The 63,988-nt window shown below is 38.6% G+C and overlaps 1 protein-coding gene and 1 long non-coding RNA gene across 2 annotated transcripts; one reads left to right on the forward strand and one right to left on the reverse strand.

The window, feature by feature from the left end:
- Positions 1 to 5,839: 5,839 nt before the first annotated feature.
- On the reverse strand, positions 5,840 to 53,458 carry palm3 (paralemmin 3). Its single transcript, XM_030149304.1, has 8 exons — positions 52,963 to 53,458; positions 17,636 to 17,688; positions 17,030 to 17,110; positions 12,043 to 12,164; positions 11,393 to 11,465; positions 10,403 to 10,433; positions 10,079 to 10,129; positions 5,840 to 7,560 (listed from the first exon to the last, which is right to left on the reverse strand). The coding sequence occupies exons 2-8, from the start codon at positions 17,678 to 17,680 to the stop codon at positions 6,644 to 6,646; spliced, it is 1,320 nt and encodes a 439-aa protein (XP_030005164.1). The 5' UTR covers positions 17,681 to 17,688; positions 52,963 to 53,458; the 3' UTR covers positions 5,840 to 6,643.
- On the forward strand, positions 40,004 to 56,640 carry LOC115429672 (uncharacterized). The gene is made up of 3 exons (XR_003936820.1): positions 40,004 to 40,014; positions 50,452 to 50,456; positions 56,535 to 56,640. It is a non-coding gene; the product is annotated as an uncharacterized LOC115429672 (long non-coding RNA).
- Positions 56,641 to 63,988: the final 7,348 nt, after the last annotated feature.

Consider the following 63,988-nt stretch of genomic DNA (forward strand, 5'->3'; position numbering starts at 1 on the left):
GCCCATTTCAAAGCTCCCCCTATTGGCCAAAATCCTTGAGAAGGCAGTGTCTAAAACAACTTACAGCTTTTCTGGAGACACACCAGATCTATGACACTTTTCAGTCTGGGTTTAGACAACGCCACTCAACAGAAACCGCACTATTAAAAGTGTAGTGACATGCTGATGGCGGCTGACTCCGGGAAATCCACGGTATTGGTCCTGCTAGATCTCTCCTCGGCCTTTGACACAGCGGACCATACCATAATGACTGAGAGACTGAGGGACCTGGTAGGGATGTCAGGTCCTGTGCTAGACTGGTTCTCCTCTTACCTGACCGGCAGAAGCTTCACTGTGTCAATAAACAACTTCCAATCTGACTCAGCAGATCTACTGTGTGGTGTGCCCCAAGGCTCTGTCCTGGGACCAGTGCTATTCTTACTCTATGTCCTCCCACTTGGCCACATTATCCGACAGTATAGTGATGTCTCCTGTCATCTATTCACGGATGACATCCAGATATACTGCTCCTTTAACTCCTCTGAGCCCCACAAACTAAGTTCCTTAATAAACTGCTTGTCAGAGCTGAAGCAGTGGCTAAATGATAACAGCCTCCAGCTGAACTCCAGCAAAACAGAGACCCTCATCATTGCCCCGGACAGTGCAATCCCAGGGATCAAACATCACCTTGGAGACCTGAGTTCCTCGGTAAAGACCAAACTGAGGAATCTGGGTGTCATCTTTGACCAGGACATGTCTTTAGAATTCTACTCCAAACACCTAGTTAAAAACTGTTTCTTCCAACTATGCAACATCTCCAAACTCAGATCTATGGTGTCCATCAATGAGCTCGAGATGATCGTTCACGCTTTTGTGTCTTCTTGCTTAGACTACTGCAACAGCCTGTTTACATGCTTAAACAAGAAGGAGCTGGCCCGTCTACAGTTTGTCCAGAACTCTGCTGCCAGGCTCCTGACCCGCACAAACAGGAGAACCCACATCACTCCCATTCTTAAATCTCTTCACTGGCTCCCTGTTCTATATCGTTTTCATTTCAAAATTCTTGTGCTAACTTTCCGGGCCCTACATGGCCAGGCCCCTGCATACATAGCTTCCCTGATCCAGCCCTACAGCTCAACTCGTAGCTTGAGGTCTTCAGGACAGCACCTGCTGATGGTTCCACGCACCTGTTTTAGCACACGCGGTGACAGGTCTTTTAAAGCTGTGGCACCACGTCTATGGAATGACCTGCCTCTACACCTACGGTCCATGGACTCTGTAGAGAGCTTTAAGAAACACCTCAAAACCCTCCTGTTCAAAAAGGCTTTTTAGTTTCCCACCTGACCCAGGGCCACCACAAACTGATTACACTCTATGTATTCAATATAAAGTACTCCATGTGCCCCCCCCCCCTCCCCCAGTCTCTCTATATCTCTATCGCTCTCTCTTTTCTCCTCCTTTACTCTCTCTCTTTAACCCCAACTGGTCAAGGCAGACAGCCATCCTTCAGGAGTCTGGGTCTGCTCGAGGTTTCTGCCCGTTAAAGGGAAGTTTTTCCTCGCCACTGTCACCAATCACAAGTGTTTGCTCCTGAAGGACTCTGTTGGGTCTCTGTAAACTTGATTTGATTTTGATTTGAATTGATTTGATTTGATTTGATTTGAATTGATAAAGCACTTTGTGACTCTGTCTGTGAAAAGTGCTCTATAAATAAAATTTACTTACTTACTTACTTACTACTTTACGGAAAAGAAACAAATCATCCTCTTATAGAAGTCTGTATTGAGAGTGAAATAGAGATTCAGAGAGATCTTTTATTCTTTTACAATATGAGTTTTTTTTGTTTTTTAATTCAAATTAAGATTTAGCTTTCATCTCTCAGTTGCTGATATTGTTAATGAAAAAGAAGCCTGTGTGCGGTTATTCTAATAAAAGTCACTTCAGAGTAAAGTCTAATATTTAATTCATATAAACCAATGTAAAAACATGAACAAAATCACATTTCTCACTCATCTCAAAGAAAGTAGTCTGGTTGTAAAGTGTGCAAATGAATAGAACCCCAAATAAGGAATCTGATACAAGGTCATTAAATCAGTGATAAGTTGAGACTATAATTATTTGTGACTGTACAGTACATCATATGTATCTAATTAGATTATTAGAAGGTCGTTCATCTATTCTTCATATTCTGTTTATTTTGTATTATGTATGACTCTAGAGTAAAAAAAAAAAGAAAAGGATAAAATACATTTCATTCTTTTTTTTTTTTTTTTTTGCTCAGTCATATATTCCCCAGCAATTTATTCAGAAACATTAAAATGAATGAACTTTTGAAGATGTTCAGAGAGTAAGGGAAAAAGTTGGTTTGACTAACACTTCCATTTAAATCTAACTGTGAAACTGTATCAGCTGTGAAAAATGCACTGGCATCAAGTTCACACTGATATTCATCAAGTCTGGTCATGTGTTTTCTAACCCTGCTGATTCCTCTGTGTCTGACAGGTTGTTTTTTTGTTTTTTTCAGCGCTTCCAAAATCAAATGACTTATAATGTGCCTCAGAACAAGATGAACAATTTTCAGCAACTGCAATTTGAAAATGAGGATTCATTTTGAATTATGTTCTTTTTTTAAATGGTAACACTTCAGAGTAAGACTGAAATTATCCTTTTTTTTTTTTTTTTTTTCATTTTTTATTTATCTTTTTACACGGATTGTTACTCATCAGTATCGTGTTACAGAGTTACAAAATGTTCACGTTCTGTACAGAGTGGTATCAAGTTTGTAGTGTGGTCCTTTGTATAAGTTAGTATATTCAATATGTGAATAAGTAGAGGAGATGAGTGCTGAGGTTGAATGTGTTTTTAGAGATAACTTCAAAAGTAAGAAATATGCAGACGACTTCAACATATATGTTCAATTTGGGTTTATTTCTGTAAAATGACAATAGAGAAAAATCCCAACACCACCTCCAGAAAAGGTATGTTAAATGGCCTCCTTACAGTCCAGATTTTTCACCAATTAAAAACATTTGGTGCTTCATGAAACCAAAAATATGACAAAGAAGACCCAGGACTGTTGAGCAGCTACTCCAGTGCCTCATCTCCTCAGCTCTCAGATGTTTATGGACTATTGTTAAAGGAAGACAGGATGCTAAACAGTGGAAAACATGACCCTAATGCAACTTTTCAGGTATGATGTTTTTAATGTGCTTTCTATGAACTGTGAATACAATTTGGGCTTGTGCGATTTGCAAATTGTTGTTGTTATTTACATTTTACATTGAGTTCTAACTTTTTTTGCAATTTTTAAAAAATTTTTATTCTGCTTTTTTGACATGACATTTTAAAACTACTGCAAAACACATGCAGTTTGTGACAAACAACAGAATGTTACGTTAGTAGACTTTCAGTCCTTTTTCACAGTTGTTTTGTCTTCTGTTTCAGCTGTCTTCTCTGGACAAAGTTCCTCGGTGGGATCCATCACAGTAGCTGGAGGCATCTTCAGACACTTCGCCTGAGCTCTGAACTCCTCTATCTCCATCTGCTCCACTGCAGTCCTCCGGCTGAGCAGGAACAATTGCTGCTGCTTCGCTGGCTCAAGACGTAAGTGCATGATCAGGCAGTCATGACAGGATGTTTGAACGAAGTTTGCAGTCCAGTTGCTTGAGTTCCACCCGTCGTAGGTGAAGGTGCTGCCTTCCAGGGTGATGTTGTAAGAATGAGAATGGCACTTGTTATTTAAGCGAATGGTTCTGATGTAGGAAACTGTGTTTGCACTGCTGTTGCTGGAAAAAGTAATAAAAGCACCGTCTGTTTGATTAAATGTGTCCGGGTAAGGTAGGTGGGTCAGGCTTAATGCCATTAGAGTCCATCTTCCCTCCAGATGATGAGGGTATAGTTGTGCCTTAGGTCGGACCAGATCTTCACAGGGAAGAGGAGCACAATGGCTCAGAGACATTAGACCAAGGAAAAGAAAGACACAGCCAGCAGAAGCCATACTGGATCATAAGCAGGCAGTCACTTCAACGTACAAGTATCAATCACACAGCTGTGTTTAACTGGGTTATATTGAGGTCTGACTGCGGACTGAGGTCCTCAGAGATTTCACAATAAAGAAAATTCCACATGGGAAAGTCCAGGTTCAACTTTTGGGTTGTGAAAGTGTTTGATACCTTGTAGTGCGTCCAGTTGGGGAATTCCAAGGTCATTGTCAGCCTCAGCTCTTAATTCGCTCACAGCCTCTGCAACTAGGAACCGGAAACCCTCATACTGATGTGGATCCAGCTCTTCCACAGGCTGGGCCATGTCTTTAGAGTCCAGAAGAACTGATGAGGCAGACGCCAGTTGTATCATAGAAAGGCAGATGACAGCCTACTGACTTTTATCTACAATCCAGTGTCTGTAGTTGAAAAACTGCTTGGATATTAGCCTTTGTAGCTGTCACAACATCCAGTTTGATTATACAAAATACTAGGGAGCAGAGTTCATTCTAAACCAGCAGATTCTGTGATTAGGAGATGACAAAATGTTTTTGAGTTCTGGGTTATTTATTGTGTACACATGGTGTTTACCTCCAACCTGTCTTGGTTCACTCTCACTAAACTGTGTAATCAAAGAAGACTTTTGCTGGACTTAAGCTCTCTTCATATGTGCTAAATACCTTCTTTTTCCTTCTTGTACAGCAGGTATTTTGACTTTAACTCTACTATAAAAAAAATAGATATATGTTTTTTGCCATTTTAAAGGAGCTGACCTTCCAATCCAAATGTCTATCAGCTGTTTATAGTTGTACAGATTGATGCATCTGGCCACTTAGGGGATTCAAAACAAGTAAAAATAAAATAAAATATGTGAGGACAGACGGAGGAGAGTTTAGTGTTTGTGATGTTAATGGAACAAAATGTGTATTACAGTTCAGGACATTTGTGTCTAAAATTCACTACTCCTTTAGTGTTATTTAATCTCCATGAGAACTTAAGAGACTGAGACCTTGATTATTATATTTTTTGTATTTTGTTGTTGGTCGGAAGGAAAAGCACTAGAAATTAGTGTATGATTTGAAGGGGTTGACTGTGACCGAATGATTGCGTTCAAGGTGTTAGACCTAACCCGTGTCTTTACTTAAAATATTTATGCAATCATAAAGTTGCAGTAAAAATTATTAGACCATCAAAAACGATGGTTATGCAATCAAGTACTAACTCCTGTGTGTATCATGTGACTAAAACAGACAGAAAAGAAAACATGGAATGTCTAAAAGCACTGTTTTTGACAGTACAATGACACAGCTATTGATGTAAGAATTTAACTGATTTTGGTTATTATCAAGAAAACATGGAAAATGGCCAGATATCAGTTCTTAAATTAAACTCTTATGAGCTATTGTTATTATCATCATATTTTCCAAACAAATGTACCTTTAGGTGTACCAGGCATTAAAATGATGAAGAAATTACAGAAAACAAAGGTGGTCTAATAATTTTTTCCGCAACTGTATATATAAGGAATGTTAGATATAGTTAGAAAGAAATGAGTTATGCTGGTTACATATTTTTTACCTGTTTATTTTAGCTGCTTTTATTTGTATGTTCATAGCAGATTTTAAATATGATGTACAGATTGGATGGCAGTTTTAAATTTCATTGTACTTGTTACAATGACAATAAAGACATTCTAATCTATTATGTTGTATTCTGTTGTATTCTATTCTGTCTTACTGCAAGTGGAACTAGAAAAATAAATGATACGTGCATGGTTAATTATTATCTTGTGTATTTTTTAATGACGCAATGCAGTGGATTTCAGCAAAAGTCAACTGTATCAAGAACAGAGATGCTGGATGAATATCAAGTACAACCGATGTACTACAAATGCCAGTTTAATCATCAAATCAACAAATCATCAATCTCAGTCACTTGCAAATCCACATGCTTTCTGTACATATTATATGTACATTCACAGAGCTCACACACTCTAGAGCATCTCTTAAAAAGCATATTTGGTCTAAAAAAAACCTCCCGTTGGTGTTTACAACCATCTCATACTGAATCAGAAGCATGGTAATTACAGAGTGGATAAAATGTTCAGTCCATTTATTCAAATCAATAAAATATTCAGCTGTAGAGTTATTAAATAACAACAAAATCCTCTCTGGGTCTCCATACTCCTCCTGTTAATAATTACATTAGGAAAATTACCAGAATGAATTAAACGTGGATACAATAGTATAAATGAATACGTGTTCTGTCTGTTTATTTGGTTAACTGCATTTAAAATGAGGTTTTTTTTTTACGCTCCTGGTCTGCTTTATGTTCCAGCAGGTAAAATAAAATCAGGTGTATGAAAACACCACAGGTTTTTTGGTCCACATTGCATAGTCCTAGGTAGCAAGGCACTTAAACGCTAACAAGTCCAAGCCCGTCCCCTCTCCTTTCAACGTTGGAAAGAGTTCACTTCCTTGCGGAGTATCAAAGCTCAGGAGTGGGATGAAGAAATGTCCAGAGGAACATAAGGAATGAAGGCAGAGGGTTAGGAGGGAATGGTTATTAGTTTGAAGATACACTGGTATGAAAAAGGGAAGCGTCAAACAGAATGGCTGGTGAAGGAGTCAGATCTAAAGGAACAGAAGTGTTGGTGGCAGGCTGAAGAAGGAGGGAGGGAGGGTTCACATCACAGAGCAACACTGGCAGGTTTTACGTTTGGGTGCCTTGGTGTCGTCTCCCTGGGCGACCCTGTTCGGGCTCGGTGTCTCTGGGGTGCTACCTGCTGCTGCTGCTTGAGTCTCGGGGGCTTTGACCTGAGACAGAAGGGGCTCTTGTTCCCCTGGCCCATCTCCTGTCCTCTGGTTACCCTTAGGTTCAGCCAGAGGGATCTCCTGGAACTCCACAGTGACAGGTTCTTGGGGTTTTAACGCTGCTTCAGCTCCCTCTGGAGCTTGTGCAGGTTCAGCCTCTACCTCAGTTATAGTAACAGAGGGCTGCGTCTCAGAGTAGACGGGTACTGAAGCCACTGTAGCGCCCTCTTGAGCTTCGGCTGGGGATAGCAGTAGCACAGACGTTGGGGCTTCTGATTTGTCGTCCTCTTCTGTGCCATTTTCATTTGGCTCTACATCACCTTCCATGTCTCCACCTCCAGTTTGTGGCTGCTCCTCAGTTGTGACTGACCTAGCCTCACTCTTCTCTGATTCTGTCACAGTCTCTTCCGTTTCTACTCCATCTTGATTTGGAAGGGGGGTTTCCTCTGGCGGCATGGTCTGCTCATTCTCCTGGGGTTTACTATCCTCAGGTACATCATCTCCTTCGTCAGTGATGATCACACATTCTGCTCTAATTACCATGGTCCCTTCCTCTTCCTCCTCCTCTTCATTAATGTTGATATTTGGAACCTGGCCAGACTCTGCCTCAGAAAAACCTGGGCTGGACATCATGCCAACAACACCCTTGGTATCTACAATCGGCCCGTTGGTGTTGGACTGATCTTCCTGCGCTGACACACTGGGACTGGTTTCTACTTCTATGTTTCCACCATTGGTTAGGACAGCTGCAGGTTCATCCAGTGAGATTTCACTTTTCATTGCATCACCTTTGAAGACAAAAGAAAATCAAATTAATAGCACTTTCGGGAAAAGGAGAAGCCTGTGAAATTGCATCAATGAGAAGAGGTAATACTCTTCATAATATGATGCTGAATGAATACGTAATCAATCTATCACACTCATTAACAAGGATAACAACCTTTCATCACAGCTTGTGTGGAGGCAATTCACTCCAATCAGAAATGTCAGTGTGCAAATAGAGCTAATCTATGCACTGAAATTAAACAGGGTGTCTACAGACATCACACATTTACAATTTATGCTTTTGAAGACCTTTTCAGCATCATATCTAATCAAATTTGAGTTGTTTTTTTTTTACAAATCATCCTTTTCAAGCATTGTAGGTGAATATAAAAGTTTGCTATCAGATAAGTGCAGAGTAACAATACATCAGTTCAGTGGCAGAGTTAAAGTGTTCAGAAATGCTGACCTTCACATAGAAAAGCTCATGGTTGTTGGTGGCAGTTAAGACTATTGAATGATACATTTATACAAATTCAAAACTTTTAAATGACCTACAGACATTCTGTTAAATGGAGAAATGTCAGTCATGTTTGCCATGAAGAGTTTTTGTCAGTGGATCATGTAAATATACACTGATCAGCCATAACATTATGACCACTGACAGGTAAAGTGGCATTAATTTGAATTATCTTATTCCAGTAGGACCTGTCAGTGAGGTGGATATATTAGGCAGCAAGTGAACAAGTAGACCTCAAAGTTGATGTGTTAAAAACAGCAAAATGGTAAGGGAAGGGATCTGGGCAACTTGGTCAAGAAATTATGATGGTTAAATGACTGGGTCAGAGCATCTCCAGGCGTGGTTGTTCATTCCCAATGTAAAGTGGTTAGTGCCTACAAAAAGCGGTGTAATGAACAATTGGATCTCGGAGTATCTATTGGAGAAAAATATAATTACAACTTGTTTAATTTTGTGTGGACAGCTTTTTTTTCCCACAAAAACAACTATGATCTGAGGCCTACACTCCATCAGACCTCTGAAGGTGTGCTGTGGTATCTGGACCAAGACGCTATCGGCAGATCCTTGAAGTCCTGGAAGTAGAGAGGTGGGGCCTCCATGGATCTGATTTATTTGTCCAACACCTCTCACAGATGATCAACTGGCCTGAGATTGGGATGTCCTTACTTAGTCCATTTCTGGTCGGTACAAACCACTGCGGACCAGGACCCAACAAGACAGGGTTCCCACTCTTTCCCTGAAATTATTTTCCAGGACTTTTCCAGCTGCTACAGAGACAAGGCATCATATCACACACTAATCCATTTCCCTGTCCCCCTCATTCTTTGGAAGTGTTCTTTTCTACAGTTGTAACTTATATTTAATAAACATAGAAACAATGTGGGTAATCAGACATTTGATGTGCAGTCTATGGCTATAATTTATCTATGAAATATAATTATGACAAATGTATGCTAGAATAATGCAAACACAGCCACAAATTACAGCGTAGCACTTCATTAGCCTGACAAACTGGAGTTACAATATTCAGTTGGGCAATCCCAACTGAACTTTCTCTTCTCTCTTACTTTCTCTCAAGCACTTTCTCTAAAAATATGTATATTTTCAATAAATCACTGAAAAACCATCTCCTTTGTTTCATCTCAGTTTAGGTACACAAGGTCACAAGGCAGGGGGAGGATACATAATTTTCCAGGATAACTTAACCATTTCCAGGACATTTGACTTTTTTTTCTCATTTTCCATGACTGGAAAATTAGTCAGTCATTTTCCAGGTTTTCCAGGACACATAGGAACCCTGCAAGACCTGCAGTTGAGGAGATGCTCTGACCCAGTCATCACTGTTACACAAAGTCACTCAGTTCCTTATGTTGCTCCTTTTGCTGTTTCCAACACATTAGCCTCAAGGACTAAATGTTCACCTGTTCACCTAATATATCCAACCCAGTGAAATGTTCCATTGTTATGAAATATTCAATACTGATAGCACTTCTCCTGTCAGTGGTTTGAAAGTTATAGCTGATCGGTGGAGATGAGTGGTGGATTTGTTTTCAAAGCCCTCTCCTCTACTTGACCAGGTTGAGTAACACACCCAGTGACATGAACCCATGCCCTTTAAAGATGCAACTTATGCACCTATTAGAATATATGCCATGCCTTAATTATCATGAATAAATATTCATTAAGTCATGTGTGAACTCTTTGGGAAGTATAGGTATGTGTGTACCACTTGTTCCTTTATAATGCAAATTCCACTTCACAGCAGTGTATACAAAGCATACAGAGCAGCAAACCTACTGGGGATTTCATGTTTTTTTTTTTTTTTTTTGGGAGGTTGGTGAAAATGATTAGATAAAAAGACAGAAATGAGCAAGAGAGAGTGTGGAAAGGAGGTTATATAGTTTTTACTTTAGTGTAATGAGAGGCAGACAGACTTGATTAGAATTTGCACGTCACAGATGAGATTTATGAGAATGTTGTGTTATAAATACAATGTGTGACATACAAGCCAACACAATACACACCTGAGACTTCTACATTGTTTTCCCCGTTCTGCACAACCTCTTTGATGAGTTCTGATAGAAAAAAATAAAACAAAACAGGAATTGTTATGCGACTATGTCCTGAACTATACAGGACAAAATACAGGGCTGAGAATACTGGACTTTTTTTATACTGTGAATGTTTGAGCCTATGAAATACATTTTATTTCATGCTCATATTGCCTGTATTGTGTTTACAATAGTCATTACTATTTCTGGCAACAAGCATATGGAAATGTAATTTTATAAAACAGGATAGAATTTTAACATTTCTCTGAGGCAAAAGGTTCATCTGATCCCACGTACCCGCTGCTGTCTCTGCCACGTTAACTGGCTCCTGTTGGTAAAAAGGAAAGGTATTAAACACATTCCAGCTAGAATGGTGAGATGGTTTGTTATGCCTTGAGCAAAGCATACAGTAAGAGAACAAATTAAATAAAAAGAAAATCACACCAGCTTTGAGAAAACAGAGGACTAAACTAAATCAGTTCATATGTCCTATACTGTCTGTCATATAGGACCAAGTCTCTGCAAGCTCTTTCCATTATGTCTCACAGAGGTACTCAGCTACATTAGATCAGTGTGTGCCCCTGAAATATATGTCAGCATACCATATTATCACATTTCACTGCAAATCAGAAAGCTTTCAGTGATGAAAAATAAATAAAATATGCCTGTTTGAGTTGCAAACTATTTAGAGTCACTCATTTTCAGTCTGCTAAATGAAGCAAAGGTTCTCCTGCCAGGACCTGCTTAAAAGTGTGGTAGTTTCAGACAGAGGATGAGGTAAAACAATGCCAAGAATAATTGTCTGTAATAGCTACAGAATGTTACATTTATGCCTTGTCGATGGAAGCTGAATTTAGAAAGAGATGGTCCAGATTAATGTATGACGGTTATATTTAAAAAAAAAACAAACAAATAAAAAAACACTTTAAAAAGGCCTTGAAGTGTACGGTAGAACAGAAGGGACGGCTCTATTGTTTTACTTGCACATGGCTTAGGGTGAAACAATAATTCTAGAGTGGATCAAGTGCTCACTTGTTTATGTACATGATGTCAAGGGCCGCTTTCATTCATAAGGTTCCTGCTTTTCAACTGAAGGTGCTACATCAAAGGTACATTAAGAAAGGAAATGCATTATTCACCGCAACACAGACAGAAGTTGTGGGAAATTTTCTACTTAATGGAAGATTATGTAGTAAATGTGTTTGACACATATTTCAATCCTCTTTTGCGTCCATATACTCAACATGGGCGTGTGTGTGTGTGTGTGTATGTGTGCAAGTTTCTCACTGTTTGGCCGTCTTCCATCTGTTCTTTCAGCTTCTCCTCCTCCTCTGCCAACCGCTGACTCTCTGACTGCAACCTGAGACCAAAATAGGCGACGCATCACAAAATAAGCCCAACAAATCCAGACCTACTCTTTTTTTAAATTATTTTTGAAACACAGAACCGAATATGAAGTAATGCTATAATCCCAATGAAAGCTGAACTAATGTAGCCACATTTTAAAAGCAAAGTCAATAACTAAGTCCCCCACAGGCCATGTACAATTGTGTGTGACAAGTGTTCAGAAAAACCAGGCAGAGCTGCAGAGCTCTGCAATAATAGGACTGGGTGTGTTGTCTTCAGGGACATGCAATCATTGTCCACTGCAGTAAAGAAATGTCTAGTCCTGTCTGTGCAGTCTAAACCACCCTGTCACTCACCGCCTCCGAGATCAGCACTGGCATTGCCGAAGCATACGTAATAATTGACAAGGGTGAAAATTACAAGACAGCAAAAATAGAAAAGGGAACACTGCATCTATTAATAAAACATTTAGTTCCAACTAGAAAAACATGTGACAAGTTTCTCCTACTCTGCGTACTCTACAAGCCCCCATGGTCTCATGCAGTCATAAGTCTCATATTTATAACTCAAAAGCACAACTGCGGATGTACTTGTCAATGTTCTTTTCGATCTCCTGGGCTTGAGATCCCCACAGCGGGGAGCGAGGGGCCTCCAGGGACGTTGGGGACAAGGGAGCTCCCTCCATTAGCCACTGGTCCCTTAGAGATTTCCTCTGGAAGGAGAGACGATGTGAGAGGGAAGAAAAAGGAGAACTTTTGAGTTTATTGTACAAAAGACGTGTGATCATGCTGTGCTTGTGTTGAAATGGTTCCAGGAAATTCAGTGACAATGGCAAAAGTAATATTGATTTATTGTTAAATTGCACTAAAGGAGTAAAAAGATGTCAGTTGTGTAACTTGGCCAGAAAGCTTACTGTCATAATCCAATTCTGAAGATAAATCCTAATAGATCTTTAAAATTATTAAAAAGGATCATGACATTTTATATATATGTCAGTCTTCTCTCATGGAAAGTCTTTATAATGTGGACTAATAATGACCACATATCATTTTAAAAAAAAAATTATTTCAAACATGCAAAGAAACAAAATAAAACAAAACAAAGCAGATTAAGACAAAGACAAAATAAAATTTAAATGAGCAGAATCTATCTTCAAGTGTGTACAAGCCTGAATTTTGCAAGGTCGAAAAGGAAATCTTCAGTATGAATGTATTGATAACTACTGCTGCTCATCATTCTACTATTACTATTACTAGTACTTGATCCTTTTACATGACCAACATAGGTTAAAAGGCTAAACAAAGAAAAAAATCCAATTTAGAACACACAGCAAAATGTATTAGAAGCTGATTTCATACAGCATAACACGACTGCTGAAATAGCAACAGCAGCTAATATGTTCATAGAAAGAACAATATTAATCACAGAACTTATTTTAAATGCCGACAAGCTATTGGATTGTAAAAAATAACACTTATACCCATCATTTTACATATAAAATAAGAGAAATATTACAACATGATGTATTAAACACTTTTGTCTGTAAAGTATTGTAATAGTGAATAGGTATACAACTTAACAGCCGCTGTTAACACACCATTTAACTAATAATACATTACATTTTTATCAGTGATAATGTGAAAAGATAATGCTAATACCTGAAAAGATTTCCAAACACATGTAGTTAATCACATGCAGCCAAAAAAGTTAGGATGGTAAATTGAGAATGAGCAGGTTTTTATGTATTTGTGTGAATATTAGTGTAGTGTTACAGATTTATTATGTCTCATTCTGTATGCTGCATTTACAAAATAACTTAATAAATAAATAAATCTATCAAATCAATCATATCTAAACTATCACCAATTAAATAAATAAATAAATAAATGTCATGATAGGGAGGTGATACCTCATTTAGGAAGGGAGTAATGTTTTGATCCTGATTGAATCATGCCATCATTTCCATACATGATGTGTTCAGTTTCTAACATAAATCCACAAATTAAGACACTTGCAGTTGTAAAATTGTGAAAATACGCCAATGGAGAGACTACACCATAAAAAAAAGATGCTATCATTAATTTCACTCTCCACAGTCTGTTTAGAGTTGTTGAAGATTTTTCTGCAACTTTAGTATGACCAAACATAGTGTTTTTCACCTCTTTTAATACTTTTTCATGTCAAGCTCCAAGAATGAGGTGAAGTATATCATATGCAACAAGAGATGCAGTCCACTGAGCTGTTTAACATGAAAATAGGAGTTACTTTAGTATCTTTACCAAATGCTATGACTCTTGACTTGTAAATTGTATTATATTTTAAATAGAAAAACATCCTGTGTTAACCATGGCACAACTCGAATAGGATAAAAAATATATATATTTGTCTCTCACTAGGTTCCATCAGGTTCAAGGACAAGGGTGGAACGTCTCCTCTCATGTAGAAGGTGGTGAGAATGAGGGAAAAATGTGGCAGGAAAAAAAAACAAAAAAAACAAAACACTTGTCATCATTAATCTTCATCTCAGCTGTCAAATGCATTCTTGAGTTTATAGCATGTGCAATTTACACCTCATCTTCTCTGTCACCACTCTCGGTTGCTGAGGCTATGTAATTCCCTTTAAAACACTGTCATATTTAACACAAGGGCACAACAATTGGCTACTTTTAACACCATGTTCTAAACATTATATTTTAAGTACAACAATATAACACTGAGAGACATACGTGTACTGCAAAGGCGGTTTGTAGGAGTTTCTATTGTTCATGAAAAAAAATAAAATAAAATAAAAATAACATAAGCTATCCAAGGCCACATGGGAATGTTGTAAACACTGAATACAAGCTGGAAACACATTACTGTCCTTCAGTGCCAATGAAGGAAAATGAAAATTAACAAAGTGTGATAATCTACTTCATAAATACAAAGAGAAATTTAATAACAGAAGTGACATGAAAGTGATGTTATAATAGTGGCTACCGCACCACTTGTCAGGCTTATCAAACTAAACCTGCCATTATGTTCTCTGGTTTTTTCCACTTCTGTTTGTTGCAGGAATTCTTTATAGATAAAATTAACTTAGCTTTACAAAAACAACATTAATTAATGGTTTTGTGTTGTTTGATACAACATTAGCTATTCACCTATAACAAAAGGCAAACTAAGCTGCATGATGGAGAAATCAAACACTCTATTAAAGTAGCAGAAAGATAATCTAACAAAGAAGAATCTCACGCAAACATGTTCATACACTTTTCTCTGGCTTATCAGAGTTAATTAGGCGACAGTGGCAGCATGTCGACTTGTATGACAGTTGTACAAGAACCAGATGGTCTTAGTTCGAGTGACCTGTCCGCACTGCGCACTGTGTCAGATTGTCAATTCTTATAAAAACAGAGTCAGTTAAGTGGTAAATGGCTGCACAATGAACAATTATGTTACTTGCAGAAAAAAAAAAAAAACATAAATAAGGATAAAAATAACTTCATATGTTTGCATGTGGTCTTCTCAGTCTCCATGTCTATAACAAAGGAATGACAAACCATTCTGTTTATGCAGCAGAGATTGTGCTGTGCATGAAGATATTAGCACCTTCAACAGTAATCTGATGATTTTTAATAACCAAGCAAGTAGGCTCATGAGACAGTATAATTATTATACTGCTATTGCAATATTTTCCACAATACTTTACTTCATTCCATCTGGTAAAAAGGCCAGAATTATCAGAGGTATTATTAGAACTATATGTGGTCCTATTGCCGTGATCTAACACTAGATACCTCCAGTAAAGCTCAGTTATATCTACAACCTTCGGGTTTGAGGTTCCTACATCTGAAAACCTCTGCTTCCTTTCAGCTTATGGCCCCACGTTTCCAAAATCCGGCAAGTGTTAGCCAGTAGCTACCTACTTAACCATAAACGTCACAAAACCATCTTTGTGTTTTCTCTTCCAGTGCAGAACAAGCCCTGCTCTGTTCCCCTTCCTCTGCCTTTGACTGGCTGGAAACTCTCTAAATGTTCTTGCAGGTCAGTAGCTGTGCTTTAACTGCTGCTCCCTCCTATCACATCCACATATCTGTCCTGGGTTCGAAAGTCAGTGTCGAAGCTGACGATTACACTTTAATTTGGATGACAGAATGTATGTGAAAATAAATCTGCTGTGTTCCATCTTACAGTTTACTCTTGTATGAAAATGTTTATTTATTACTTGTGCACACACAGATATAGTGAGCAAATGCAAAACTCCTTCGGACACAACTGTAACTGTATATGTGCATATACCTGCATGCACATAAACATACGCAGTACAAACTGCATACAATTTGAGGAATGTGCCTCAGGGCAGTGCTACACAGTGGAGTAGGAAGTGGGAAACGCCAGTCTGGAAGTGATGTGAAAACAATAGAGCAGCTCTGTGACTGTGTGTAAACACTCACAGAGAAACTGGACTGCAAAATCCTTCATCAACGGAAGGCTTGGCTCTAACCTTGCTTGAAACTAGGAGAGCCAGGAAGTGTGGAAGGTTGAATAGTTCATCCGTGTGTTCATATGAGACTGACTTTTTGTGAAAAAGATATACATTTGGAGGCTATTTGCTTCTTAACAACTTGCAGTAAGTCTTCAGATGATTTTAGTTATGAGAATGACTTAAGTCTGACTTTACCCTCATTCTGAGTCTAACTCCATTCACTGCATGATTCTGAAAACAGCTACAAAGTCATAAAGAAGCTGAGATGGAGGTGATGAGTCTGAATGTCCAGGTGTGGATGTGAGACAGGAGTAGTTCAGGGACATCCGTATAACAGACAATCACAAGATGCATATGCAGAACCATCTGATGTTTTGAAAGGGTTACTTTGAGCGTGTATACTGATTTTACCTCTTAAACAAAATAGGAAAAAGTCAATATCTATTCACATGTATGTTTTTATTTGGAGGTTTTTGCTGCTTTTTCCTGCCATCAAACAGTACTTTCCCACAGGGAACTAGGTCCCTGAAGTGCTCTTAAATGTACCCCAACAAAAGGAGCAAATCTAAAGCCTGTGTTGTTGTGTCAATGTGGTGTTTTAATACATTACTTCAGATTTAAACCAACAAACAAATAATTCAATCCAGGTAGTGGTTTTATGAGGCCAATCTCAGTCTGACAAAAAGAATTAAAGTTACTAAAGAATGATAAAAAGGCTTTGGTTTGACCCATTTCAAATGAATGATGTAGAATCTGCCTGAAGGACATGTGGACTAAACACTTTTGATTAGCGGCGGTAATATAGACTTTTTTTAATGCCAGTTTCATGATACAGAGTCATACTAAAACAAAACTAGGGCTCAGGAATATTTTCAAATAGAAAATGGTGAGTTGAGCTATCATCTCCAAAATACAGATTTTTACATATTTGCACATGTTTAGGTTCATTATCACCAACATTGATGAGTTTTGTTACAATTGAGTCATATGATGCTATTTACAGCTCAAAAAAAAAACTGTTTTAGTGTTCAGTATCACTTTGAGGCTGCTTATGGATACATGTGAGTGTGAACGGATAAGACTGTTGGATCAGCCTGTGTTTGTCAGACCTTGAGCTGCTGTAGTCTCAACCTCTCATCCTCCATCTCTCTCCTCGCTCTGTCCTGCTCCTCCTGGAGCCGACGCTTCTCCTAGAAGAGGGAGGTCAGGGAAGAATTAAAAAAAAAAAAAGAAAAAAAGATGAATGAATTAAGAGTTTATTGGAGGGAGAGAAAGACGATTAAAATCTTGTTTAAACATATACTAAAAAGCAAAGTGGTATAAACTAGCAGGTGTAAATTAATAAACAGAAACAAAGAAAAGACAGAGAAGGGAAGGCAGTGAATAAAACATCACTGGGAAAAAGTAAAACAGGGACACCTGGTCAACCATCTGTTACAAGGACACTGTCACCATAGACTTCAGGTATCTCTATATCCCATAATACTTTGAGCAGCTGTCCCCTTGGTAACCTGGTGTTGTTTTCGTGGGACCAGGGACACCCTGGCTCACCACACTGCACACTCCTTAAATTATTCAGAAGCTATGGACAGCTCAGACAGCACAGCTTAGTCTCTTTACCCTTTCTTTGTATACGCATATAAATGTGTGTATGTGTGTGTGTGTGTGTGTGTGTGTGTGTGTGTGTGTGTGTGTGTGTGTGTGCATGGACTCACCGCAATGGCCTCCAGACGCTGTTTATACTTCTCCGTCTCATCCATCCTGGCACCTGTGAAACAACAAATAAGGTTCAATACTAGTGATCAAAGGTCGTACTATTAGTTATTTCACATTCATCTTTTTTGCAGTCATTTTAAAATCCTGTTTTGTATTTTATTCTGTTCAGACGGCTATTGTTTTTGCAGTATGGTTTTATTCTTTTGGACTTAAAATTCATGTAGTTTCTGAAAAATATAAAGAAGTGTGTCAAACAACATTTCTGTGTCAGTCCAATCCAGGCAACAACAGAGGAGGCAGCTGATAAATGGCAACACAAGATCAGCAGCAGAATGTGCTATTTATGAAGCATGTAATTGGACAAGTATCTCTGTAGTACGCGCCTTCGTTTGCAGATCCACCATGACCCACAATCCTCCACAACATGCTCACCCTCACCAAAACGACTCCCTTTCACTCCATTAAGCCTTTTGCCTCTATCTTGATGTAGCCTCTGGCATCTCCATGAAAATGAAATATCCAATATTTTTTCTCCTGCTACTGACACTAAATGGGACAATATTTGAGCTTCCCAAAACTCAAAGGTACAAGAGATAGCATAGCTACAAACAATCTCACAGCAGCTCAGTCATTAGTGAATTCCTGCCATCATAAACCATAATTCTGCTCTTAAATGAAACATTACTTCTAAAAGAAGCTGTAAACTTCTCAGGGGACAAACAATACTTATTTTGGCCCACGTGTAATTCCAACTGGGCGGGCTTGACAAAAAAAACTATGTATGAAAAGAATAATTATAGAGAAAACACAGTTATTGGAAATTGGGTGCTTTTATGCAAATAACAGGGGAAAAAAAAAATCACAGGTTCTATTCAACACCAAAAACATTTAGTTTTCCAAGGAACCCAGATGTCACACCAGAAGAGATATGAATAATATAATCGGTGTCAAATACATCACCATCAGAGCACCGATGCACAAAACATTCATTTATCAATACACACAAATAAAGAAACCCCCTTCCACATGCACATCCTACAAAATCTCATCTATTGTCTAACAACTTAAGAATATCAAACTCAAAAGGTGACTTAAAAATTACACTGAAAAATGGTGGAAACTTACCATGTCAGAATGAGATTATATAGAGGTATTAGATTTGAGGTCGAATAAGAAAATTCATCAGAGTATGTTCAGATTATTCCCACACCTAACAACTAGGCCACATCATTCTGGAAGTTTTAGGCTCCTGTGGCAGTATGTAATTTCAGACCCTATTATTTCAGATTTGCAGTTCGACTCTATGTTTTTGTCAGTGTGACGTGACAGAGCACTTGGGTACTCTCATCATCTTGATCCAATAATTTTTGTGGAACCTTGAAGCAGATGTGCAGTAACACCCCAGAAATACTAGCACCAGAAATCTTCATTATCTGGGATTTGAGTTGTTGGTCTATATATACACATATATATTAAAGTAGGCTGCATGTGACAAATCTAGGGGTTGCTACTGCTTATCTGCATCAAGGTTATACAAAAATAAGAGCACCAGTATTATCAAACAAACAATGCAAACAGAAACATGTTGTCAAGCAGCAAAGTTTAAATAAAAAACCTTTACATTTGCTGGCTGCCACAAGCACCTGAGACGCTAGGCATAGTCTGTTTGGCAGATGAAGGGATGGAGGTTTTTGATATTTATGGGCCTGTCTTACAAAGAAATTACTCCTAACCTTTTGCACTGATATAAATATTAAGTGACACTTCAGTTTAAGAAAAAAACATGTCAACTGCCAAACTTTAACCGCACATTAAGGGTGTAAACCTTCCCCAAGGCCTCAGCATCCTCTAATGTTTGGTTGGTCTGTGTCTGTCAGCAGGATTATGCAAAACTACTGTGTTAATTTTAATCAAACTTGGCAGAAGGGTAGGACATGGGCCAAGGATGCCCTCTTTATATTTTAACCCGATCTATAAAAAAGGGGCCTTGGAGGAGGTCAGCACTCACACACCAAGGCCCCACATTCCTGTAATCCAATCCCTGCCTTTTTTTATGGATCTGCTCCAAAAAATGTAAGGGCTCACCCATAAGCGGTATATAAAGATGGCCATAGCGACAGCACTCTCAAAATGATGCCAAAATGCCTTGATGTCCCTCTGGAGACTGAAGCATAGGTCCTAGAATGGGACATGGGCCAAACATGTACAGCACATGCTCCAAGTGTAGGCTACATCCAATACACTTTCCCTGCTTTCAGAACTTTTTAAAGGTACATTTTATGAGACTAATATTTCTCCATATCCTCATTTTCCTCATCAGTTTGTCTCAAAGGTTAAGGGATGAAATAACAGTAGGCAATTAACGGGTGTAATGAACAATGACCTTCAAGAATGTGACAGATGCAAAGGAAGAATCACAGGAGGACATGAAGTACCAGCGCCTCTAATATGTGGAATCAGACTCCAAATTATGCCACAGAATTCATATTGATGCTGCTATAACTGCAGGAGTACGGTTTCACTTTTACATAGACATGGACTTTGAATTGTTCCTCTTTATATACAGTCTATGGGATGTTTTTTTTGTCTTGGTCAATGCTCTTGCTTTCCACCAAGTTCCACACAAATCTGTGCAGCAATTTTTACGTAATCTACTGATGGATCATATAACACTCTTGGCAGAGGTAATAAGCTTTGTCAAACACAGCCATATTTCTCATTTCTCCCAACATCCCCCTCCCCATCCAAACACCTATACTCTACAAATCAGGTTTCTTGTTCCTCCCTACAAGGCAGCTCAGTAGATCTGAAGCTATTGTTGTTCTTTTTCTACACAGCAGATCTGTGAGGACCAAAGGTGGTGTTAGTTATCATAATGAGAAACGTCTTCTCACCAACACCTGAAGGATTCCTTCAACACCCTCAAGATGTGGGGTGGGTGGCAGGGTCACAGGAGAAAAGGGCCAAAAATGTGAATGTTCAAGTATGTATGGAGCAAAAAACAGGAGGATAAAAGAAGTAGAAGGAAAGGAAGTATTTTGATGGGGAAATCACCTCTGGCATACCTTTCGTTAGGTTAGATTTATCTCAACTGAGGTGGCGAGACAGAACGACGGATCAGCAAACAGACGCATGAGAATATACATACACACCATGTAAAGAGATTGAAAGATAAGAAACAATGCACCCTCCTAGAGCAACAGAGGTAAAATAGATAAAATCTCATTTTGGCAGTGATTTGAATGACTGGAGGTGCAGTGACAGCTTACAGTATAAACCTCCGTAGGGAGTGAACGCTTGTGTCTCATCAGGGCTCCAGGAGAGCTCCTAGAATAGCAGCCAGAGATAAACAGCCAAACACAAACAGAGGCTTTGATGAGGAGGTATTGAGGAGCTCCCTGTAGACACACACTGACTTCGATAATTAGACATGATACAGGGTAGAGGGGAAGGCTGACAAAGTCAAAAAGTTAAGACAAAGTCAAGATGGCAGAAGAGAAAACTGGGATGCTGACACTCAAATGTCCACCAAATCATACAACTGTAACCTACACAAAGACTGATCATAGATGTGTTACCCTCCATACAATGGTGATTTATTTTTTGATTAATTGAAATGACTGTTTCAATCAGTCCTCAGCTCTGAATATTTCAGTAAGAGTTTACTATGAATCACATTTGTTTTTCATAATGTAGCATCCATATCTTAATTCAAATAGAAGTTTTATTAATGTGAAAGCTTTACTTCAACTATGAATATTTGCACCTTAACTGTGAATTTTCACACAACTCCCACAATTCTCTTGTGGTATCCAGAGAGCACAGAAACCCACAAATGCGCTGTGGGACTGAACAAACAAATGCACCCTTGCCTCTGTCAATTCACACTATTCTCAAACATTTTAGAACCAAACAGCAGGAATAAAACACCAATGCGCCACATGGCCATGAACACAACACAGCGCGGCTGCTACAGTATTTAATCAAAGACAGCACCTCACCTACAACACCTGCTTCTTGCCAATCCAGATGACAAAAAAAAAAAAAAAATCACTGAAGGCTTAGCTCCATCTGAGAAGACACTTTCTGGTTTCAAAGCAGAACTCACAGTTAAACGCTACTGTTTGTAAGCTGAACAAGTCGCAGGCAGTCTGACCTCGAAGGTATGACCTCCCACACATCGAGATGTGCCCAAAACGAATCTCCCATGTTCCTTATACCCCTGGGACTGTTTGGCATAATGTGTGCTGAAGCTGCTATGGCTGAGGATGAAAAAAATCAGACCAAAAAGTTACAGAATAGTGGGCTGAAGAAAATCCTGAATTTTTAGACTAAAACGACAGGCTGAATTTTTCTTCTTTGTGCCGGAAGATAAAAAGATACACACTTTGGAAAAAACCCAGTGATAAAATTTTCTCCCAAACATAAAAGCCAAATTTCATTTGGTTTCAGTGTGCAAATTAGGGATGTATGCACTCTGCTGCCAAATTAGTATTACTGACAGCTGCTCTCAGCAGATACCTTAAGTGTGAGGTACAGAAATCAGTTTTGGAAATTAAGGATTGTTGGCGTTTTTCTATTCCAAATGTAATTAATTTGATTTATGGAAAAAAAAAAAAAAACACTGTTGGGATCTGTACATCTGGTATGTTAATAGATGAGACTGAAGGATTAATCACATAACATTACCATGCTAAAATAATTAATAATGATCATTATGTTTGTACATTCTAAGTGGTTGTTGGCAATCATTTTACGAGGGTATTCTGACTGTGTACACCTGCCTCTCATTCATTCAGTCTTACTACACAGTGTCAGCATGGCTTCATGGCACACATTCCTCTTGGCCCAGAGTAAAAGAATGTATATTTGCCTTCAGTGTATATGTGCTTGTTTATATAACAATGTATATTTGCATAGTGGGGTGCCATGAAGTCTATATGCTATGCTAGGCTAACAGCATAGAAACAGATGGAGGAACTGTAGGGAGTCTGGAAAGAAAAACTGAAGGAATCATTTAGTATCACAGCTCATTGCTTGTGGCTTTCAACTAAGTGCGCGCACACACACACACACACACACACACACACACTCACACACTATGAATACAGGGGAGGCATGCACAACTGACTATATTTTAAAATGGAAATGCAATCTTAGCCACAACTATTCCTAAAAGGCAAGAAGCTGCTTTTATTAAATCAAAAGGCCAGTGGACCTCTTAAAATGACGCTGGTGTTTAACCTTTCCCAAAAATCATCATACAAATTAAAATAGCTGAGCAAATATCACTAAAGACCAGACATTAGTATTTCTGTTAATCAAAAAAAAAAGAAAAGATAATCACAAGCATTGACAGTTCACAGGTAGAAAATAAAACCACTGCCTCCTGTTGCTCTGCATTGACTGATCTACAAAATGCCCCATTAGTTGTAACATAGAGCTGCTCAGACAGATCAAATGTTGATAAGCACTCCAAACACAGCACATGTTTCAGAAGTGTAAATCACATTTAACTAGCCAAATGGAACCAGGAACAATTTTGTTCAAATAAACTACAAATGCTCTGCTCATGTACAAGCTCAGATCCTGTGCAGCCATATGTGCAGATGGAAACTGTGAATTTTTGGTTATTAGACTAACCGGACTGTGGCACAAGTCACAATCTGGAGAAAGTCCGACATTAAAGTGGGTAAATTGTTTCAGAGTACTGCTTCATGTAAACATAAATTTACAACAAGGTGCAGTACTGTTATCACCATTTTTTAAATTGTTGGAGGACAATGCAATTAAAATAAAAGGGCAGCTGCTGTGGTGTTTGTTTTTTAACCACTACAGTTAGATGAAACTAGTTACGCCCAAACATTGCAGGCTGTAAATGTAAAGGTGGTCGGCGACAGAGGAAAAAATAACTGTGTAAAGCATTTGTAGTGAGCATTTCAGTAGGGAATAAAAAGATCAAAAGTGCTACCATTTGGTGAAAAGGCTCCCTCTGTAAATAGTGTCCACTGAACATACAATATACACCGAGCAGCTAAAATAGCTGCAGGTCCACAGAAGATGGTGGAGGGGGAGGAGGGAGTCATTAAAAGGCCACCCAGTGACATTTTGTTTTTGTATGATGATGCAATTATGCTGCTGTTTGACCGCTGGCCACCCTGCGTCTCTACACTTTGATGTTCTCTCTGCTCTATTTCTTTGAGAAACAGGGGGTGGAGTTGGATGATGATCTTAGTAAAGACAGATAGGTGGAGAGGAGGCAAAAAGAGGTTTGATTCCTCAATTACTAAACCACCAATAAGTACAGAAGAATATTCATATTTTATTCCTTTCTAATACCTGAATTAGCAACAAGATGTTGGAATTATCCTTGCTTTGAAGTGTAAGTTATCTGCTAGAGGGTGTCTTCTTATCCTACTGTATCCAACATTGGCACTGATGGGTTTTCAGCTCCTTTTACTCTCCAGGAAGCAGTCCATTAGTATGTAGCATGGAAACTGGAAGAAATACAAAAAGGTGCGAACACTTATATCTATAGACACATCCAGGGCCATGAAACATAAGAAGGAGTAAGAGACTGTAATCCATGGCCACTAAATTGAAAATATCCTGCCACCCATGTGTTTAGGAAACGGGAAAAGGACAAACATAACCATCCTCCAGACGATTAGAGGCAAAACATGCAATCGCAATGACCCTGATCTCTGAACTCATACATCCTCCGCTGTCGTCACTGGCCATTTTTCAGGAAGAGCTGGAATTAAACAGACATCTGACTGACTGTAAAACAAATTCCTCGATAGAACTTCAATCAGACGCCAGGCCATGAGAAGGGCAATCACTCTTCTGCTTGAGAAATGGCAGGGAGAATTGTTGTACAGTGCTTTTTCATCAGCTATTGACTTTTAGTTGCTTTACAGACTGTGCAGCAGAAATTGCATTATCGGAGATGGATATCCTGCTTATCCAGATGGAAATAAATCTGACACATAGTGGGAGGGTATGTGTATTTTTGTGAGCAAGTGTGTATGTGTACTAAATGTGTGTTTGTGCATGTAAGTGGGTGGTATGGGTGGAATTTTTTTGCAGCTTGGATGGTGGTGTTTCAACAGCACAGAGCCAAGTTCCTCTGATTGACAGTTCAGGTCGAGGAATGAAAACACTACATTCCACCGCTCTCTGTGTGTGTATGTGTGTGTGTGCCTATTGGTAAAAGATACAAGATTAATGTGTAAGTGAGTGTATGCCTTCTACGTCACTGAGCTAACAGAGTAGTAGACTTTGGAGTGTGCAAAAGATTATCAAAGTCAACAACGTACATCACAAGTTTCCTCCAAGTCAATTATCACAGCTGGAGTTCACAAACATGACAATCCAACTACACTCTGAGCTTGGAATCAAAAACAAAGGCTCAAATACTGTGAGAACTTCAAAGCATCAAAGATGTCATCAGCCTGGAGCTTTTTGAAGATACATGTGCGCAAATGATCACATCTTGATATGCGAGATAGTCCTCCACCCACTCAAAGGACATGTTTAATGCAAAGTTCATTTTCTATAAAGCCATATTTATGTTATATTTGTATGCATTTTACATTTATTTCCATTCATTTTTAATTCTTGGAGGCTTACCCTACCATTAACCATAACCACAACATGGAGGAATCAAACCGTCACCCTGAGCCGACCCCTAAGAACAACAGAAGTCTTAACCCTCAAATAATGAATTATACAACGAGGTTCAGCTTTCTATCCCTAGAATGCAAGCTGTGTGTCAGTAATGTGAATGTAATCAGGTTTATGCCCCTCTAATGTAGGAAAAACATGGGCACATACAGGCATGCTCACACAATAGAGGCTCTGTTCAGCAGGAGGGAAACCCATGGACCCACAGAATCCTTAGTACAGTAAAAGGACACTTAAATATACAACACACACCCAGTCCTGTACATCTGACAGACCCCACCCATTTTAGATGAAACTGACTTTTGGAGGATTTATATTTTTTTTGCATTTTAGTTATTATTTATTGAAACGTATTTATTGATTTGATGATTTTATGGGCCCATTTGTCTTTTAATGTTTCCTTTCATTCACTAATCACTGTTGTACATATGAAAAACCTGCAAATGAGTTGTCCATCTGGGATCAATAAAGGTGCCTGAACTGAAGTGATCACAATTTGGGAGGGGTTTTAGGGTTCATAGCATGTGACCAACTTCCAAAATACAATATCTGCAGATTTCCACCTATGTTGATCCAATAAAGAAATCAGATATTTACACTAATGGTTTGACCTATGCTAGGATTTGGCTTCACATACAGATTATATAACTGAATTTCCTTTAATGAATATATTTTATACACATATTACGTAGCCTACTTGGAAATAATTGTCTGAATAATGCATGAAATCAAAAGCATGTCGACACACAGAGTTCGTGGTAACCTATTCATAAAATTAATCTCTCTTATCTTAAGGAGCTATTCACATAAGAGCTGCCGGGACAAGCATATGTAAACATTAGCAGTCTGGTGTGAAAAAAATCCCTCATGTGTTTTCAATAACAAAAATGTGCTTCCACAGTTTGATGGATGCTGCAGTCTACTGTCAAACCAATATATAGTTTTAGCATCCATGAGGCAAGGTGGTGGAATCAGACAACACCATGTTTGGAGTATACAACCTGAACTTTCTTAAGAACTTTGTCATTTTGAGATGGAACTTTTTATTATTAAGTCTGCTGGTTTCTTAAGCCCCATTCAACTTTATATGTTAAAGCTGCGTAGGACTTTCGTCACCAGTTTTTCATCAAATCTGTAAAACCCCAGTCATAGCCTAAGTATCACAAATCCGTAAGTTTTTCCATGATTATGCACCTGAATCTCTTCCCTCACGGTGAACAATTTCAAAGTGTACCATAAACAGTCCATTTGTTTCCAAACAGAGCTGGTAGGGCACTTGGGCATTTTTGGAAATTTGTCGCATCGTGCATTGTGGGACGGAGAGCTACACGCAGCTGCAGTAGCAAGAGGTAATCAAGCCGTTTCCATGTTTGTTGCTGCTGCGGCCATAATGCGGCTGTGTGGAACTCTGCTTCCCACCATGCATGTGGTGACAAATTTCCAAAAATGTATCTCTGTTTGTAAACAAATGGACTGTTTATGGGGGAGTACACTTTCAATTTGTTCACTGTGAGGGAAAAGATTCAGGTGTGTAATCACGGAAAGACTTATGGATTCATGATACTTTGGCTATGACTCGGGTTTTACAGATCTGATGAAAAATTGGTGTTGAAAGTCATGCACTGCTTTAAAGCAACATTGGAGAAGGAAGGAGGAATAAACACATCAGAAGAGGAACAGACGGCAATTTGGAGATTTCAATGGAAATGTACTAAATCACAAATTTGGAGAGAGTTTGGGTGACACACAGTGCCAGAAATTACACTATGACAGAACTCCCCCTGTTTGTTAGAGGAATTGTGGAAACCACTATGCAAATCATTACCATATAATATGGGACTGTGATGCCGTTTAACAGTATTGGAGAGACATTCTCAATATCCTATCAAATATTTTTAAAGAGAGAAAGGCAAATATCAAATCAGTGGATAGCTGATCACTAGTAAAAAAAAAAAAAAAAAGTGACAAGGAAATGGTTAACTCAAGAAAAGCCATTCCTATCAGCATGGATGGACACAACATTGGACATTTACAAAATGGAGAAAATAACTGCATTGGCACATCATAGACTGGAACTATTGGCTTCATGTTGGGAGAAATGGGCAAAATATATGATAATCCAGGGACCTGATTTTATTTCATATAAATGAACAATCACAGTTACATGGTCACTCCCAAATGTTCAATGTTTTGAGATCTGTTTCATTTTTATGTTCATTTCATTATTTTATTTCAACTGTCGATTCTACCAACTGTTGGAAAAACGGACATATATATAGACTTGAGAAAATAAGCCTACAGCACACATGTATAAATGAATGTATGTGTGTGTATGTGTGTGTGTGTGTGAATATGTGTATGACCCTAAGATGTACATGTCAGTGGAAAATTATTAAAAGCAATAAATAAATAATGACGAAAAAAGTTTGATTGTGTCTGACACTGTCATCATGTGTGCATCTGGCCAAAGACTCAAGTCCCAGCAGCCATAAGCCAGGCTAATATTAATAAGCCAGGCTTATTAGTATTTAATGAGACAACTTTGCATTTGATCAGGGTTTTATCACAAAATGTGTGTTTGTGTTTTTAAGTATTGTGGATTCCTAGATACAAAGTAGTTATGATGAGTGACTGAGGGACTTAATACCCGATCATGATGCGAATATTGTCACAGTACAACACATGTATCTGCAATTTACGTAGCGAATTGCAAAATACAGCCCTAGTGCAGGTGGCTGCCACGGCTCTTATAAATATATTTACATATTTCACCCTTGACTCGAAACCATCTGCATGATGCCACATAATCCAAGGAGCAGAATTGATGCAAATCATGATGACGACTGAACATCAACTGTGTGAACCAAGATGGTTCTGTGGAGAACATAATATTTGTCATTCTAAATCTGCCTCACAAAGACTTTAAGAGTAGCTTATTACATCTCCTGGCTGCTTTGTTGACACAGATTTTATTTGGATCTAGCTAAATTCCATCATTTTCCGCGTATCATGAGTTTTACAATGACGGGGAAGCCAGATGCCTCTTATTTACATTTCAGAAATGTTTTGACATAGTCCTTGAACAATGTGTCTATCTTGCTGCTAAATTACTGTACCTCATTAAGAGTCACAATCTGGTACCCCTTCTCAATGGCCTTCTGTTCAAAAGAGACCCATATATCCAACAACTGGATTTCACTGACGTTATATGTGCAATCACTCGTTTGGTTCAAGTCTTCACTACACTTACAGCACATACTGTAGGAAACATGAGCCTATCATGGCATCGGTGGGGAAGGACAGGGTGGAACAGGCCTCTTGGCAGGAGCGTGGTGTGTTTTATAAACCCAAAGTACGTATCTATGAAATCAAAATCCTCACAGATATTTTGAGGGTGTTGATTTTTTCATCATTATTCTTGTTCTTATGATACAACTTCAAGGCATTTGTACACCCCCTACAGAAAACCTTTGAGGGAGTCACCACGTTCAGGTTTTGTAACTCCCCAGAAATGCAAACAATTTAGTGCATGTGTGATCTGTGTTCTCTGTTTTTGCCACATATTCAACCACTGCACAGACACACTTGTATATCTTATTCTAGCTGGTGCATGCACCCTCATACCTGAGATCCACCGTGTCTTTGGGTAGAAAATAGAGTTTTGGAAATACAGTTGGATGCCACGGTGGTGAATTCAAATGGATCAAGCTGTGTACATTTGAGATATGTTTCACGGTAAATCAGACAAGCCTGACACAACACATCCGCATCATTAATGCAGAAGCGCCGTATCTCAGCCTGAACATCAAACGTCTTGTCACGGACCGTGTCATACCACTTCATGATTTAATTTTTCTCACTGTCACTCATGCCATCACACCCATACTACGATGGATCAGGGTATGCCTCTGACAGCTTTTATTTTCCCTTGTGTTAAATTTATGGGGGAAATAGCCCCTCTGCGTGATGTTAAACCTTAAGGCGACAGGTGTTTTTGACTAAAACCTGATTCTGAATGAATCTGTCAGTGTGTCGGAGTGGGTGGTCAAACATTAGAATGACTCCCCATAAGAGCCATCCCATGTTGTATAAGAATGAATTGATCAAACTCAGATTCTTTACGGGCTGCGCATGCATTTAGTCTGTATCATTTTGCAAAAGCATCAACACATCGTGACACAAAATTACCCTTATACATGCAAATGTGTTATCAAGTCTCAAATGTGTATCACATATATCTTATTTTCTTGTTAGTTTTTCCTTTTGTAATGAGTTGTATGAAACTACATCAGTTTTTGTTTTGCTTATCAGTCCACGCAGCTCCTCCCAACTGTATAGGTCTCTTTTGCACTTCTTGCAGTATTTTAATGTGTAACATGGATGACATTATGTACCACTTCCCTTCACTTATGCTGATCAAAATAGTGTTTTGATTCACAAATCTATTTACCGTTGCTGAATTTTCAAGTTTTATCTTGGTTGACTATGTATAATAAATGGCATATGACTGTTTATAACTGTGGAAGAACGGTGCCTCCTATGTATGTAAGCAAAAATGACAGACCTATGCAACACAAAAACACAATGTACTCAGTCATAGAGGTAGCCTGATATATTGATTTTTTTCCAATATCAGCCATCTGCCTTATTTTTTTTTTTTTGAAAGCCAATATTTGATCAGTAGTAAAAATGTTATAGCGTATTTGATCAGGCACCTGTGTGGGCAGTACTTGAAGTTCAGGAAATGTTAAAAGAGTACTATGTGCAGATGTATTAATAATTTCATTTATTTTGCTGCATAAAAATCTTAATTACCTGAGTGTTTCAATTGTATTTTATGGCCAATGTGCTTTAAAAACAAAATAAAACATAAAAAAAAAAAATTGGCCTCAAAAATCAGTCGACCTCTACTCAGTTGTATAATAATGGTCACTGTGCAGGTACAGCCAGATTGTCTGAGGCGTCTTATGCTTATACAAGACATTTAAGCTCAATGTTGTGGTGAAAATGTAACTTCACATCTAGGTATTTCTCAGGTTCAGACATTTAATGCCTGAGTACAACACTTTTTGAATATGCACAAAGCTAACTGAATGGCCCAAGTGTTAAGCATATATTGCAGTTTTGGAAGGATTTACAACATGTGCAAAGCAGACAGGGACACACAGGTTGTTGTTTCTACTATTGTCTGGATAATACAGAAACTAGTGGCGGGCCTATCGATTCTGTGGTATCAATGTATCGATACACATACACTACTCATTTCGAGTAGTGTAGGATCGATTACTCTAATAAAGTATCAATACTAATTAATAAATGCAAAATAAAAGTGCCTGTATCACGTCTGAATCTTATAGTGTAATTTACACTTTTGTACCGACCCCCCACCACTACCACCACCAGCAGCAGCAGCATAAAATTGAAGTAGTCCATCCATGTCATGTGACCATAAGTACAGCGATTCCAGTTAGCGGCTTTTAGCCTTTTAGCAACAGTTTAGTCTGTGGCTGCGCATGTCTGAAATGAGAGCATGGCTGAGAGAAAGAGGAGACTTTTCACCCATGGGTAAAAGTACGGCAAAGTGTAGTAAAAATGTACAACACTGCAGCAACACAAGCAACCTTCATAAACACCTGAAAATTACCCCAGTTCCATCAGAGTTGCAGTCAGCTATATTCTTTTACAACTTCGTTTTACAATGAAAATATGAAATGTGTATAGGTCTTGTTGGGAAAAAAAAGGTCTTTGGAGTTGTGACCATTTCATTGTATTCAATGAATACATTCAAATTATGTCATTTTGTTTCATTAATGTGTATTATTTCTTTATTTTTATTCATTTCATATATATATATATATATACACACACACACACATATATATATATATATATATATATATATATATATATATATATATATATATATATATATATATATATATATATATATATATATATATATTTATATATATTTTTTTTTTTTTATTAATTTTTTTTTTTTTTTGACCTTTATTCAACCAGGAAAAAAGATCCCATTGAGATTAAGTAAGAACCTCCTTTCCAAAGGAGTCCTGGCCAAGAGGCAGAATGAAATACAACATACAGTTACAACACACAGTTACAACATACAATAATTTACTGGACAAGTCAAACTATGAAAAACAAATGCAAGTCATTGAGTTAGTCTCTAGCACTTTGAGTTTGGATTTAAAAGCATTCAAGGAGATCAATGTTCATTATTTGTGTTTTATTTTCATATTCTAATTAATATTTATGTTAATTATTTATGTGTTTTTCAAAACTTATTTCATTGCTTAAAAAATGGCCACCAAAGGTTATGCACATTAAAGTTGTTAAATGGACAGTATGTGTCATGTGAGAAGTCTTTAAAATGTAACATTTGAATACAAAAAAAAAATTACATTTAAAAGCATCAGTATCAGGTATTGAAAAAAAAAAAGGTGTGTATATATATATATATATATATATATATATATATAGTGTGGTATTGCCCAGCACTAAGAGAAACCTCCCTTTTCATGTTATATTTATTTTTTGGCTTTAGAACAGCCTGTTCACCACTTGCTAAAGAGGGGTGACTTTAAATTATATTTAGTACGCTACCAGGGGATGAGCCTTCAAATGCATGTTCCATTACAACAGACAGCTTCTCACTGATTCTAATGTGGCCCTATTAAAGATTATTGAATCCAATGTCTCTAAAGTCAAGCTGTTCATGTGCATTAACGGCAGGCACATCTCTGACATGTATTCGAGCTCCTTCAGTGGTGGAGGATGCCCAGCACTATACTTAAGTGTTAGGCTCTACATCATTAACTACAACTGCAGACAATAGAGACACAACAGAGTCACAGCAATGTGGCGGCCACAACAGGGCAGGAAGCAGGAATACCATTTACAGCAGACAGAGCATCATTTAGATAACCTGAAGGTACTGTAAACCTACACCAGAGGACAATGGAAGTGCTGCAGTTCCCGCAGATACAGTGGCTACACAGCATCATTAAGCATGAATAGTGTTAACAGCAGAGTGAACGTCATTTAGATGTGTATTTTCATGTGCATGTGCCAAGTGCCTTCCCTACACACTACAGGAGTCCAGACACAAACGCACTAAAGCATTTAGCTGTGGTCTGCCTCACAATTACACATTTCATGGACTTAACTTCTCAATCATGTTTCAGTTAGGGCTTTTTACATTAGGCTAGTCCTACAGAAACACAGGAATAAACAAACTGACAGAAAGGTTACTATGCTTTATGTTCACATTTGTTACTAGGGTGAACAAATAATGCTCACTTGCATGCTTTAAGTTTAGAAGTTGTTGGTAAAAATGTTCAAGAAATGAGCTGATTAATTAAACATTAATTGGACTGCTGAATTCACACTTTCATTAAATATGGAGCACAAATCTTTAAAAATTCACACATCACAACATCAAAATAATCTGTACGACAGTCTAATGAAAGAGCAAAAAAACCCAAAACAAAACAAATAAGAAAACAATACACTAAATAAATCCACCTGTACACTAACGGAATTACTGTGTTCTATGAGGGTTTCTTTCTGTGCCTGCTGACATAACGTATCCTGTCAAAACAAAATTTGTGCAGCCAAACACACAGGCGGCTTACATAAAAGCAAATGCTGTACAATATATGGATACATACAGATTGATATTACCCTCTGAGTGGTTCTCAGTATGGGCAAACTTGATCCAGTAGCCATGCTAAGATTACCATCTGCCACGCATCTAAAATATTGAGCCTGGAGGGATTTTTGGTGAGAAAATCAGTTGTACAGACATTAAACAGAGAGGCAGATCAAAAGGGACAGCATGGTCTTTGTCATCCACTCATTAAATCAAAAGGGGCTACTGAGATTAACATGGTCATCAGGGACATCCATACGCACGAAAAGACTGAAGAATAACATGTTCTGCAGCTGGGATGAGTCATCTCGGTTCATAAAGTATGATGAACATTCAGGATTATCTGTTAAATCTGAAGGTGCAGGGGACACACTACTGCATTAGTCTAACTGTATATATTTGATGTAGTGGTTTCAGGTTTACAAGTGTCAATCAGGTGAATCACATCAGAGATTTGACTATTGAGTCAATTGAGTGACCACTTACTCTCATTGCTTATTGCAGCGGTTCCCAACCTTTTCTGTCTTGTGACCCCATTTTAACATCACAAATTTCTGGCGACCCCAGATATTCAAAACAGACTTTTTTTTGGCTAAAATTAATTTGTTTTTGATTATGTAATAGTTTTCTATACTATGTTGCAAATAAACGTTCATTTTAGATGACATTTAGTCTATATAATGTATATTATTATGGACAGAGGCAGAAAAGCCAGGTGTAGATTACTGCACAAAGTGAGACTTTAGTTTTCCTTGGTCAGGATATGTACAGTCAGTCCGGTTTGGATATACAAGGCTGACAGTTAATACTGAACAAACAATAACTCAAACTGTGAATTATGAAAGAGCTGCAGCATCTGAAACCAACCACAATGAACATTTGAAAGATAAACAGTACCACAGTGCTTCAGTTTCAGCTTCACAGTTTGTCATGTCTTTTATGTATTGGGATTGTCTCTCAACTCACCATAGATTTTTTATTACTAAATTTTTGTTTTTATCAATTACTAGAAATTTCAGGTGATCCCACGTGGGATCTCGACCCCAAAGTTGAAAAACACTAGCTTATTGTAAAAATACTTTTCAGGATTACTATGCAAAATACTTAATGAACAACGCAAGTAAAACTAGATTAATGCAATGTTTCTCTCAGCTCAATCTACGACCATCAACTGAGATTAAAACAGCACATTAGGGATGTAATGATTACCGGTATAATGATAAAGCGTGGCAAAATTGCCAACGGTTAGTATTACCATTTAAATTCTAATTATCATGATAACCGTGATTGACTGCCACACTTTTCCGGGAAAAACGCATATATAAAGCTATGTTTTTATGTCAAATACTTGAGTATAGTTTTAATTTATTACAATTTTAATTTTATATACCTAATATTTGGAACCAGTATTCACTTTTAAAGTCTTTGAAAAGGTTCATTAAGCATCTTTGTTTTATTTATGCAATAAAGTATATACATTTTTCAAATCGGATTTTATATATTATTTTGTGTTTTCTGGCCTTTTATTTCGATATAGTAGGTTAAAGTGAAAAAAATAATAGGCAGATGATGTAGATGAAGTTGTGCTGAAAAAAAAGATACCAAACATGGGTATAATTAACATTTGTTTATATAGTATATAAAGGTAAAATCAAAAGTACTGAAAAATGGTCAAAACAGGCTCATAATAATGATAACCGTGATATTTTTGGTCACAATAACTGTGATATGAAATTTTCATATCGTTACATCCCTAGAGCACATTCATGACTTAAAGGGGTCATATTTTGCTAAACCCGCTTTTATTAGTCTTTGGTACATTTATTTGTGTATTTGGGGACGCTAATAGTTCAAAAAGTTTGAAGTTGAACCCTCCAGGTGCTGCAAAGCCATCTTTATAGTCCCCTCAGGGCTGCGTTCTGAGTCCACCGCTGTTTACACTGATGACTCAACACTGCTGCACCAGGTTCACTACTAATCACATCGTAAAGTTTGCAGATGACGTGACAGTAGTGGGCCTCACTGATAACAACGATGACCAGGCATACAGAGAGGAGGTTAAACATCTGGTGGACTGGTGTGAGTCCAACAATCTGATCCTGAATGTTGCAAAAACAAAAGAGCTCATAGTGGACTTCAGGAAGAACAAGCCCAGGCACACTCCTCTCACCATCAACAACTCAGCAGTGGAGACCGTCAGCAGCATCAGGTTTCTGGGGGTGCAGATAATGGACGCTTTGAGCTGGTCCAAACACACTGGAACCCTGGTAAAGAGGGCCCAGTGGCGTATGCACCTTCTGCAACGGACATGGAGAGCACACCTTCCTGCTCCCATCCTCACCACCTTCTACAGGGGAACTATAGAGGGTATGCACCGCTAGTGGAAGTCACCACAGTTCTGCCCACTGAGTGGCAGAAAGAGGGAGATGAGTGACAGCGTTGGCTTCAGTACTGTCTAAACTGTAGAACAATATTTAATAAAAAATGGGGAAGAGGTGTTGTGCAATTGATTGTATGAACAGGTTTGAAAAGCAGTCGGAGCTATCGTTTTACAGGCACTGAAAGACAAAGAACAGAGAAGTAGATGGATCCACAAATCCAGGAAACCAAACCTAGATCTGTGGATCCTGTTTGGTGTCAGTCAACATTAATTTATGCTGTATTTTTGGGTCAAATCAGACCTTAAATGACATTGTTTTGGCTAACGTTACTTCTTTGTAAAGCTCTTGGTTTCATGATCAGATCTTTCATTGTTTTTGTCTTCATTTTGTGATTCTGAACCTAGTGCTCCTACATGATTAGTAAACTAACTGAAACTGAGGCTAATGTAGTTTTTCAAATACGGGGAAACTGGAGAATAAAGCTACGATGGAGTATTAGGGCCACATAAGAAAATAAAAACACTTGTCAGTCCGAGTATAAAGTCATAAAATATCGATATAAAACCCATAATTTTATGAGAATAAAGTCGAACACAAAAAGAATCACAATGTTATGAGAATAAAGTCGTAGTTATAATAAACCTCATAATTTAACAAAAATGTCATTCGTTTATGAGATTAAAGTCGTCATATTCTGACAATAAAGCCATAATATTACCAGAATAATGTGTTAATTTAAAAACAGGTGGTATAAATCTCCTAATTTCCCAGAATCCAGTGGTCCCCTGCTGGTCCACAGCAGTAGTATCTGTGTTGTATAAAGTACTTGACCTGAACTAGACTTAAATCTCCTCAGTACCAGTAGATCATGCATATATTCACTGGGGTCAGTACACTGTCTACTGTAAATGCACTTTGGATCAGCTGGTTCTGGGCCCTAGTTTTGGACCCTGGTTGTCAGTGATGATGAAACCATGTATATTTTGTTTCAGGTCAAAATAGCGATGATCCCCTACACCCTGGATGTCTGGATATTCCATTTCTGTCCACATGTCGACGTTCGTGGACCACTTGTTCTTTGGTAGCTCGTACGGATCCATGTCCAGTCCAACTGTCCTTAATTTAGTTTCATATTTGACATTTTCCCGGTCTGGCTGTGTTTACTGCTATACTCCGTCGTGTTGAGCAGGTTGGTTTTTGCCACTCAGTCTGACTCAGAGGGGCGTGGCCTGGGGGGGAAGTGACGTATGTGCATATCCTCTATAGACTGACCAGTTGCATCTGTGTCTGGTCCGGGGTCTGTAGCGCCTCTGGGTGGGAGTCCCTGCAGAGGGTGGTGAGGACAGTGGAGAAAATTATTGGGTCTTCACTTCCTCCCATCCAGGACACGGACAAGAAACGCTGTCTGACGAGGGCCGACAACATCACCACAGACCCCTCCCACCCCCACCATGGACTGTTCTAGCCGCTGACCTCCGGAAAGAGGTTTCACAGCCTACGAAGTAAAACAACCAGGTCCAAAACAGTGTCTTCCCGTATGCCATAAGACTGCTCAACTCATTATAACAGTTCCATTTCCTCACCACACACACCTACACAGGACTGCTACACCACGACCTCTGTGCCTTATCTCCATGAGGCTTTATCTCATGGTTTTTTGAACTGTGCAATATTTTAGAATATATTTAGATATCTATCCTTATTTATCTTTTATTAAAGTTTTTCTATTTTTATTTTTAATATGTAGATTTATCCTTTTATATACAGACTGTCATTGTTCCTGTTGTGCACTGAGCCATTGCATCATAATTTCATTTTGAAGCAAATCTTAATGCCAAATAAAGTATGTCTCAGTCTAAGTCCATGTCTATTCATTTTGGCAAAAATCGAGTGGATTTCTACAACCCGTTTTAATTCCTTCTGTATTTTTTACGTCTATAACTAGTTACGTCACAACATTTGCACATATAAAGTCAAGACTTCCAACAAACATTTCTCTGTGTACACAATAATTGTTTGTCAGCAGCAGCGGTTGTAGTCCATACTGAAAATATGTCCAAACTTTGAGCCCATTTCCTAAAATGTTCAGTTGGTTGCACGAGACAGAGCAGCACAGCCAACAACCTGGAGGGGGTGGGGCCTGAAGTGGCTCATTTGCATTTAAAGGGCCAGTGCTCAAAAGGACCTTTCTGGTGTCATTACTCAAAAATAGGGTTGAAGATGGACCTGTGGAGTTGAATTAATGAAGAATTCAGACCCAAGCAGAGCATTTACAGTTTATGTAGACCACAGGGAAATGTTTAAATATACAGGGTGGGGAAGCAAAATTTACAATATTTTGAGGCAGGGATTGAAAGACAGTGTATGACCAATTAGTTTATTGAAAGTCATGAGAATTTATTTGCCAGAAGAAAATTGACATAATAGAAAATGTTTTTATTCTATGTGTCCTCCTTCTTTCTCAATAACTGCCTTCACACGCTTCCTGAAACTTGCGCAAGTGTTCCTCAAATATTGGGGTGACAACTTCTCCCATTCTTCTTTAATAGTATCTTCCAGACTTTCTCGTAATAGTTTTGCTCATAGTCATTCTCTTCTTTCCATTATAAACAGTCTTTATGGACACTCCAACTATTTTTGAAATCTCCTTTGGTGTGACGAGTGCATTCAGCAAATCACACACTCTTTGACGTTTGCTTTCCTGATTACTCATATGGGCAAAAGTTTCTGAAAAGGTATGGATAATAGTGTTAGGTATGATTATGATATCAATATATGTTTGGTTTCAAAACAATTGACGTAGTGCCTGCTGAGAAAAACAACTAAATGTTCATTGTAAATTTTGCTTCCCCACCCTGTACATAATTCCATTTAAAAAAAAAAAAAAAAGCAAAATATCACTCCTTTAAAGTTACATACTGCACATATCTATTTTATAGATCTGTTTTCCACTCCCACTATTACCCATAATAAATGTCTCTCACTAAATCATTTGCAAAAAATACACCACAGATGAAGCAACACGCCACAGAGTGTGAAACTGAGAAATCTATGACAAGCAGAGTAAATAATTCTTTACGTGACCCATTTTGGAATCAAAAACAGAATAGAATCTGCTGAATGGGGAAAGGTTACTGAGGCGATCACAGTTCAGAGGCATTAAAGTGCATCTGTGTCTCTTCCATCAACACCAGAGTCACAACCATTACACACAGTGACAGCTATTCATAGCACCATGGTATGAATAAATTACACACTGTAAAGGATTCTCTAACCATAATGACGTGTCAATCATCATAAAATGCACATGCAAGCCATGTACTAAGTCACCCCTAATATCAATACAGCTGAGTGTCTTAAATAAGAAACAGGAAAATAAAATCCTGCCAAAACCAATGAAATAATTACAAATGATTTGCACTTTGAATATCCTCTATACCACAGGTGTCAAACATGCGCCCGGGGGCCAAATCCGGCCCGCCAAAGGGTCCAGTGCGGCCCCTGGGATGAATTTGTCAAATGCAAAAATTACTCTAAGATGTTAACAGTCATTTTAGTTTAGGTTCCACATTCAGACCAATTCAATCTCAGGTGGGTCATAATAACATACAGAATAAATACACACAACTCCAAATTTTTCTCTTTGTTTTAGAGTAAATACATGAAAATATTTACATTTACAAAGTATAATATTGGAAAAATATCTGCATAACCTGAACAAATATGAACCTGAAATGTCTTAAGAGAAGTAAGTGCAATTTTAATAATATTCCACCTGTTATGAAACGTTTTATGTATTTGTAGATCCACTGGGATCTGTAAGCTATAATGTACATGTGTAAATGATAAACTAAAGCATAATATTGTTAAAATTACACATTTTTTCAGTTTGTTCATATTATTCACGTTGTCTGAGAGGATAGTTTGTAGATGCAAACATCTTCATAATGTAATTTTACTTTTTTCACTCTAAAACATAGAGAAAAGTCTGGAGTTAACATTATTTATATATTATATTAAAATTTTTCTGGTTCAGCCCACTTCAGATCAAATTTAGTGGAATGTAGCCCCTGAACTAAAATGAGTTTGACACCCCTGCTCTATACAGTATAAACTGTACATGTAAATGCATATGCAGCAAAAATTATAATCACAGTATAGTCATAAATAGTCATGAATGCAAGCTGGTGTTAATTTGTCATGTCTTGTTTTTGAACATAAACCAGATTTCTTATAAAAGCTGCATGGTGTAGAGTGTGTGTGTTTGCATATATGTTTGGTTTCTAGAAAAGCCATACGCTTTGTTTTTAAGTGCACATATCATTTATACATCTGGCCCCAAGGATAACTTTTTTTTTTTTTTAGTTTAGTTTATTTCGAATACGCAACAAAACAACGCAATCCTACTTAGTCTTTACAAATGAAACAGATTATAAAAAACCAAACAAAAAAACAAAAACCTCAATCAAAAAATATGCCCCCAAAAAACAACAAAAAAAAAAAACTAAATTAAATATACTCAATAGCAAACATCACATATGGCTCAGAAAAGCAGGACACCTCATTTATTCCTGTAGTCCCACATATTGTTGTTTTTTTTTTTTCACTTAAGTTTTTATTGAAATTTTATGAACACATAGTCACCAAAAACAACAAAATGCGAACAAACAAACCTTGCTTGGGTACACTACACAACACTACATTCCCAGTATTCAGTCCTTCCAACATTCCAGGTTCTGTAATCAGTCTATTTATTCCATTTTTTTTGTCCATTTGTACTTCTTGTAGTCACAGTTTGTGAGTTATTTTTGCCATTGTATATATTCCTTCAATAATTGTGATCCATTGGTCCTTTGTTGGTGGTTCTGTTTTTCCCCAGTTCCTTGTAATAGCTTTTTTGCAAGCCACTAAAAGTACCTAAACCAAGTAAATGTCATTTCCCACTACATTTCTATTAGACAAGTTGCACAAATACAGCACATTACAGCACGCTAGAATCTCATACCCCATTATTTGTTGTAGCACCACACATATTGTTTCAGTGTTAAAGTAAAGTAGTAGGAGGGGTAAAGAACTTTAGGGTTATATTTGAGTTTACTGTCATTATTGGTCATGACCTTGGCATTGTCATGATTTCAAAGCAGTAGACAGTGGTTTATCGGTCGTCTCTGTTAAAACTATAGACAGAGTGACTTAATCAGTACAGTTTCATGTTTTGGTGTTCATGACCTTTGCTATCTACAGATTTATCTGGGTATAGACAGTTGAGACACGTATGAGTTTGTGTGGTATTTAGCCTTGAGATGGAAATGGTGCTGTAGGAATGAGACGAGATTATAAGTTAGTGAAGTCGTCATTAAAAACAGACACTATGACTCAGGGCAAGCTGCCTTTTAATACAAACTGAAGGCCGATATTGAGGCTTGCTTTATGTCTGTCACTTTAATTTACAGTACTATGTTTGATATTGGTGTAGCGATGCAAGGGGAAAGAAGGGAAATATGTCAAAATTCTTGAAAAAGAAAGCAGCAAACAAGTAGAGCATTAAAAGGTCAGTGCTGCGGATGTTTTTTTTTTTGTTGTTTTTTTTTACTATTCAAACATATCCAAGGGTAAAAATATACTGTGAAAAGAGTCTTCACTACCTGACCTAAAAATGACATATCAGGAGAAGCAGTAAGAGAGCTCTGAAAATGAGAAAATGTTACACCAAGAAAGAACACAGAGACATCAAGAAATGAGAAAATCCTGCAACAAATGAAGAGTTTAAAAATGAGCAACGAAGCAAAAGAACAACAGGAGGGGACGTGAGGAAGGGGATCAGAGTTGGAGCCACCTGTTCTGACAAGTCCCGGCGAGATACTCGAGGCTGGGACACGACAAACATTTCTGCCTGTATTCCCACCTAACCCAGCTCATTGTTCACACTGAGACACCTCGCAATACCTGCCAGTTTGTGTGATATTGTACACGCAGACACATGCATTGTGGTTTTACCAGAATGGAGTTGTGCAGCAACAGTTTCAACCTTACGACAGTCTTTTGAAAATGAGAAGGAAAAAAAAAAGAAAAAACATACATAGTTTGGGCATTCTCAGAAAAATGGTTTGTCTTACTGATTTGAATTATGAAGCCACACTTTTAAAATTAATACAACTGTATACTCCAACTTTGCTGAAATGAAGACAGTAGTCGCTTTTCCATTGACCCTCAAATTGCACAAATATAACTTGCGCATAAAAATTTACCTAAGGGTAAAATGACAATTTCGGCAAAAGTCTCATTTTTCAATTAAAAGTTTTTGCGTTGGCAAGAGGGGTTTTTTCGGGCATTGCGCAAGTGGTATATCACGCAAAACTGCAATGGAAAGACCTTTTTCGCAACTAGAGCAGGGATTAAAGCAAAAATTTTTCATCTGACTGAAAATTTTCTTCTGGTCAAAATCATTGGCCACTATTAAAAATGATGCAATACAATACTACTATAGCGTACAAGTTTATATAGTCAAATTTGGCAATACTGTAAAACACACTGAATGGGAGAGTGTACAGGTGTAGAAGATTAGTAACATGGATAGAAAAAATGTCATGAGTGGTATTGGTGGGGGGTCTGGGGGTCCTCCCCCAGAAAATTTTTAAAGCTTCAGGTCAATTTTGGTGCTCTCTGGTTAATTTTAAAGGGTATGAAAACCTCTGAAGCAAGTGAAAATAATAACTAGAAGAAAACCTTACTGCAAAAAATGAGTGAAAAACTTTTTATTTAACAATTTAGGAACTCCTAAAACATAACTCCAACTCCAACAGCACATGAATTTTGGGGAAAATGTCTGTGTAAATGTAACCCTAACCAACTAATCTTTTACTTTTCTGCTTTCTGGCACTGCAAATACCAAGGGTGTAACTCATTCATTCAATTTTACCTTCGTACTTTACCACACAGATAGAAATAAGATGCTAAACGGGTCAAAATAAAGCACTTATGCAGTCGGGCGCGCACAGCCGCACGCACGGGAAGGGCACATACACACAAACACACACACTAGTCATATACCGGCAAGAGGAGATAAGCTATTAACCCAAACATGAAGGGACATGCAGATCAGTTCTGTCTTCTTCCCTTTTCGCTGTGGTTCTTTCATAATGAAAGCTACTTGTTAGCACTAAACTAAAGTTAGCGTCTGGAGGCTGAACTTTGGTAAAGCTGAACTTGTCCATGTGTTTCTGAGGCACAGAATGAGCAGCGTTTCCTTCCAAAGAGAAATAGTCATCAATCTCTCCTCCCGACATAAAAATAAAGAAGTCATCTTAGTATCATCACTGTTAAACCTATCAGCCCCCTGTGTGTGGCGTGCCTGTGTTAAACACCTGCAGATCCAGGACAGCAGACCCAGGACAGGATCGCGGTGCCGACTGGACTCCGCAAAACACGTGGGGAAGTTACTTCAATATGACTTTTTTCCCCCTCAATTTTTCCATTTGACAGAAATCCGTCGTAGTGACGGAGAACTTCAATCCCTGAACTAGAGTCAAGTGAATTAAAAAAATGGATGTTGATGTACATTACAACAAGCGAAGAAGAAGAAGAAACATGTCGCGGCATGTGTGGACACCAGGAAACCCAATCATTTTTTAATTTAGTACAAGATAGAGGGGTAATATATAATAATAATGAATATATCTGTAAATCAACACCATATTTACGTTCGTCGCCATGTTTATGGAATGACTTCTCGTGTCATCTCACGATAATCAAGTAACAAATCATCGCATTTGTGATTTAATGGAAAAACCAACATTACGCACTTCTGTTTTTTGACATTTAGTAAATAATGGTAAAGTTTTGCGCAGATGTCCAATGGAAAAGCGACTAGTATGACTTTTTTTTTTTACCCAGAGCTGCTCTGCTTTTTCCTCTGCTATTTGATGCCTGCTGTCAATGTAAATCTTTATTCAAATTGCCTGATGCAGGTTATCTATTCACGCTGTTCTGTGCTTTAATCACACACCACGCTGCACATTAGGGGCAGGTTCAACTGTGTTAATGGAAAGCAGGTTTTCACAGGGAGGGGGGTTCCCACTGGGCGATGGATTACACTAAACAAAGGAGGTTGAACTGGACCTGGGTTTAAAAGCTATTGATTACAACTGAAATGCAACAAAAAATGCTATGCATGCTGATACAGATAGCCTCAGGAATTCATGCACAAGTTTGCCAATGACAGCGCTGTTAAACTTTGTCATGATTTGGCCTCTTTTCGATAGCACTATTTTCAGATTTTTCACTCATTAGTTTTCTGACTCCGTATGTACATGCATGCAGACAGGATTCGCTTTGGTAGATATTTGAGCAGTGGTTTGTAAGACATGTATTGGCTTGCTTCAGTGACTTGTCTATGTGTTCAGGATTAGTGTGTATCTGTGTGTGTCAAACAGGTTTGGAGAGGAATGCAGGACTGGTGTAATCCGGTCTCGGTTCATTTTCACTATTGTCACAGAGTCAAAAGCCTGTAGGCCTGTGTGCTGCAGGGCCTCATAGCTCAGTCATGATTACACACATCATCTCACATAACACACTGCTGCCTAAATCTGAATTAAACTACAATGGGACAACTCAGTACTGCATTACAAAGAAAATCTGTAGGGTATATATGTATAGGCTTAAATAAACTATCTACAGAAATGCTACACCTACTTCTCAAAATTCTGCAAGACTGTTTACTAGTCATCGTGTAAATGTTCAACCACTTTTTTCCCCCTCACTATTACTGTGGACAAATAAACTGACATTCCATCCCATTATTGAATGAATCAGCTCAATACTCTCTCTCATGTTTCAATCTACAGCCTCTCATGCTCTCTCCAGTTATAATGAATGCATAGAAAAACTCAAATCAACATCAATGTTTTAATGTAATGTGAAGGGGAAAAAAAAAAAACACTTTAAATCCCAGCACCGCTGTTCCACCGCATTTTAAGAACCACAATCAAACTGCTCTTCACAGAAGCATAATGCAGACTTTTCCAACCCAATCTCTTTGACAATTATACATCAGCGCTGCAATTAGTTTTCTGTCGCTGCGGCAGACATCTCACTCTACAGCACCAATTTTTGTTCTGTATTTTTCTTTAATAACGTGACGTGATTGACAGAGCTATATGTAGGATTTCTTTCTTTTTTAGCCAATGTGTTTTTATTCATATTCAGTCTTTCAAACATACAAAAAAATAAGACAAACACTGAGACACAGGTATAAGATGCCACAAAAAATAAAAACATTAATTAATTAATTAATTAATTAATTAAAAAAAAAACTAATTAAAGAGTACACAGCATACATTAACCAGAGTCAAGGTGCATTGTCAGCTGCACTACATAAAAAATAAAAGAATACCATACCACATTAAACTTCCCCATTGATCCATTCAATTAAATATAGGATTTCTACTTTAAAAATGTTCAGATATGACTTAAAAGTATCATTACAGTATTTAGAATAAAGAGTTCTGACGTTACACCAATGGTCTGATGGATTTGTATGACCACTAGAGGGAGTAGTGAGTTACTCTGCCGGTCTCCCATGGTGAGGAAAACTAACACCATAGGGACCAAATTGACCAAATTTCAGAAAATGATGAGATGGGCTGTGAACCGCTAAAAACCAACTATAAGAATGAAAGAAAATGACAAAGTGATAAAAGCTAGAAGCACTGTTGTTGTTTTCACCACTGGACACAGCTCTAAATGAAAAGAATGGAGTTTGCTGCTGAAATCGCAGTGTTTCTTCTACACTGATGAGTGTGATTATGAGGCTTATGAAGGTATAAAGTTATGATGTGATGTTATGATCTTTGCCAAGTTCAGCGTTTGTTTGTTCAGACTAAATTGAGACAGTCCTGACCTTGTTTGGACGATTCCAAACAGATCGTTAGTGCAACCGACAACACAAACTGTACACAGAACAGAAGTGATATGTGGTTTTACTGTGGCTGTTTTCTGTCTAAAAACAGAGCAAAGCTAACAGAGTTACAACGTAAACTATCAGCTGTAACCTGACCTATATATATGTATATGTATGTGTATATATATATATATATATATATATATATATATATATACACACACACACACACACACACACAGGGTGGGGAAGCAAAATTTACAATATTTGAGGCAGGGATTGAAAGACAGTGTATGACCAATTAGTTTATTGAAAGTCATGAGAATTTATTTGCCACAAGAAAATTTACATCATAGAAAATGTTTTTATTCTATGTGTCCTCCTTCTTTCTCAATAACTGCCTTCACACGCTTCCTGAAACTTGCGCAAGTGTTCCTCAAATATTGGGGTGACAACTTCTCCCATTCTTCTTTAATAGTATCTTCCAGACTTTCTCGTAATAGTTTTGCTCATAGTCATTCTCTTCTTTCCATTATAAACAGTCTTTATGGACACTCCAACTATTTTTGAAATCTCCTTTGGTGTGACGAGTGCATTCAGCAAATCACACACTCTTTGACGTTTGCTTTCCTGATTACTCATATGGGCAAAAGTTTCCGAAAAGGTATGGATAATAGTGTTAGGTATGATTATGACATCAATATCTGTTTGGTTTCAAAACAATTGATGTCATGCCTGCTGAGAAAAAACAACTAAATGTTCATTGTAAATTTTGCTTCCCCACCCTGTATATTATATATATATATATATATAGGCACACTGTTGTTTTGACTGGCCCTGAGTTTTTTATTTGAAGGAGAAAACTCTGTAAACCTATAGTACTGGTGTGCAGTGTTAAACAATGAGTTTAATTCTTTGCTCAGTGACTGATACAGTCTGTGGATACTAGACTTACACCGATTACAATTTTTGGGGCCGATCCCGATTTCCGATTTGTAGGGTGCTTGGATGGCCGATACCGATTTTGGCCAATTTGATGAAATTTTTTCCAAACACAACACATTGCAATGCAACTTTCCCATCAGAACATTTATTCTGAAAATAGAAGAAAAGTGTGCAAAAAGGTGCCTGGTTTTCTGTATCTAAACAGGTGCATTGATTGAAACGCCTGGTTTTTAGTGAATCCTGTATCGTACCAGCAGCTGAAAATGATCATATTTGAAAGAAAATTATCATACACACCCAATTTTTATTCCGACATGACTCAGACCATCTGCTTTAGTAACACATTATCATAGACTGTACATATTATACACTGCAACCCAGGTTTATTTTTAACAGAACCTTGGAAAAAAGCAAGCGTCTCTATATATGTGGAGCACAGGATGAACGCCTGCACTGAATGGACCAGCTTAACACCATCTATACATTCACTACTTCTACATGCTTTGAGCTGAATCAAGATCCTGCCTCACGAGTAGAGAGACACATGAGAGAATGAATAAAAACAAGTGTAGCACTATGTGAAGGATCCGTACTCTATTTGTGTTTGGTAATCAGTTAATTTAGTTGTGTAATAAAGGGGTCAAATTATCGTACATTATGGGATTTTTGAGTTGTTGATCTTACATTGTACAGAGGGTAAAATTATTGTACAAATATGATAATTATTTTAGGTCCAGCCGGGCCTGGTTCTAGGGGGGGGCAAGAGTGGGCAATGCCCCCTTAAACAAAGGTCCTGCCCCCTCAAATGAATGTTTCCAAAGGTAGGGAAAAGAAAAATGAGGTGCACAACAGCAGGAGACTTACAGGAATTAGTAAAAGCATTTTCTTCACTTTCACTTTTGTACGGTCGTATGGTGCGCGCATAGTCGGTGTGAGGTACGTGCGGTACGGAACACATCCTCCTTGTGTAACCCCCCCCCCCCCCCCCCCCCCCCCCCCCCCCCCCCCCCCCGTCGCCGCCTCCGTCAACAACATGTGTCCCCTTCACATTCCTGATAGCCGCCTAATATATGACTATCTGGAACCGGCCCAGGTCTGGCTATGCGGCGCGGCAGGAATTTGACCTGCACTCAAAATCAGTCAATTTCAGACTGACCGACCAGTCGCAGGTCATGGCCAATCATGAGAAAATCGGCCAATTTCCGAGCATGGCTGATTAATCGGTGCAAGTCTAGTGGATATATAGCCATAATTGTGTTCTGATACACAACCCCCCCCCCAGCAGTAGAAGATTGGAACAGTAATACTACATATAACTTCTTAGCTGCTGTACCCTCAGTTTAACATCTTGCTTCTAAAACCTAGTCAACTGAATCTTTTAGTAAATTTTTTAAAAACCAAGTGGGAAAAAGAGAAACCTCGGGGAGAACCACAGTGAAGGAGAGATCCACTCCCATGGACAGACAGGCTGTAGATGTGACCAGGACTGACAGACATCAATTTGCTGATGTAGTTGTAATAAATGAATGGTATGGCTTCAGATGTGCATTTTCCAATGTAATTCTCTCCATTTCTAAAGTGTCTAGGAAGCTACATAATTTTACACAGACGGTTATTGAGTCCTTACTGGTTTCACAGCCGAACCATTTTTCCAGGGTTAAAGGTCAGAGGTGGTTCTAAGGACTCATTATTGGGGGGGTGTCAATAGAAACTGCATGAACAGCACTTCACACCAGCATGAGTGAAACAGGTTGGACAGGCTGGTACAAATGAATATCTCATACTTCTTGGTGAACTTAATGTTTTGACCAAGGTCACAAACACATTTACTCGTCAAGACACGCTTTACTTTGAAAGGAGATATATTATGGATTGTCACAAGCCAGAACATCATCAATGAATAAGGAAACTGGGCATCTTCCTACATACAGGTACTGAGTAAGGCGTTCCATGACAACAATTTTAAAGGCAAAATAAGTAACATTGCTTGTGTTTTTAAGAGCAGCAATACACCAAGTAAAGAGAGCAGGCAATCGTAACAAGAAAAAGGTTCTGAAAAAAAACCCAAAAAACTTTATTTCCTGATTGTTTTCACTTTACTCTAAAGTATATATAAACTTGACCCCACCATCGCAAAACTCTACAGTATGGGAATGTTGTGGAGTAAAACAGAACCTAAACCCACATTTCCTCCTATTTGTTTCTACTTTATCCTGTTTTGTGTCTGCAGCAAGTATAGAGGTGTCTTTGTGTGTTTTGTCTCTCAGACAGAACTGCAGTCCCTCCAGGGGTCCACGCTCCAGAGAAATGTCATGAACACAGTAAAACAAGAGGAAAATAAAAAAAAAAGAAATACAGGCAGAGGACAGAGTCTCTGCTGGTAAATAAACCACCACACACTGACAGAGGGTCACATGGGATGACCCAGAGGTATTATTATTATTATTATTAAATGAAACTATATCATATTTATTTATTTATCTTTAGGAAAATGTTACCCACTTTGCCTTTTAAGAGTTGATATACCTACAAGTGTCCATCATAGTGAAATCTAACACTGATTAAATGTGCGGGTAGCAGTGTGGAGAAATTAAACAAAGCCTGATGGTACTGCAAATACTATTCAAAGCAGACTATTAGATAACAGCAGCTATGACGCATGTCTCCTCAACCTCTTACAATTACAGTAATTTGCACTGTCAAAAGTCAATACATAATGGACACTGTTAAACATAAAAATTGGCTTGTAGAACCAAAGAGCCAGTCAAAACACCATAGAGTTCATTAACTAAAGTCAGACACGGCCACATCACATCAGTGTTGGAACTCTTCCAAATATGGACTGCTCCTCCCCAGATAGAGCTTTTACTGTGTGACTGACAGATTCATTAATTAGATAGTCAGACTTGAGAGAACTTGCATTGATAGGGCTGCAGAGTGCAACAAGAGTCTAAGTATTTTGTTTCTCTGAAAGTCAGATCAGAAGAAACATTGAAAGCAGAGTTTAATTGTTAGCTCACATTTTAAGCATCTTCTGGCACCAAAGAGAATACTGATTGTGAATATCTGCAGTGAATTCCAGACGGAGTCTGAACAAAACAACAGCCATCAACATAAATTCATCTGAGACCGGAATGTGGAATTTTTGTAGACAATTTGTGCAATTCATCTACAAATGTGCTTTTTTACAAATTAATCATGGCTTGGCAGCAATTCCACTTTTTTTTTTTTTTTATCATTTCCTTTACAAAACATAAACATCCTACATCTAGCTGCAATTGGAAAAGATGTACTAGCATTAAACAGCATATTGGCATTGCTAAATTGTGACAACCCTCTCACCTCTCTGGCTTCCTCAGCAGCAAATGCATTTATCACAACAGTAAATGCAGGCTTAGTTCTGCTCGCATTCATTAATGGTTTGTTGTGTTCAATCAATTTTATGCATGTAATACTCAGCACATCCAATCCCAAATGTGTGCTCTTCCTCAGTCTGCATTTAAAATACAAGCCGACAATCCTGTAAACCAACAAATTCAGGTAATTACTGAATACAGGCTTGGCTGTGGGACTGAAAGCAACATCAACCAAATGCATAAATAATTGATATCTTACTATCTCAGCATGTGAAAAACCATGCACAAGTACTATGTTGCTAAACACAGAACATACAGTAGGAAGTATGAAGCAAAATCACTTGTGGTTTGCTTAATCTTATTTTGCTACTGTTGAAGCACGCAATGGTTATTATAGTGCAATGTCATTAATGGAGACTTGGCTAGACTTTGAAAAAGGAAATCAAGAGAATAAATAATGAGAAGCTAAACATCCTGTTAGAGACAGATGTTCTTGACGCTACCTCCCCAGACCATTACCTTCACAACCTGACACATTACTTAACTGTCTAATCCTTGCCTGCGTGATAAATACATTGTTATGGGTGTCAAGAGAAGGGCATGTGCGCTGAGAAAACATAAGATAGAAAATGTTTTCATGTCCTCCCACCCTGTCTGAACAACTGTCAGCCTGGATTTCTAAGGCTTAAAGTCAACACATTATTGCACATGAAACGAATACCACACAGAGACACACAAGCGGAATGATGTAAAGCGTGCCGTCTCAATGCTGCCCTTTGTGATTAAAAAAGACACAAGCAAGCGAGGGCTGACAAAGGGATGGGGTTGTAAAACTCGGACCATTGTTCACGCATGAATGTTGGGGAGCGGCTGGCAGCTCAGGTATGCTAGTTCTGACACGGTGACATAATGCAGACGTGTTCTGTGGGTCGAATGAGGCAACGGTGGGGGGGTGATTTAGTCTACAGTGTCGCTCTTTAAATATTTCTGAAGAGTTAAAATTACAAGGCCTCAAATTATCCTAAGCAAAGACTCTTAAAACTGGCATAATGAATCAACTCACAAGTGATTCAAGTATGCAAATCCCAAAGATGTTGGAGGTAATTTAGAAAAAGCGATGCCTATATGTTGTTTTCAAGTAACTGTCTTTATGCGCGGTCTGTTGTCTCAGTTTACTCTACAGCCTGAAGCACAGTGTTTGAACACAAAGTAGCAACATTAGATTAAAACTCTTGAAGTGGAAGCGTAGCAGGCATCACTGATCAGGCAACAGACAGCTGGAAAATAGGAATACCACAACCGATGTACAAGGCAAAGCTGAACACGGACATGTAGAGACAGTTGAACAAACACTTTCTGATGACAGCGCTACAGTATGTAAGACAAATGTGGAAATCCATTAACGCTTAAATGGAGGACGCAGAAGCTCAGACACATGGAGAGATATGCTGGGGGGTGACTTGGCAGTGAAGAATTTCCCTGCTGCTGAAAATTCATCCATCACCCTCTTCACCAAAGCAAAGAAGAGGTGGATTTCATCACTCCTAGCGACTCTTCTGTCTCATCCCCTTTATCTTTCTGTTTTTAATCTTTCTCTCTCCATCATGACAGTGTCTGACTCTCCTGCTCTTTTCAACACAATTTGAGAAGATAAAACTGCTGCTGATTGGCGGTGCTGACGACCACACAGTTTCTCTTGCCCTTTTATCTGTCTTTAACAGCGATGTCGCCCACTCAAACCCTCTCCGTTTCCCTTTTTGTACATTACGATAGATTTCTGCAGACTCGTATCAAAACTGAACTGTTTTACTAATGACTAGCACAACTTTTTCAGCTTTGCAGCAACAAACAAGCCGTCATGTCACCGTGAGTTTACTTCCTACGAATGAAGAAACAGAGCGAGTCTTTACTTGCACATTGAGTTTGATTGTTGGAAAGGAGGGATATGACGTCAACAAGCTTTTGTCAAAGCTGGGTTCAAGATAGCATTATCACACCTACAAAAGGCCTTATATAATTCAAATGTGCTGCCAAATAATTTTGTCAAAAATAAAGTGTGTAAACATTTGACAGTTTTAGCCAATGACGCCAAAATTCTACTCGGCACCATCTCCAGGGTGCCATTTGGGTCATCAAAAAAAAAAAAAGCACCATTAATCAGGACCAAGTATTCAAGAATTCAAGGCAAAAATAATGAACACAACACTCAGGAGAGTCAGAGAGTTAACAATATGACAGCTAAAGTGAAAGTGTGAGTCTCATTCCATTATAAGAAAGTGACATGACTAGAGGCATATGGGCATCATCATTTTCCCCAGGGTAGTGACTGTCTAAATCACACTCAGATCTGTAACCAGCTTGCTTCTTTGCCTGCTGTGACATTTACTTCATGCACACTATCCTAAGCCACAGCCCTTTATGTACTCTTTCTCTCTCTCTCTTGCATAAGTAGGCTTGTTACCAAACCTTCAGGAAAGTTGAATGAGTAACACCCTTAGGATATGGCCTCAAGGCCCTCTGTTCCTCATCTTGACAGCAGGACAGTCATGTCAAGTGGGATCTCAACTTGTAAATGAGTATGTTCAGATGCATGCTAAACAGTGCTTGTTTGACTTAGTTGTATGATAGGAATGCTCTCCCCCCCCCCCCCCCCCAAGCCACAGCACAGACCTGACATAGCTGCGGTTACAAAGTGATGAAACAGATCTGTGTCTTGCTTTCAAGTAAGGGAGTCATAAATATGACAGCCTGAAAACAAACGTGTGGTTAGGTTGTTATGCAGAGCTACAGGTCTTGATTGCATGGCATGTATTTTTTGAGTCTGAGGCTGTGTATGTGTGTGTATGTGTGTGTGCATAGTTTATGTGCCAGTGGTGACATGCAGCAACACATCAGTTAGGAAAGTGTCGAAAAATAGGCCTACTATCTATATCACCACATCATAAACTACTGAACATGCCTCGCAGACTGCATTACTCATAAAGCTGAGTAGTGATAAAGTCTTGCAAGAGGAGCTACAGATACTTTGGGCTGAAACAAATGGTGGAGGAAACAGCTGCTTCACACATATCAAAATATAAACTCAAGGTAAAACTTTGATTTGAACACATTCTGCAGCTTTTCAGGCTTTAGGCAGACACAGAATAGCAACAGAAATCTGACTTTGGAGCAGTCAAGCAGCATGTCTATTATTTTTTGTAATATTTAACCATTTGCTTTGCAATGCTTAACAGAGGTCAGACAAGTCAAAAGCACTGGACTGTCCCAGCTCTGGCTGAGCTCACTTCCACAGCTGGCTCAGTATCAAAAGGTGTCAACCGACCACGTAGACTCCATACACCCCACTGGTGGAATATTCATGTTAAAATTACAGAGAAAACACACTTACCTGTTTAACCTTGGCCACTTGATATGTTAAGTCCAACAAACTGGAGAGGAAATAAAACCAAGTATCAAATAAATAAAAGTTCAAACAAGCACACGACTGAAAAAAAAAAACAGAGATCCTCCTTTCAGGGGTGGAATGAAGGGGCAAGAGAGTGGGTAAAGTCGACACAAACTTCCCTCTGTGGTCGAACACCTGATGTTGCCTTCACTGACCTGCTCCCGACGCGCCGATCGTCACATGAACGCCAGACGGAGAAAAAAAAAAAAAAAAGAAAAGAAGGAAAAACTACACCGATGGCGCTATTACTGGTCGGGAAAGTTTGTTTTCACGCAGAAAGTCGGGACATGAGGAACAACGCGGTGAAACGGTCCCGGAAAGCCCCTGTGTGTCCGCCTCCGTCCGTGCGTGTGCGCCCGTGCGGCAGGAGGAGCGCGCGGGTCTGGCCGGTGCTGGTTACCTGACTCCAGTCATTACGGAGGGGCCGGCCCTCCAGACGCACGAGCACTGCCTCAGGTTTCCTGTGGATGTGTCCCCGAGGAGCGGACACACACACGGTCCTCAGCAGCAACAGGTTGGACTGACACAGCAGCTTAATGGAGCTGGATTTAAAGCACTGGCCCCCTCCCTGAGCCTTCTAACATCAACAGGCAGACATACAATATATAAACAAGGGGGGGTCGAACTCATTTTAACCCATATTTGACCCCAAGTGAACCAGACCAGTAAAATAATAACAAAACAACCTATATATAATGTCAACAATAAACTTTTCTCTGTGTTTTAGAGTTATAAAAGTAAAATTGCATGATGAAAATGTTTACATCTACAAAATATCCTTAAAAAAACATGAATATATGAACTACCATGAACACTCTGAATCTGAAATCAGAAAATAATATTAATAATAATATTATTTATGGTCAGAATATGACAATAATAACATAACCTACATATATAATACCAACAATAACCTTTTCTCTGTGTTTTAGAGTGATAAAAGTAAAATTACATGATGAAAATGTTTACATCTACAAACTATCCTTAAAAAAAACATGAATAATATGAACAACCATGAACACTCTAAGTCTGAAATAAGAAAATAATAATAATATTATTTATGGTCAGAATATGACAATAATAACATAACAACCTATGTATATAATATCAACAATAACCTTCTCTCTGTGTTTTAGAGTGATGAAAGTAAAATTACATGATGAAAATGTTTACATCTACAAACTATCCATAAAAAAACATGAATAATATGAACAACCATGAACACTCTAAGTCTGAAGTAAGAAAATAATATTAATAATAATAATATTATTTATGGTTAGAATACAAATTTTTGGCAATTATAGTGATGGAAAACAAAAAAGAATTCAACACTGAGTAAAATTAAATTTTAAAAAATCATGTGTGTGCATTTTAGCTAATAATGTGAATGGAATTATAATACGTTATAATATAAATTAAGGAAACAAAATGAAAACCTTTAAAACAATGATGTTTATATATATTTATATATCAAAGGGGCATTATTGTCTTTCTGTACAATTACATAGTGGATGAAAGGAATAAAATTAGTTACCCAGGTCCCTGTAAAAAAAAAAAAAAAAAAAAAAGGCAATGCTGAGAAAAATAAAACAGATATAATAAACATAGACATGCATGCATGCCTTGATAAAGGTATACATAAAATGAAATAAGTGCCACTGTAAGAGATTTCACACGCCAATAGTTTGGTCCATACTCACATGGATTTAGTTTCATTATTGTTAACCCATAAAGACCCAGTGCTACTTTTGTGTCAATTCCCAAATGATTTTTTCTCAATTTTTAACCTTTCTTAACTGATTTACTGTATTACCATTTATTCTGATATTATGCTCTATATTTTGCATTTTTTAGTATAAATCAAATATTTTCCTGTATGTAATTCATTAAATGTGCATATGTTCATCAAAGCTCAGATTAAAGTTGAGGGTTATTGTATCAAAATCAGAGAAAACTGAAGAAAACATGACTTTCTCAGTAAAATTTATCATTAATTGAACGTAAACCAAGATGTCCATCCACTGTCATTGATCCAACTCCATGGGTTTTATTGATGAACCAATGTTGTAGAAGATGACGGTGTTTCCACATTCACTACGGAGCCTCTGAACGTTCAGATGTGTCATATCTGATGACCATGAGACTGAATTTTACGCCAATTATTTACATATATTGACAGGATTAGTGGATCAACAGGTATTAAACAGTTTAGATCAGCAGATGGTTTTGGTCGGTGGTGGATGTTTGGGTCTTTATGGGATAACACAGTGAGCCTTCAATAGCACACTCAGACACATGGATATGATGTATTACTGACTTGAAACTATCAGGGTCATGAATGGATAGGATACAGTGAACTGTGTAGCAGCAGTGGGCTTGAAAAGTTCTCTAGACTTTATCTTATCCATATCGTCCCATTTTTCACCGTACTATAGGTCAACTGTAGCAGCTTAGAAATGTGTGTGCGTTACAAACTTCTGCCATCCCCTCCAAAGGAACAAACTCCAAAACTGTTATGCCAGCGGGCTGGGTAAGTGTTTCATATTTTTATATCCGCTATATTAAATGCTTTTTTGGCCACACGAGGCTTGCAGAAGAGGTGTTATCATAATACTGACATTGTTTCATTCCATGTGAATACTGTCTCATTTACACAACCAGCAGCAAAATTATCATTTAGTTTATTATAGCCATGATTCTGGTCATCTAACAATGTACTAAATGTGTGTTATCCAGCCTCTTATAACTCTGCTTCAGTCTGTAACAACTCCAGAGGGAAATACACATCTCTTTGGCTGCTACTGTGTTCACACTCAGCTATTAGTACTTTCTACAGGATGTACCTATTGGGTTTTAGAGCTCACAAAAACAGTTGTTAAACAGCCCAAACACAGTTACAGTGAGTTAGATCTTTGTGCTAAACAAGCTGAAATATAAAGCTCTATAAAGTACACCTTTCACATCACATATAAAACACTGATTCTTAATTATAATTGCTTTAACTGAGGATTTTGATGAAATATCTCAATAGAATTTAAGTGTACTACTTGAGTACTGCATATTGTACCGCATACTGCATGAGTTTATTCTTTGTTTTAGATCGTGGTTTGTGCAGTTCAGTGTTACTTCACACACCTGAAGGTTTGTCAGTTAACATTTGCTGAAACAAAAAACGCTTTTGGTTTTGTTTCATGTAGAAGACAAGCAGAATCTTCACAGTCTTGTGCATAATTGTCCTTATGTATATACAAGGACAGAGGAGATATAATTAACACAACAGAAAATTTAAAAAGAGAGCAATGAAATTAAATATTAATTGTTTGTTTCTAAATTATTTTTCATTATAGACAGCATCAAAGCGACGTATTTCATGTTTTCTCTGGTCGACTTCATTTGTAAATACACTGTTGCCCATAAAGTTGGAGGAATCTCATTGTTAGACACATTCCTCTTTTTATTCCTATTTATACACATAAGTAATCACCTTTGACCAGGTACAACAATTACACACGGAGTCCCAGTTACGCTTTATCTATCAAGAATAAATCACATTGTCACAATTATTTCATGAGAAGCAGTAAAAATATTTAATTCCAACTTGATTGGCAACAGTGTATATATCCACTCCTCACATTCAAACTACAACGCATTTAAGAAAAAGTTGAAACTGTAGTAATTTATGAATATAAATTACTGGCCATAAAATAAAATGGTTAAAAACAATTTCTACCGAAGAAACATAGGGAGGGATTTGTATATGTCAGCCTCTACTGTGTATAATATCACCAAAATATGACAGTGTGTAAAGGCCAAAGATTCAAGCACCACATCAAGAATGAAACGTGGAATTCCTTACCACTGAGCATCTGAAAATATTGAGTTTTAAGTAAGGATGGTCAGTTCTGTAGTCACTGAACTTAGAGACTGTGAATGATGTCAGCAGTGGTACTAAATGTGTGGTGCAAATCTGTTTTTAATGGATTGTTAATGGTGTGCCTCCTGTTTGTAAACTTTATCAACTCCTGCTGGTACTGGAATTGTAACCGTTGTTTAATATTACAGTCTTCTGTATGGTTTTGTTTGTTTGTTTATCATGTTGCATATATCTTAATATGTATGGTTTTGATTTTCTGTAACTATTGTGATGTCACTGGAAGCTGAGAAGTTGTTGGTCAAATGCATATATTGTACACTGTATTCTAGACTGTCTTTGCTAAATAGACACTAAACAAACAGACAAGTAAATATAATATAATCCATCCATCCATCCATCCATCCATCCATCCATCCATCCATCCATCCATCCATCCATTTCCTTCTGATTATCCAAGGCCTGCTTGCAGAGGCAACAGTCTGAGCAGGGATGCCCAGACTTCCCTCTCCCCAGACACCTCCTCCAGCTCTTCTGGGGGGGACTCTGAGGTATTTCCAGGCCAGCTGAGAGACATAGTCTCTCCAGCGTGTCCTAGGTCTTCCCTGAGGCCTCCTCCCAGTGGGACATGCCCGGAACACCTCCCCAGGGAGGCGTCCAGGAGGCATCTGAAACAGATGCCCGAGGCACCTCAGCTGATCTCTCTGGATGTGGAGGAGCAGCGGCTCTACTCCGAGCTCCTCCCTGGTGACTGAGCTCCTCACCCTATCCCTAAGGGTGCGCCCAGCCACCCTATGAAGGAAACTCATTTCGGCCGCTTGTACCCAGGATCTTGTCCTTTCAGTCATGACCCAAGGCTGAAGGTCCAGGTTCAATGAGGCAAACAAGCCAACATCATCTGCAAAAAGAAGAGATGAAATCCTTTGGTCCCCAAACTGGACCTCTTCCGGCCCCTGGCTGCGCCTAAAAATTCTGTCCATAAAAATTGTGGACAGAACTGGTGACAAAGGGCAGCCCTGCCAGAGTCCAACATGCATCTGGAACAGGTCTGACTTACTGCCGGTAGTGTGAACTAGGCTCCTGTTTCAGTCATACAGGAATCGGACTGCCCTTAGCAAAGGGCCCCGGATTCCATACTCCTGAAGCACCCCCCACAAGTTACCACAAGGGAAGCGGTCAAACTCCTTCTTCAAATCCACAAAACACATGTGGACTGGTTTGGCAAACTCCCATGAACCCTCGAGCACCTGATGGAGAGTGTAGAGCTGGTCCAGTGTTCCGCGACCAGTACAAAAAAAAATGCATTGTTCCTCCTGGATCCGAGATCGGATCCTCCTCTCCAGTACCCAATATAGAATAGAATAGAATAGAATAGAATAGAATAGAATAGAATAGAATCACATGGAATCATGATTACTTTGGCAAACTCTGGGAAAAAGAGAGAGCAGGTGCTGGACTGACCTAATGCAGTTCTCACTTGTTCCCAACAAACCCCTCATACATATTTGCAGGAAGAACAGTAGATAGTTCAGAAAGTCAGTCATGGATGAAAGTCGATCATACAAAACATGAAATTTGCTATAACCCTACCCTTAACCCTAATGGTCTAAAATGAAAAATAAGTAATTTATTAAAAATTTGTGTTTTCCTTATTATTGTAGGTATTTCTTTTTGAGGTGATACATAATGTGACCCCAGTTTAGGACTGATAAAAAACAGGATTAACAGTTGGGACAGATAGCTCTATGAAATAGAACTAGGCCAGGCTATTTTATGTATATTTCATTATAGCTTTAGCATTTTTAATTCATGCCACAATATACTTGAGGCTCATTTAATTTGCAATTAATTGCTTTTTTGATTTGACCAAATCTAGAGTATGAACCCCTCAAGTACTAGTGTAACAATGTCTTGGCTGGTCAGTGTTTTAGCCTCATAAAATACAACTTGGCTGACCTGTGCTGTATCTTCTTTATAATCCCATTTTGCTAAAAATCTGATTAATTCTTTATAGCTGAAATTCCCTAGCATGGCAATTTGAAGCAAGAATGTCCTTGGCTGAGATCCACAGTGATACAGAATGAAATGAGCACATCCAGTGACACGGCCTACTTCTGATTCCCCGAGACAAGATACAGTGTTCATATGAACATCCAGACAGCAGGAGCACATGCAAACATATCACACAGCTTCTCTGTAACAGCACGACAAACCAGTTATGTCTATTGTGTGTTTGTTTGAAGGGGGTGTTTGTTAGTAAAGCAACCTTTCTTTAACAACATTGTTCCTGTGCTTTTGTAACTGTTTGGTCATGCATTTGAATACCAGCACTTTCCAAACGTTGCACTTTGTTTGCTTTTCATCAGCTTGTGTGAGCCTGTGCAGAGAGACTGTGCATTGTGTGTAGAATATACATGTAAAGGCAGTATTCAATATTAAGAGACTGAATTATTTCACTTCCGATGTCAATGCTGCTATGTTACTGTTGAGCTGCTAGCCTGACAAGATATTTCAATATGAATGTATAAAGTATGGATATTTAGGAGGACTACATCACCAAGCAAGAACATCAGTGGTGGAAAAAAAAAACCTAACAACATGGTAAAGCTACATGCTCGATTTTTTGTTTTTTACACCATTGGATAAAAAATTTCACGATCTTTCAATGTATTGTATGTCAAGTGTCTGAGTGGACACTAGACTTCTGCACCTCCCTCATGTAGAAAATCTACTGTGTGATACCCAGATTTAGGCCGATCACAGCTGTTTTCAGACATGTAGGAGGGTTACATATGTGATTGACAGCTGTACTACTTCTCGCTGATCAGTTTCCATCTAATGTGACCTGGACTTGATTCTACTGCTGTTCTCCATCCCATCTCCTGTGTTCTCAAGTTGTAGCTCCTCAGGTTCTTGCCTTGAATCCTTGTCCATCCTACCAGTGATGCAAGTGGAATAGCTGAGGCAAGGAGAGGAGTACCTGAGGAAACATGCATTTAACAACATGACACATCGTCATTTTATAGACAACATTTTCACAGATGTCAGAATATGATGTGTGACACTAGTTATGAATGTACTGCTGTACTTTATGATCTGTGTCAGATGAGTGTTCATGCAAACTTATGGTTGACTTTCAATTGCCATAATATGTCAGTAGACTATGTAGGGATGTCATATATTTTTATCGATCACACACACATTTAATCATGCATTGGGTTACTTCAATGATTAATACAACCTCAGACTGAAGAAAGTGTTAATTCTGAAAGTCCTGCTCCTGCCATGGTTTGTATAATCAAACGTCTGATCGCTGAAAAGACTTTCACAAAACATTGATGGAGGATACACCACCTGTGTATCCTCAGTCATAGCTCCTCCTGGCAGCCTCATGGGCCCTCGGTCCCCGGTCCTTGATGTGCATTCAAGGGAACTGAGACGTCCTAGACGACACAAAGATCGATTTCTGGGTCATAGTCGAGCATTGAGGAGTCAGGGAGCTGAGGAGGTGAAAAATAAGGAATTGAGAATGCCATGTCTCGTCAAGTGTGTTAAATTTAGTCATGTTAACGTTTAGTGTTTCATGTTTCATGTCTTGTCTTAGGTGTTTCAGTGTTTTGTCCTTGTTTTATGATTAGTCACTTTATGTTAAAGGTCCCGTATTATGCAAATCTCACTTTGTGAAAGTTTTCTTATAGTAGTGTGTGTTGCAGTAGCCTCATTATGAGGTTCGAATTTGAAAACTGTCTGTTTCCTCCCTGCCTTGCTACACCACATTCTGTGAAAATGCCTCCTCAAACGGCCGAGTTTGAGTTGGGTCCGCTTATGACAACATAAGCGGATTTAACTCCTCCCCCTGACTGTGCCCCCACCCTGCATGAAAAGGTAAGCCCCATCCTGGCAAAGTATCTCTTGGACAACAAACATGGCGAAGGCGAGACACGCAAGTTGTGGTGTTGTTGGCTGCACACGCCAACACGATAGTTTATTTTTGCTCCCCACTTCCGAGCCTCTCCGTAAAAAGTGGCTGGATTATATCTTTGATGGTCATGTATCAAACAACATTCCCAAACGCTTGTATGTGTGTGCCCGGCATTTCACGGACGAGTGTTTTTCGAACATGGGCCCATACAGCTCCGGCTTAGCACAAAGACTCCGAATCAAGAAGGACGCAGTACCAATGCTTCGTGACCCAAGTACAAGTGTGGGAGATGTAAGTTCTTATTATTTTGTTGTATCTTTACTGCATAACCCTACATTACGGATAGGCTGGTGCTTGTTGATGTGTACGTCTAACGTTAGCATGGCAGCTAACATAGCTCGGTTACTGCTGCTAACGTTTGCGTCCCCGTTAACATACAAGAGCTGATTATATCAAGAGACATTCAACATAACTACTTTGAACACGGGCCTTTTGTGGTTGGCATCAGTATAGTTAGCATCAAGCTTGTTAGTAGCTGCCTGCATTAGTGGCGGCAGGCGTCTTTCCGTGTCAGGTCCACGAACCCGACACAACACCGCCATTTTCCGTCGGGGCTCAATCACGCCTCAAGGCAAAGAAAGCCAGTGTTTGGAAAGACATTCTGTCTGAGACATGTGTATTGTAGACGAGAGAGGGGCATTTCAGACAGGTGACTTGTGTATTCAGAACAGATAAGTAGTACCGCTAGCGTAAGCCACGTCCTCTCCCAGAGAGGGGAGGGGGAGTGGGCGTGGACAGATGCGTTCATTTGCATACCTGGAAGCAGGCCCAGAAACAGCCTGTTCTGAGGATGGCTGGTGAGAGTGACTTTTTTGACCACTGAAACTCCGAAAAAAGGATGATTTTGGGGCGAACAAACTTAAATACTATGTTTTTGGGCTTCTGAGACCTATATGACGTGACTGAAAAATAGCATAATACGGGACCTTTAAGTTAGCCATTCAGATTTGGTCCTGTCATGCACTTCCTGTTTTATTTTGTATGCATCTCTTCCCTCTTGTTTCAGACCCTGACTCCCTCCCTTTATGTGATTTTCCCACCAGTGTGATTGTTAGCCCCACCCCTGACTGGTTTCACCTGTGTTTCCATATCTCATGTAGAAATAGTTCCTGTCTCCCTTTGTCTGGTGTCAGTCTGTCTGACTCTTGCTCAGTCTGCGTGGTCTCGTCAAGTGTCTCAGCCAGCTTTTTCATGTTTGTCTGATTTGGTTCAGGTATTCTGTAAGGGTTTTGTTTCTTGTAGTGACTCTTTGAAGTTGTACTTTGTATCCTCCCTGGGAGCGCCTTTTGTTTCATTACATTTGGACTATTAAAATACTTTTGTTAAATCTTCATTTTTGTGAGTCATGTATTTGAGTCCACCGGTTCTGTGTCAAGGACATTCCAGAGAAGAGCTCAACATGGGAGCTTGGGAAATGTATTTTTCAATAACAGCATGAAGCAACACTGAATCACCTGTATTAACATGTAGCCTTTTGATTTTGACTGAGAGAATAGAGCTGCAAAGGGAAGGGGTGTGTTTTTTTTTCCTCTCCAGATTGCAGCTCCTGCAGCTGTCAGATCCCTTTATTTGCACTCCTAGCATGTCAGCTGCATTATGGAAATGGTCATTTTACTTACAGGTCTGTAACAGAAGAGAGCTTTGGGTCACCTTTATGACTTTCCTATCTTTACCAACATGCTACAGAAGGGCAAACTTCTCCCCTCGGTGGTAGTGAATGTTGGCATTTTACGTGATTCACAAGGCTCTCAGCTGGCCAGTGGGGAAGGGGGTTGGGAGGTGTGTGAGAAAGAAAGTCAAGAAAGGACAGGTGTGTGTGTGTGTGTGCCTGTTTGTAGGCTACACACGCCCACTCTTGTGCACTTGCTCTATTTACAGAGTCCTACAGTGTTTTACCATTCCAGTTTTGTCCTTGACTTTGACAACTCTATTCACTCTTTACATTCTAATAATGTATGTATCTGACTTCTGTTAATGCTCTATAGGACCAGACACTCATATCTAGAGGCATCAATTGTCATGGAAGTCATACTACTGAACTGCGCACCTGCAGAAAAGAGGCTAAAGTGACTGGGCAGGCATTATATATGTCCTCAGAGAGCCTGTAAAAGACAGATATTAATATAGTCACTGAAGTATACTGCAGTTGTGTCTGTGTCCTTTCAGTAAGCAGGTGCTGGTGTTACATCGTGTCTCAGTGTAAAATGCTCACATCCTCTAGTGTTTCAAGGATGTCTTTGTCACTTGCAGCTTGACATAATTAAAACTACATGGAAGATGCTTTTTCCAGGTTTGATTCAAGAAGAAAAAAAGAACCAAATTTTATTCTCTTCTTTCAGTTTTAACAATGAATTTGCAGTGTGAAACCATTTTGAGTTGGGTTAGTTAGGCTGTAAGTGGGGTGGGGAGTTTCATTGTGTGTGAACAAGGCCATTTCTAAGCACTGCTTGTCTCATCTATATTTTATGTGTGCTCTTAAATGTGTGTTTGTTCATCTGCGTCTGTATTTCCCACTTGTTAGTACATTTTATGAATGTAGGGGTGTTACCATGGGAACTGTCATCTGTGATATCACGTGATGTTTTCCATCATTTTAAGAAAAAATAAAAAAATAAATAAATAAATACACTCAATCATAAGTGGCCTATAGTGTAGGTGAGTTTTCTGCTAGAGTGGGTGGGTTTTATAATTCTGTTTCCTTAGATAAGGGATCTATTTTTTGAAGTGTCACTTAAAGTCCATGAAAAATGCCAGAATTAAAATGTACATACTGTCTTTTTGCACCTCTCTCCTTTCAGTCCTCTTAAGTCAAAAGGCTAAATGTAAAGGTTGCTCACCTGATAGCGTACACACTTTTCCAAGCTTTTGTGTTGAGCCACAGTGTAGGACTAACACACATCTGATCAATGATTGATAATTACAGCTGTCAAACATACTGACACCTGCCCCATACACACACACACACACACACACACACACACACACACACCCCTAACCTGCCTGAAAATGCATGTGCTTTTGTGCTTTTGCCAAAGTCTGTTTGGGAGTAGACTTTCTACAGCCTGAAAATGAAGTACACGGGAGATGGCAGAATTCTTGTTTTTCTCTTAGACCAC

Source organism: Sphaeramia orbicularis, chromosome 1 (genome assembly GCF_902148855.1).
Source record: "Sphaeramia orbicularis chromosome 1, fSphaOr1.1, whole genome shotgun sequence".
NCBI classification, from domain to species: Eukaryota; Metazoa; Chordata; class Actinopteri; order Kurtiformes; family Apogonidae; genus Sphaeramia; species Sphaeramia orbicularis.

Bases quoted from the DNA above. Each gene is read 5' to 3' on its own strand.
- palm3 (XM_030149304.1), bottom strand. From the start codon at position 17,680: ATGGATGAGACGGAGAAGTATAAACAGCGTCTGGAGGCCATTGCG. The intron at 11,466-12,042 runs GTACATCCGCAG...TTTTGGTCTCAG, and splicing joins ATCGAAAAGAACATTGACAA to GTTGCAGTCAGAGAGTCAGC. The intron at 7,561-10,078 runs GTGTGTATTGTG...TTGTCTTCAAAG, and splicing joins AAACAATGTAGAAGTCTCAG to GTGATGCAATGAAAAGTGAA.